At 36.4% G+C, this 72089-nt stretch overlaps 3 protein-coding genes across 3 annotated transcripts in view; 2 read left to right on the top strand and 1 right to left on the bottom strand.

Moving 5' to 3' along the window:
- Positions 1-23398, top strand: part of LOC117336414 — a 30362-nt gene extending 6964 nt beyond the window's left edge. Inside the window, exons 2-5 of the mRNA XM_033896924.1 lie at positions 12614-12717; positions 15195-15305; positions 17736-17892; positions 22840-23398. Coding sequence (XP_033752815.1) covers positions 12617-12717; positions 15195-15305; positions 17736-17892; positions 22840-22887 — 417 coding nt within the window. The 5' untranslated portion in view covers positions 12614-12616 and the 3' untranslated portion in view covers positions 22888-23398. The remainder of the gene's footprint in view (positions 1-12613; positions 12718-15194; positions 15306-17735; positions 17893-22839) is intronic.
- A 20838-nt stretch (positions 23399-44236) lies between these two features.
- LOC117336413 (ubiquitin-conjugating enzyme E2 T-like) lies at positions 44237-64054 on the bottom strand. The gene is made up of 6 exons (XM_033896923.1): positions 63879-64054; positions 57318-57387; positions 56639-56744; positions 54534-54632; positions 51151-51246; positions 44237-45230 (listed from the first exon to the last, which is right to left on the bottom strand). The coding sequence occupies exons 1-6, from the start codon at positions 63985-63987 to the stop codon at positions 45099-45101; spliced, it is 612 nt and encodes a 203-aa protein (XP_033752814.1). The 5' UTR covers positions 63988-64054; the 3' UTR covers positions 44237-45098.
- Positions 64055-64248: 194 nt separating this feature from the next.
- Positions 64249-69311, top strand: LOC117336412 (von Hippel-Lindau disease tumor suppressor-like). The gene is made up of 2 exons (XM_033896922.1): positions 64249-64788; positions 67394-69311. The coding sequence occupies exons 1-2, from the start codon at positions 64458-64460 to the stop codon at positions 67783-67785; spliced, it is 723 nt and encodes a 240-aa protein (XP_033752813.1). The 5' UTR covers positions 64249-64457; the 3' UTR covers positions 67786-69311.
- The last annotated feature ends 2778 nt before the right edge of the window (positions 69312-72089 follow it).

Raw genomic sequence — 72089 nt, 5'->3', positions numbered from 1 at the left:
AATACCTTAAGTACTCGCACTTCGTCGTTAAGTGCCAGCGCACTTAGTCAAGGTTTAATTTCACAACTACTGACGTATTCTATAATGCCTTGTTATCGGATTAACGCCGTAAAAATGCAACCAGAAGCAACGGAAATCAGCAAAGCACGTGCGTTTCACAGTAAACTAATGTTACAAACATCGTCATTTACGCTCCAATACATCTGGTAATTATTATGTTTTCGAAAGCGTGTTATCCAACATAATTACATTATGGCAAAAATTGTCTGAAATATCTAAAAATAATATTTTTACAAAATCTTAATAGTAATGTGATTACAGATCAAAAATATCAGTTATGAATGTGCGAGGTATGTATCATGTACAGAAATCAGCAGGCAATATTTTTATTGAACATCCCTCAAAACATGAGAATCGGTCGGGAGATCAAAATGAGTAAGAATCAGATCAACAGGCGGTATAGGAGGGACAATACAAACCAACACATAACAAAGGGATGGAAGAGATCATGTCTCAGAATCAGCATTGTCTGTTCCATATTGACTACGTTCAAAGAGTAAATTGCATTCAAATGTAGGTCACCGATAGTCACAGATACGCCAAGCGAACACATGCCGTAGGCTGAGTGGGTTATTTCTTAATTCAATCAGAGCTGAGATAATAAGCTTTACGTCTAAAATGATGTATGAGCTTTTTCATTTTAGTCAATGCTATAATGTCTGAAATTAAATTTAACCTGGAAAAACTGGTAAAATTACAATACTTTTATTGAAATAAATTTGTGTCTGCAGGAACTACATATCGATTTCAGTTAAAATATTTCTAATTGAATGACAAGTAGACGTTGATATTATCGATTCCAGGTAAGTATAATATTTTCGATTCCAGGTAAGTAGAATATTTTCGATTCCAGGTAAGTAGAATATTTTCTAAAAGGGAACTCGATATACAAATGGAATATAACCACAAACATATTTGTGTTATTTTTCAACGAACGCGACAAGTCATAATGATAAACGTTTCAAATATTCCTCTTTGAGCTCAGATTTTGTTTTAATCTAATGATATCAAATGAACACACAGTGACAAATGCGAAATTGATTAATGTTAATTTAAATAATTCCATATAGCTTCATTCTACACCTACTCATGCATGTCAAGTTTCTGAAATAGATGAAGAAATATTACAGCACAACTGATTGCTGGAATTAGTTTTGTCAACATTAGCCAAATCGGCAAAGCGGAATGTCACGTTTCTGTATTAAACAATATCCAGATACTGGCGCTGTAATTCAACGCCTGTCACCCATTAAAAACTGGTATCAAATACAACAAGTAATTGTAAACAAAGATATTTATTATTTGTTTAATTTCAAATTCGTTAGACATCTATTTTATGCTTTGAAGTAGAATTGTGAATAATTACGATGTAAATTTATTATGAGGCACCTATTTGTATTATATATACCATTTGCTGGTGTTCAATAACGCCTTTCAGGTTAAAATGTAAAACAATTATAAAATACCTATTTCGGTTATGTTAAAACAGTTCGTTGTTAATGTCTTTTGCTCATTGTTATATATAAAATGTATCTCGTAGCATTTCATTTACAGTAATGGAGATGACACAAATTGTATTTTATCTAGTCTGGCTATCTCGATAATTTTCTGAAATAAATGATAGTGCCAGGAACATTTATAGAATAATATTATATCGTATAGGGTTATCAGACATCTGTCCCATTACCAACCAGTCAATCATTGCATTATTGAATGATTTCATATTGTTTTATTCTTTATTAGGAGATAAGATATTCCTAATCGTAAATAATAACATATTGTATCGTATATCATTTAGAGAGACAAATAGCGAAGAGTTTTGTTTAAATGTTTTCCTGGCCGCTATACGTTAATATTCCATGCCGTATGCTGTAACGTCAGGAAACAAGCTTCTCTATGACCTAAATGCTTGCATAGACTCAATGCCATTCACATGCTCTAATCCCTACAAAGAAAACTGAATAGGGCCACAGGGGAGAGATTATCATGTTTCGCGAAGTTGTTATTTTATTAGAGAGTAGATTCAGTATCATTTTGTGGTTAGGTTTCTATTGAGAAATTGTGAGAACATATTTTACATAATGAAGAATAGATATATTGCTCATTACAGCTCATTTCTTGGAATAGCAGTAGCTTAAAACTATCTTCATCCACAGCGAAATGGAGCCCAAAACACATATTAACGTAAGTAATTGTATAGCACATATACGTCTCCTGGTTCCTTCCTGGCGCGAGTTCCTTATATGTAAGTGTTCGGTGACACTATTACATGCGTAAGTCATTTGTTTTGTTGGTATATTTGAAGTATTTTTCAGAAATATAGATTACATAATAAATACTCACTGAAAAAATTCAAAACTGTACATATGTTATCTCAGCATTGGCAAATCGTCGTAAGAAGTATTTTGGCTACTGTAAATATTTCTCTCAGTTAATGGTTAATTTTAGCAGAAATAGCAAGATTTACCAAAAAAGCCCACAAGCTTTCCCGTTTTGTCAAATTAAATTAGTGTTGTGGCGTATTTGAATGTGACTATTTTGGATTTCTGTCAGTGCTAAATGTATAATGTTTAACAGCTCAAGCAAGATTGTATTGCAATTCTGTTTGCTTCGTCATTCATGAAATACGATTTGGAAAACAACCTCCATTTTAGAATTGCTCTAATGAGTTTCTATAATTCCCATCAGCAGTTATTTTCTAATAAATGTCCTTCAATTGTACTAATACATGTAAAACACAGTACTAGTATTGATAATTAAACGAACTAAGTACTAATCATATGTAACACTTAATCGAACACACCTTTTATAAGATCGCTTTACAGAAAAAAAATATTTATATATTCAGTAAATCTGATTCAATAGTTACATTTTGTGACATTTGTTTGCTTCTGTTCTTAAATCCATTTTTTGTCTATCAATTATCGGTACAGTTATTGGCTATAGACATTCTGAAAATTCATCATTATTGCAATATTATGTCATTTTAGAATTATCGTTCATTTTTTTAAAGGGATCGTTCTTTAGATGTAGATTTATGGTATGCGTCAAAACATGTGTCAGGCATTTTGAATATCTTGTAAAATTTGTCCATCCCTTTTTATTTTCTGAAGAATTTGCATTTGTTACTGACAAATTATTCGATTTTGATAACTCACAAAGATGTAGTTATCTTATGGTATACGATACGTCACAAAATTGTTTAGATTGCATCCGGCAGAGTTAAACTCTTCAAGCTATAAGCACCCTCTCAGAAAGCATAATATAACCACGTGACTTAATGTGACGTTGATAAAAGTAATCGTTGACCTAATCTTTAGCACTAATACTGCAGGTCGGTCCGTACTGAGCCACACCCAGAGACAGACTTTTTTATATCTGGTATATAGAAAGGACTGGAACGGTATCTAGAGATAGTTCAGTCTTCTAGAAAAGACAGGCTTAAGTAGCAATAAAGATCGTAGGCTCATTGGGTAGGCACTAGTGGACGATTAAACCTGAGAACCAGATTTGTACCAAACCGTTCTAATCTCAATAGCGATTGTGTTTAACGTTATGGAGTCGAGTTTGCAAGAGTACATATACAAGGGTTACACTTCATAAAAGGAAAGTGTTACACTTTATACAAGAAAGGGTTACACTTTATACAAGGGAAAGGGTTACACTTAATAAAAGGAAAGGGTAACATTTCATAAAAGAAAAGTTTTACACTTCATACAAGAAAGACTAACACTTCATACAAGAAAGGGTAACACTTCATACAAGGGAAAGGGTTACATTCAATAAAAGGAAAAAAGTTTATAATTCATAAACATATTTTATGCTATGCAATAATTCATGTAACATAGCAGTATTGATGTACTTATGGGAGGGTCATTTCGTCTACCCATTCCCACGTCACTTGATTTGTATTGCCTTTAGAAATAAGCGGATTGCTCTAGTACGTATCGAATTGATCAGAAGTGTGCTGGTCATAATCTTTAAAACATCATCAACATTTTGTAATGGTAATGTACAAGATATTAAATATATGTGTTGTGGTCCATGTATTCATAAACAGACATTTGTACAATGATTAGGCAGATGCGTTTCGGACATTCTTCTAGTATGGTTAGGTTGAGGCCAGGACAAGTCACATGTGATAAGTTATATATAAACGTATGGAACGCCAGAGCTGTCTTATTTGTTTTAGTTTAATCATATGCTGTTATTTATTAATCATATGATGCCGTTCAGTAATTATATTCGGTGGTTCTAATATTATACACTGTGGTTCTTCTTCTTCTTCTCTTCTTTTATTATGGAACCTCCGTCAAAAATGACGATTACGGTAACAGGAAGGATCGTTGTATGCTTTTAAAAGAAGTAAAAAAAGTGCGGGGATTTGGGTACAGTGAGAGTTTTTTTTATTTTTTTAGTGGAAACTACATACAAGATAAAAACATTATGAGGGTGTGTTTACGGTGTGTGTTTGAGATCATCAAGGGCTGCATTGTGTATATGTGCCTTGAAGATCTCTAGTGTAGTGCATTGTACTGCTGCCACCGGGAGGAGGTTCCATTGTGTTATTGTGTGTGGGAAAAAGGAGTATTTGTATGTGTCATTGGTGGCAGATAGGTGTCTGAAGGTGTAGGGGTGTGTTTGCCTTGTCCTAGGGTCTGCTGGGTGCATGATGCCGTGTGCATTTTGCAAAATCTTATCCGCTTCCCCAAACAGTGTTTTTGACCACAATGGGTTCAAATGCAAGATACAAGAACATTTATTTATCGCACATAGTATGCAAAGAACATTAGCACTGTAGTGCTATTATTGTGACAAACAGAGTAAAACATAAATAAAAACCATTTAAAAAGGATGAAAACAAACATCACAGGAAACAAAAACTTAATAACATTCATGTACACAGAGTCAAGTAGCAGAAAACGAAATATCACTGTGATTGAAAATAAGATTTAGTAGATAAGATCTGAATACTTGTATATATCACACAAGTATTACTTATTTGATCAATTGAAGCAACATTGAAGTCAAATATGCATATATGCTAATACAGTGTATTACAAAGTGTAAAATTTTATAGAATGTACACCAATATACATGTAGTGTGATTTAAAAGATATTGATGTCAGCTAAGTAAAGATTTGGGCTATGAATTTGGTAAGATATGATAATAAACAGATTGAATATGTTAAAATTGATCAGATGGTTTAATATATCAACTATTCTAATGCAAGAATTGAAAATGACCTGTGCCTAATAATAACACGACACGAAACAATCCAATTTACAACAAATAAAACAAATCATCACGTGGTGTTAAAAAAACTTGTCGTTAATTTGTGTCGTAATTAATTGTATTTGTAAAGCACAAATCCCAAGTGCACATAGCACCATTAAACTAAATTACATCAACTTTACTAACTGTGTTCCTTTAAGATACCGGCACAAGTAATGTGTCCCAAAATACAAGCAAATCCATGTATTTTTAGATACTTCAGTAACAACTTAGAAAGTTCTTACAGACAAGGTGTGTTAATAATGATTACGGAACAATGGTATAGCACACCAGGGATCTCAGGTATTGGCCACGTGGGGATTAGCGTTTGATTCTGATGCTTAATTACCACAGAAATGGCATCAGTATGTTGAGGCATGTTCACCGGAGACTAAACCCATGTTGAATGGTTCCTGACACTTCCTTGTGATTGGCTTGTCTGACGATGTTTGAATTAACGTGATGATTAGTCATTTTCCCAACATTGCTTGTGTCAATATGTCATAAAGTGCAATAGTATGACGTTCACATATATCTTGCAATGCTTGTATACTTATTTTGATTTTCATTTTGTTAATTTTTCAATTGTTCTTCTACCATACAGATCGTTTGTCAGAATTTCTTCTTTTAAATTTTAAATACATACCGAGTAAACAATTCCGTTAAGTTTTGCATGAGTATTACTGATTTGTCAACCATACGGTTTGCAAAACACATACCGAGAATTATAGAAATAAAATCTAGTCCAATTCAATACTTTTGCTTAAGATCGATTTGCCTAGCCGTGTACCGGAAATGGATGGTGACCTTTCCCGCGCTTAATGATCACCATGTAATATGTTTGTTAATATCCAATACTTGAGTAAATCATTCCTACGAACCAATTCATCTGACGAATCTGGCATCCAGTTCTCATTAAGAGTTAAATGATTTGTATAAACACCAGCACTTGACTTTAAATGCAGATAATATGGATCGTTAATTGATTATGAACACTCATCGCCATTGATTTTGCCTCCGAAGTAAACCACTCGCTCTTGAACGTCTCTGTCAACAATTCTGCCGAAGAATGCTGTCCGAGTAGACACATTTCCAATCAGACAAACAGTTGTAACCGTCATTTATTATTAAAACTAATGGGAATGAAACAATGTACTTCATTGAAGTCATATCTAAGTGGGTGTCAGTTCCAGTGAAATAAACAATATACTAAATGTCAAACATTGTGACCTTCCTAGTTTAAAGTGACAACTTGTGTTACTAAAACTATCGTCAGCAGGCCAATAATAACACAATAAATAGATATTTTAAAATATAAAGGAATTTTACGTGTTGTGTCCGAAAGATAAAACTTCATGTCCTACCCTTTGTAAATACAATGTACATTGAAGATGTTTAAGTAGATAATTGCCATGGCATTTAGGTCTTATAATGTATATTATACCATTAAAGGGTATTCCTTCATTCTGAAAAAGCGTATCGATCGTATTCAAATACCATATGTCTTTGCGCTCGCTACTTGGTGATAATTAATACTCGAAGAACTTTGGTTTATCTTGTGAGTAAAACTGCCTTATTAGATTGTAACTTTTACTATTTGGAAAAAAATACATATTTTCCACAATGTTTAATTTTGACGACCTAAACTTTATTCAAACGAAGGAATGCCCCTTTAAGAAAGTTTGCGTATTTCTCTAACATGTAGGCTTTCAAATTATACGCGCAATTACGCCATGAACCAAAATGACACACAATTAGCCTGTGATACCCAATCAGAGTGTGACAGAAGAGTACAGAACCTTCCATGTTTGACACACGGTTCAATATCATCCGTCTATGACAAACGAATCATTATCTCCCGTGCGCGATACATGGTTCTCCCATCATTCACAGATTTGTCTCCAGTTCAGGATTTATCCGTGAACCCCTGCGGTATGACAGAAAGCAGCACGTGCTGGCAACAATACAATGAAAGTACGCCAACAATACAATTATGTTACGTCAACAATACAATATTGTTACGTCAACAATACAATATTGTCACGTCAACAATACAATGATGTCATTTCAACAATACAATGATGTATCCGCCCCTACCTTGAGGACGTGACAGAGACATTTCTCAGGGTGATATTTTTGGCTATGTTACCCAAGACTGTGACAGAGCCAATGGTTAGACGACCAAGAACATTGTACCTCGGGTTGGAGCTTTTATCTATCAAAATCTCAAGGTATATGACGATTTCAGTCCTTTTCTGATTTGATAAAATGTTCGATATCACTGTGTTGGACACATGGTACGGTAACAATATTTATGATACATTGATCTAAATGGATCCATACTAATTTCTGCATCATTTTGTGTTTTATATACCAGATCTGGGTATGTTTGTAATAGAGTAGTGATATGGACAAAAAGGCGATCTGCTGGTTGAGTACTGCCAGTATCTCATTGACATGTATCTGACCGTTGTGTTATCTTTGATACCGCTAACATCCCACATCAGTTATATACGCATTCGCTGTAGGAGTGGCTCATAATCCGCTATCATATGCTGTTAGAACGCATATCAAAAACCAACTTTCATCCGATTACCATAGTTGTACATGCTTCAACTTCAATATGATCCGGGAACACAAAGGCTGAAGCTAACCTTTCAGATCAGCTTGCGTTACATTTGAGGCTAGAGCGTTTCCTATTATAAAAATGATAGATGGTTCCATGACAATATATGTTCTGTCATATGAGTTCAAAATCGTTCAAGTATTGTTCTCTTTAAAATGGTATTATCCGGGCGTTATCGAATTGACGAAAGGCAATGGCATTCAGCGAAGATAATCATCTACATTAAGAAATAGGTTTGTAATGAGTTGGAGAAGGTTTAATGTCCAGGGAACAATGTTCATCTTTGATTCATAGCCAAAAACAAGATGTAAATATCTTATTGAAGTGTATGGATAATGCTTTCATTTCCCATTCATAACCGGCACATTTAAGAGCATCTACAAGACTCTTGCATGCAACGGACACTTCTATGTTGTTTTGATCTTGCATTTAAATGTTAATTCTTCGATTTCAATAACTATCTCGCGGACAACTTATTGAATACGCTTTACATACACAATAACTGTGCTTGACATAGAATTCCTAATTGCGCTGGCTATTAATATATTTTACCTGATGGAGTTTAAACCCTGTTAAAATTGCAAAACAAATCAAAATAGAAAGTACAAAAGGCAGATAAAAGCTCTACACATACCTAGGTCTTATTAAATAGTATATGAATGAGATACATTCTGTGGTGTTTCAGTGAATGTAATGTAATAATAAATCTACTACAATCCATCCTCAGAACGTGAAAGATTTCAAGCTGGACGCCCATGCAAATGCTACAATTACGCAGTGTTATCGTTAATCGATAGACTGACATATATATATATACTTTACTGCCATTGTTTTTCAATATATTGATCAGATGATAATTTACGCCGGAAATTTCTTCTCTTTTTTATGATTGTTAAAATCATGTGATTTTAAACGTTTTATGATTATTGAAATCATGTCATTTTACACCTTGTTTTAAGTTTTTGTGATGAAATGTATTTTGCGTAAGGAATCGAGTCATCAATATCTTCGCATAAACACAAATATTATACATGTATGGCCCTCTAGGTAGTGTAATATGATGGTTTGTCTATCATGCAGAAAAAAAAACAAGTAAAAGTCCAGTTCAATTTACAAATGAAATAGACTTTTTAATTTATTCACAATTTCAATGCATTTTGTTTACAAATGACAAGAATGATAACTCTTGCTAGAATAAGATAGAGGGTCGCCATGGGGGCACGCACTCCATTGGGATATGATGTTTTATTTCCCTGACTCTCGCGGGAAATGTGATGTTTTATTTCCCGGCCACGTGATGTGTTTCGGATAATCACAGTTATTGTTATAAACATGAAGTATGATTATAGCTAGTTACTTGGGTGGTTTGAGGGGTTGAATGACCGCGATATTATTTAATGATGGAAATGTACCCAAGCAAAGCTAATGGAGACCGCCAATTGCACAAATCCTAAGTTGGCGTTATTTGATAAAAAGCGTTTTGCGCATGTCATGCAGTAAAGAAAAAAAATAAACATAGACATGTAATCCGAACCGCATCGTAAGAGTTAATTTAACCTTAAAATAAGTATATTACTGCATTGCTATGCCTAGTAGTTTACAGTTAGCTGTTTTAACGTTTTACCATTATCTGGTAGCATACAATACATAAAACATAGTGGACATTTCCAAACGGTTGTCTAAGAGAATTGAAGATAAGTTTGTAGACGATCGAGCTCTGAATGACCATAAAGTAACAGAAATCTGGCTAATACCCCCGCAAGTATGAGTATAAAGAAACACGGTACACATACACGGTGTTACGTTAATAAATTCAAATAAAAAAACCTTGAACTGTTGTCATTGAGGTCTACTGAAATAGATATTCTACTGAAATAGAAATATTTCGTATATGTACTATTCAGGAAATGTCCTCGGTACGACATTATGTCTGGTTAGAGTCACTTTTGTCTTATTCTCTTTGTCACTAAGGGAACAAACTTTAAAAATATTGTGTCTCCTTAAAAGGCAATTTCCTCGCGAAATGTGAGATTCTTAGTCATGGATTAGCTAGGTGCTAATTTTGAAAATTTTGAACTCCACGAAAGAAAAAAAGTTGAATACATAAACAATGGTCTTAATCAGGCACCACAGATAGAGAAGTTATATCACAATTACCATACATACAATATAATTATCCTGGAATGGAACCTCCTACAGCCTTAAAGTATTACAGGGTACGTACATCAAACTGTTATTAAATGCAGTCCCTCGGGTATGCCATCGAACAACTTAATCTCTACTAATTCAAACTTAACGTACGTAATCAGAAGTAATGAAAGGTCATTGGCTTACAACGCTAAGCTAAATGCGGGTTTCGTAACAAGGGCCTTAACTAGATGCTCTAGACAGGGATTACGTAAGCTTCTGTATGGTGTCCAATTTCCTGGTTTGTGTGGACGCTACAGTCATCAATGTTTCCAGATCAAGGATGAATTAACAGAGCTCAATATTTTGTATTGTATGGCATGTTGAGTAATTAAAACATTAAATTCACCGACAAGCACGCGCGCACTTACATACTTATTTTTACAAATATACAAATGTACATGTTAATTAATTTAGCCCCCTGAAATGAATATTATGACACATGCAATTTTTGTATACAGGTATTAATACAGTTGCAAGCAATATTTCAAATGGACAGGGATCTAGACATAGCGAAGATATTAATGCGTGACGATGATTAATTTGTTATTGTAACCATAATTTTTTTTACACAACTACAACATCGTTTCGTATATGTCTAAGCTAGCAAATTGTCAAAAACAATTATGATAGATTCAATGGAAAACAGAGCCTGCTTGATCAGTAAGTTTTGATTTTATCAACAAGGACGCATTCTCGAAGATCTGCCAAAGGTGTCCCTCAAAATGTATCTAGTCATAATAACTGTTAGATTCTATGGACCAACACAACAGCAGGTCAAATTATTTAGAGGAGGAAATATTCGAAATTCTGCCAAAACGTATTATACAAGTTGAAATATATTATATATATAAATAAATAATACAGGGAGCTGTACAACTTAAGTAGCTAACACGTCTCTAAGGCGGAACAGATTATGTCTGTACATGTAATAAATGTAGACAAGGTGACCCAGAGGAAATCGACAGACAGGAGCTGAAGGTCAATCGAGCATGTTTGATTATAGTCACCAGTAACAGAGATATGATGAGTTTAGACAGGTGGTCTCTTGAGTACGTTTGACGTTAGTTACAGAGAAATACCATGTATATGTGACAGATGTATACGTAATGATACAGATATAGGTTGTACTAAATCCAGACGGTCTCTTTTAAAGATTTTATTGTAGCTTGAGATTCGATAGGTGGTCTCTGTTTTGTTAGTTTTTGGAAGTAGCGAAGCTATAAACAGTAAATTAGTAGATATATTCAGTTCTCTAAAAAAGGCTGGTCCCAGACAAGCGATATCAAGGACAAATCTGACTGTAATTTAAAAGAAAGGATGGTCACAGACAAGTGATATCTAGGACAAATCTGACTGTAATTTAAAAGAAAGGATGGTCACAGATAAGTGATATCTAGGACAAATCTGACTGTAATTTAAAAGAAAGGATGGTCACAGACAAGTGATATCAAGGACAAATCTGAATCATTAGCTGTGGGAAAACGTCAAGATACATCAAAGAAGTCAAATAAGACTTATATCGATGTCTTCCAGTGATTCAGTGATTCAGTGACTGTAATTTAAAAGAAAGGATGGTCACATACAAATAATATCTGGTTCAAATCTGGTTGTAATTTAAAGGAAAGGATGATCACAGACAAGTGGCCGCTTAGACAGGGTTGACTGTAATTATAAAGAACAGATCACTGTAGACAGACGGTCTCTATTTAAGGTTTGACTTTGGTTTCCTGATACACTCATGATTACGTTATGGTCTAGACCTTTTATATTTTCGTTGACCAAATAATCAAATAATCACAGTATCTATCTTTAAAACATATTTTTAAACCTTATGAGATGATATTAACCTCCGTATCGCGTGGGTGAGCATTACAGTCCTTGGTATTAGAAGTAGTCATGTCCACATTAAACAGCGAGTATGAGTGTATAGAATATACTAGTTAGAGATGGATAGGTTTTAAAGTCATCGACATGTAGTAGTTCTAGACAAAGAATGTCATCTAGATATGGTACAGCGATATACTTACTAGTGCTAATGATCCCAATATAAATTCACAGTGTCAATATCTATATCATGTAGTCTTTCTATATGCATCTAATCTAATATATGTTTTAAAGCTTTGTTTGTATGCTGCTCTAAGTTAATCCACTGGGCTTATCATTCTGTGAATAGTAAGGGTCATTTTGAAACGGGGTCTTCTTGATGTAGCTGGTGGATACATCATTAAACACAACATCAGAGACCTTTCTCGCTTGTAATAAAATAAACTGGATTGCCTTGCCCGAGGATATAACCAAGATCACATAGGTTCGTGATATCATTTTTCTTAGAATGCAAAAAATTTTCGTTGTTTTTTGTTGTTGTTGTTGTTGTTTTTTTCCCCAAAGGATGTAAATGACATTTATATTGATTACATAATTTTCATGTTATCAAATGAATGACCACTTACTTTCTTTTTCAGAGCATGCCAGCAGTAACGCCTGATATCCTCGTATTGACATTGATGGTAATTTGTGTTGCTGGTATGGTCAATGCCAGGCCTAAAATTGGACGAAGATTTTGTGCGTAAGTATTTATCAAGTAATTATCATTATCATTTAAAAAACAAAACAAATCCTAATTCTTGTTTTGTTCGTTCACCCCAAAAGGGCAACTCGTGATGCCTATCTTGGCTTCGTCACATCTAAAGAATCTTAAACTTAATTGCTGTAGCAATAATAAATGTCCGGGCGAAAGACGACAAAACGAGGAATAAAAAATATTCAAATGTCGTCTATTTAGGGTAAAGAACGACATCACGAAACATAAATTGGCACAAATAAGTTACATTGTTATACAGAGTAAGGGTAAGGGGGGAAATGTAACAAAGAACACGACTTTGTAATTTACTTTTAACGATCATTTCCATTTCCAAAACTATATACAGGACATGCATATGATGAGATGATATCATTGATTGACAATAATGATACAAACACAGTTCATATTGCATGATTTTTATAATAGCTCCTCGGAAATAATCTAACATAATAGGCTAACGTGTTGTTCCTTTCTTCCTTCAGATCAGCTCTAGCTCCCTGGGCAACACAGAGACAAATATTTACCATTGAATATAGCCTGAAACAAAATGCTTGTCTCAAACATGTTTCATCCTGTCAACTCAGTCAGTTTTGAAAGAGTGACAGCCATTGGGAAAATACAATCACTTTTTCTGAGGTCGATCCTGTGACTGATATCGTACAGAACTAAACACCTACGTCATGTTTAAGAAATTTTTTTTTTTAAATATTGAAAGGAGATAAAATCAACCCATGTTTGAAATATTTTCACATTAACATTATCATATAAGCATTCATCTAGAGAGAGTTAGTTATAGGAGTAGTGTGTTATTACACAATTTAACGTATGTTTTATTTACATAAGCAAATACATGGTAAATAAATGTACACCTGTCGAAGGTATGCATTTGTATTGTTTTAAATAATGAACATTTAGGGAAAACAACAGAGAATACTGATATTATAACAAAAATTAATAAAACGAGAGTCAAATATGAACAACAAATCTAAACTTGCTAGGAGCAGCGGGGAAAATAGAGTAGAGGAAGTCGGACAGATGAAGTTGATCCAAAGCAGTTTTATTTAATATGATTACACAAGGAACCCCTCCATCTTTGTCCTATGTGTTGTTACATAATGGACACCAATATAATATAACACGGAACCTCTCCATCCTTGTCCGATATATTATAACAATATGGACAACAATATAATATAACACGGAACCTCTCCATCCTTGTCCGATATATTATAACAATATGGACACCAATATGATTACACACGGAACCCCTTTTTTCTTGTCCGATATATTGTAGCATTATGGACACCAATATAATATAACAAGGAACCTCTCCATCCTTGTCCTATATATTATAACAATATGGACACCAATATAATATAACACGGAACCTCTTTATTCCTGTCCGATAAATTGTAACATTTTGGACCCCGATATCAAGAATTATGAATTGTTAGGCAATTGCATCTCCCATTCCAGATATTGATTTTCAGCTCATCTTCATCAGATGGCGGGCTATTCAAATTGCCCTGCGTCCGTCGTCCGTAAACTATTCCTGTTATCACTTTTTCTCAGAAAGTGCTAAAGGGATATTTCCAAAAAATTCATAATTTAGTTAACCTAGGTTCCATTTAATGCATATTGCATTTTAGCACTGATCGGAAAACAACACGACCGACAGGCAGCCATCTTGGGTTTGACGATTGAAGTTTATTATCGCTATTTCTTAGAAAGAACTGACAAGATATTTCTCAAATTTCATCTATTAGTTCCCCTAGGTCCCTACTTATGCGAGACATGGCCGACAAGCAGTCATCTTGGATTATGACATTTGAAGTTTATTATCGGTATTTCTCAGAAAGTACATAAGAGATCATTCTAAAATTTCTAAAAATGTACGTGTCCATTGGTCCCATGTTATGCATATTGCATTTTGGGACCGATCGGAAAACAAAATGGCCAACAGGCGGCCATCTTGGATTTTGACAATTGCAGGTTACTCCTGCTATATCGTGTTATATAAAATTATTAAATGTTTTGAAAGGAGAGTGAAAGAAGGAAAAAGAAGACCACAGATCAGTCTTTCATTTGACTGATATGAATCATTAATGAGGGACGTCATGTTCCGGGATCTCTTGGTTTTTTAGTCTCATTTGGGTTTCATAGACACCATTACTTTAGGCCCTTTACATCAACGCGTCCTAGAAGAACGAAACAGTCACGTGATGCACTTTATTTCAGTTTGGCTCTACTGTTTATAACTCTCAATTTATGCTGAAATGTGCTGATATCTTGTGAACTATCCTTTGAGACAATAGACGTTTACACATCGGTGTTTGGTGTACCTGACTAGCACATTTAGGACTCATTTCATTAATTTCCAGACATTAGGCCCTAGCACATCGGTGTCTGTTGTACCTGACTTACACATTGTAACGATAAGGACTAATATTTTTGATTTCCAGGCATTACCCCTTTGCTCCCAGATGTTTGGGTGTGGCAGCAAAAAGGGACGGGGAGGAAGCAAACAAAATACCTAGCAGAGGGCTACCGGACTATGGAGAACTTTCCTCAATGTATGTATATTACATTTACAAACCCAGGCAATTTCCAGACCGAGTCATAGAAATCATAATGCCAATACTATAACAAGCTAGTTAACGTATAGATATATCATTAAATGATATGCAGAAGTATAATGAGATTTTAGAGAATTAAGGCACTTCATGCTTTTAAAATAGGGATAGCTTTGGTTATGATAGAGACATTTTATTGGTTTTAGATTTAGGGAGTGAACATTTTACCACATTGGGAACAAGGCATGGGAATTGCAACCCGAGGGAACAGAATATTAGGTAGAAAAATACGAAACTCTCCCGGTCTTTGGCAGTTTAAGAATCTTTCGCCGAGGGTTGATATACTGTACTGGAATTAATTGTATACCATATAGTTACATAATGGCGATACCACCAAATGTAAGATTAAGCATACTTCCAAGTACTTTTAAGTGTCTTTTCCCTGAGCAAAAGATAACGTTTTCAAGTGTCCGAACCTACAAATTATAACAGCTAAAGATGTCAAATGTTTGAAGCTTTAAATGCTTTTCCCTTGATAAAGATAGATACTTAACTTCTTCTTTTTTTCGAATTTTTGTGTCGCCATGAGGCGAGTTTTTCTGAGCCAATAACAAATATATATCAACTATATTGCACTATATTGGGTGTTTTAATATCACATTTACTCAGATCAAATATAAATCAGCATGGAATTATTTCAATCATATCATTGTGAATTTAGAATAATCATAAGGTAGCAAATGCTGTCGAAGAATAACAAGTATATTCTAAAATTGATATTTGGCAAAAAAGTGTTTATAGCAAACATGTATGACACGAAGACACGATGGCTTTGGCCGAAATAATTGGATGGTCAAGGAAACCAGATAATCAACTTTCTTTGACCATTAAATTAGATATGGTCAAAGAACTCGATTGTCTGGTTGCGTACACCTACATGTACAACGAAAATATATGAAGATTAAAAACAATATTTCATAGTTCGTAAGACCATCAAATTATACGGAGAAATCTTGAATGGAACATTTCCTTAGGCACTCATAAAGACTTCTATAAACACATTACTGTGGTATAAAGCTATCATCATAACGGTACCCTATTAGTTTACTCAACTGTATAACTGTAATGTTACATGAAACATTTCAACAAATTGAAACAATAATACATTAATCCCTTCAGATCAATTTATAAGGTGACATTGATTCTATGCTGGCATTGAGATTTCTGGTTTTCATGTCGCCCCGTATGAGTAATGTGGGTTTTGTATTGCTGTTACGGGAGCAGTAACGATTCCTAAACATCTTCTAACTTAATAGAACAATCAATTACGGGCCGCTAGCAGTAGACACCCATTACATCTAGCAAGCAGTGACGCTTATATTTTAACAGTTGGTGCCTTTGTTGTATAAATACGTTTGCATTAGCCTTTGGTTAAAATAATAACAAGAATCATTTACTAAGAACTTATGCAATTTAATTCAAACAAATTATTGTAAATAAGATATCTGAATATCAATTTGAATTATAAAGTTATTTATAGATACAGGATATGTGAATTAGTGAAGATAATGAGAGAGAAAACAATTACTTCACGTTATGGACACTCCTCGTTCAAGCACGTCACTCATCAGCGGTAACAAAGACCAAGACAATAACATAATCATTACTGACATACATGTCTATCCGGACTTATGGGGAAACAAAAAGTCACTGCGATATAAAAATGATTCAAGGACAATATATAGATAATATTTTAGATTATGTAATATTTTGTTTATTCATTTTAAAGAGATTATTTGCTTGTTTGCATACACTAGCATCAATAACAGGTGGTCAGGTTACACTTTCCTTTCACCTAGGTTGTCGGGGATTGATTCACAGATAGGATACAATAATTAAAGATCAAAATCGAAGAGCGAGGGCAAATTATGAACAAAATTTTTTTGTTTGCATGGAAACCAATGAAAAAACCCGATGATAATAAAAAAAGGTGCTTCGAAGGGTAGGCGTATTTTGCTTCATTGTTAATACCTACATGTACTTATACATCTGCCAAAATGGCATGTAACTTCACGATATCACTGAAACCACATAAACAATACATATGTAGGTGATTGTGAAATCGTTAACATTGTGTAGTTTCAAAATTAAGGTCAAACAAACTAATGTACTTACGTGATGTACTTAACCATTAAAGCATCTTGGCCCTGCATTAAAAGTGAATTCGAAAGGGACATCAATAAATACAAAGAGAGCGAAATATGGTATGATTCCTTTCAAAACAGGTCCCTAAAAATCAGGTAAAATTCTGTATCAAAGCAGTTCAATGAATGTGATTTCCTGTATCTTTTGCTATTTCAAGAATATTCTTATTAAATTATTTCTTAAAGGTGCAATGTAAATGTATATATATTTTGTATTGCGTTTCAGTGTGTTACGATCCAAAAATGAAATCGATGATAGTCCAGTTGACGTTTGGGACAGCCATGAAGGAGGCAATGACGTCAACAAAGCAGTCATTGTGCCAATAGGTGTCCTGAGTAAACTCCTTGGTACAAAACCAGCAGCAGAACTCAGTAAAGCTCAGGTAAGACTTCAAAAGCAAATACAAAGATATCGACAGGAAGTGAAAACAGTAATGCTTACTAAAACGATGTTAAATCCGGATGGAAGTCTTCTACTTCATCAAAGAAATTAAAAATGTCATGTAAACCTACGTCAAATACAGGTAACGCTCTCAAAATGGAAGCCGGAATGATGGCAACTAAGCATTCATGCACGTCAATTAACCTAGAACGCGTTAACTTCGTAGCACACAAGGAAATATAATACTCCACGATTAGATCATGCCGGCGAAAGTATTTTTCCTGGTTTTCATAAACCTGCATTTCTAGACAATCTGTGTTGTCATAAAAAGGTGTTCAATCATGATCGGAAATGATACATTTTAACAGCAAAAGGGGTATTTACTAGGTATTAAATATGCCGACAGCAAGAACGTTTAAGATAGGTTTTCATTTGCGGACATTACATAATACGTACAGTATTACACGTGGTAACCATTGATATTTCTGTGGATGGCAGCTAGTTATTTTAGACGGGAATATGACCGCCATTACTGTGAATGGAGTTTTTGAAGCTTCCTTCTTCATCACCATTCTGGTTCATCTTGGGGTATTGCCAGGCTAATGTAGATATAACATCTATATGTATACATATAGGAAAAGAAAGGATTACAGCTTCTGTAACCAACACAAGAAATGCTGTAATCGTCTATAAACGCACAGATTATAAACATTTGTCCTTCAGGCATATGTAACAGTTACAAGGACTTAATCGCAAGGCCTTAAATCGGTCGACAGTTTTCAGTGTTTATACAGCTGTCAAGATCTTTATAATAAATAGTTCGCGTATAAATTCTAATGCATTAAGGGATATTTTGGAGAGGCAGTTCTCGGGCAATTCTCTGCTATCTTAAAATGAGGACAAAAATTAACTGCAGATATTTTGGATTTCTATTTGGGATCAACGTTTTGAGAGTGTAGGGCCGAGGAAATGTTTAAACAACTTCCGTTGATGGTCATACATTAAGTCCTACACTAAGAAACAATATGACCGATTCCATATCTTCGATTGATGGTTATAATATGAACTTTATATATATAACATTTCTTGAGTAAAATGGCTGGTTAAAAACAAAACTATAATAATTCAAAAGAAATCAAGAAAAGGTTTAACCTCTACATAATATTACACCGGGTATCAAACCTATAAACATTGCATTACGTACGAAAATTTACCAAAACGCATACAAATAGGAGTCTGTTCTGTAAGAAGCATGACAAATATGCTTTGCCTATAGCTTGGAAATGAACAGTTTTAATCTAGGAAATAAATCATACATAAAGTCATAAAGTAGGGTCTATGTATGACTGCCTTATACACCAGACATATCTAAAGCACAATAGGAGCCCAGCACATGGTCAATAATGAATGGGAATCAGATAACCGAACAGCACAGGCCGATCACATCGTAGGAACCGGTAATGGTATACGTAACCTCCGCTGGGTAGACCGGGGAGCTGGAGCCAGGCAGGATGATAATTAAGGCAATAAGAAGTATCAGAAATCAACATTAAGTACCAATTGATGCTCTGAATGTGATTTTAATCGTAACTTACAGAACATGATATTGATATATAGCGTTATTATTGTTCTCACCTAACCCGCTGATCGAATGCCAGCATTGCATTATCACTATGTTACGGGACCGAACGGTGCGAAAATGCTATCTGGCGCAAGTACATCAAATTCGAATTACTAGTGATTAAGGTTTCATTTCAAATCGATTTCAAATTAAATATAAACTGATTATACAGCTCCCCCTATGAGAATTTATATTAATTTAAGAGTCGAAGTCTTTATTTAGATCATTAACACTGTGTTAATTATAAAGGTACATATGTGGGATATATTGCCCATGTTATAGAAAGGTGGTTTATCATAGGGGAAAACGAATACATTACCTGATTAGAAAAATATCGATTAGACCAATACTATTCTGAAAATAATGACATGAACAAATGCAACAAAAACAAAACAAACAAAAAACGACAAAACTGGCATTCACAGATAGAATTTATTTTCAGGTGCATTGTACGTGACTAACCGACTTCTCTAAGCGATATGTTGATGTCAGCTCGTTCCAAATGCGATGGTCGCTCGTGCGTTTTCGGTGTAGTCTAATCTTGGTCAAGCCTGATATTCGGACGTGTTCACGTACTGTTCTCGTGTGATCGTACCATTCGGCCATTTTACACAACATTTCTATATATCTGTATTGATACATCATAGATTCCAAGTTAGGCATTAATATAAATAATATGTCATTCAACAACCACAGGAGTGGGCCAATGGTCCTTTGTCAGATGAATTAGACATTACTGGGTTATAGGGAAAGTTATGTCTTAGACGCCTATGATTGGGAACGTGCTGTGTTAGACTGCCCTTGGACCCGGATTTTCGGAAGCAAGGCACCATTGTTCGTAACTCAGTTGATGCTGGCGGGTTGCATTGTGAGAACAGGCCTGTAAATCATATCCGGGGGACGAAAGTATATGAGTTTGCAAAGGACTTAGCTGATTGAGGGTTCTAGGACAAGCGGTTTACTCGAACAGCCATATGGAAACATTAAGGGCTTTGTCCCACATAGCCTTTTACAAGTTTACAGGCTTTCGACAACATAGCTTCCACATGGACTATCGGATATTAGTGATGGGAATTTTATACTCACAACATACTTTTTCTTGGGTTCGAGGGGGGCGGTGTGGTGGACCTGATAGGGTATGCAATGGAAATTTGACATTGGGTGGAAACCGAAAATTGCAGTCGGTTTTGAGGACTCCACTGGGGATCGGGGTCGCGGCTCTATGATCACCTCAATTCTGGGGTCTAGGCTGTATGATCGGGGTTATCATCGCTACTGTGGTCGAGGTTGTATGATCGGGGTTACCATCGCTGTTGGAGTCGAGGCTGTATGATCGGGATTATCATCGCTACTGGGGTCGAGGCTGTATGATCGGGGTTATCATCGCTGTTGGGGTCGAGGCTGTATGATCGATGTTATCATCGCTACTGGGGTCGAGGCTGTATGATCGGGGTTATCATCGCTACTGGGGTCAAGGCTGTATTATCGGGGTTATCATCGTTACTGGGGTCGAGGCTGTATTATCGGGGTTATCATCGCTACTGGGGTCGAGGCTGTATGATCGGGGTTATCATCGTTACTGGGGTCGAGGTTGTATGATCGGGGTTATCATCGCTACTGGGGTCGAGGCTGTATTATCGGGGTTATCATCGCTACTGGGGTCAAGGCTGTATGATCGGGGTTATCATCGTTACTGGGGTCGAGGCTGTATTATCGGGGTTATCATCGCTACTGGGGCCGCGGCTCTATGATCGGGGTTATCATCGCTACTGGGGTCGAGGCTGTATGATCGGGGTTATCATCGTTACTGGGTCGAGGCTGTATTATCGGGGTTATCATCGCTACTGGGGTCGAGGTTGTATTATCGGGGTTATCATCGTTAATGGGGTCGAGGCTGTATGATCGGGGTTATCATCGCTGCTGGGGTCGCGGCTCTTTGTTCCAGGTTATCATCGCTACATGAATATGGTAAAAAGAACACCATGTACAACATAATGCTCAAGTTAGTTACCTTGATAACGTTATATTTTTATTTAAAAAATACCGTGAATCTTTTCCTTTGCACAATTGAGGTGAATCCGTTGACGTTTGGTTTTTTTCTATCGATACATCCTGGGTATACATACCGTACAGAAATATCGAATGAAACATACGTTCAAGGTAAAATAAATCCGAGATTTACCTAAGCTGACCGAGATAACCTCTATGCTTTCCCATGTATGACTGGAAAGGTACGAATGGACTTTTCCGTACATGACTGGAAAGATACGAATAAATGCACTGGGGTCAATGTACATGTCTCTCCTACCACCGAACAAAACCACTGCTTAGAAGTGAAGGTGTCCCGACACTTTATCACTAGCCCTCCATATCTAGGTTGCGAGTTCGAAACCCACGTGTTGCCTGGTACTGACCGTAGGCCTGTGGTTTTTCTCAGGGTACTCCGGATTTTCTCCACCTCCAAACCCTGGCACTTCCTTAAATGACCATGGCTGTTAACAGGACGCTAAACAAAAATAAACCAAACTGAAAGACTGCATAATGATGCGGGATAAAGTTCAAAGAATTATACATTAACAATAATATTTATAAAGAATCATACATCAACAATAATATTTATAAATATACATCAACAATAATATTATAAAGAATTATACATCAGCAATGATATTTATAAAGAATTATACATCAACAATAATATTTATAAAGAATTATACATCAACAATGATATTTATAAAGAATAATTCAGCAACAATGATATTTATATAGAATCATACATCAACAATAATATTTATAAAGAATTTTACATCAACAATAATATTTATAAAGAATTATACATCAGCAATGATATTTCTAAAGAATAATTCATCAACAATAATATTTTTAAGAATTATACACCAACAATAATATTGATAAAGAAATATACATCAACAATAATAGTATCTTAATGAATATAGAAACTGTGATGTTGTTTGATTGAGAATAATATTATGTCGCTTAATTAGTCATGCTAAAGAAAACAGTCGCCTGTAAGAAAATAACCAAAGACTTCCGCTTCGCATTTTAACCCATGTCCTCCTTTGAAAATGGGCAATACATACGTCTGCTGACAAATATTCCCCAGCTTTGTCCAAATCGATGAAATAAAAAAAAAACGTTTTAGAGAACGAATTGGTCCACCGATGGGAAGAACGATATTCGAAATTCGTCGCAGTTTATCTAATGGGTATTAATTTTAAGTCTTATTTAATATCTATTTTAATCACTATGCAAACAAGCAAGAAAAAGTCAAATTGTGAAAATTGGAAATGCTTTATCTTTTTTCAGAAGAGACGCCCAGACATGTGGCTCGACTACGACACTGGTCGAGAGTAACCTCAAGATGGCCAAAAACGCGAATTGCCTTGTTCGGCATAAATGTGCTTTTCAAAGTCAGTCTTTTTGAAAAAACTATTTTTCCTACTACACTTTCTTTATCCAGAGAAGAATGAGAGATACAACATATCTTTCCCTTAAAAGAATATTTTCTTACCTACATCATGCATAGCTTTATTTCAGAATACAGATGATAAAAGGTTTTTCCTCATTAAAATATTTTCCTAATTTTAGTATGTTTTACAGATAAGGGGAAATTGCTACATAAATGTACAAAGAATATATGAGTATTTATATGTATGTTAGACATTATTTTGTAAAAGTTTAAATGTATATATATGATTGCCTAGATAGACAAAAACATTACACACAAAATTAGCATTGATTATTGTATTTCTGTGTCATCTGAAATAGAACATAGCGAGACGTGCTTGTATTGAATTGCATTGATATTTTCTATGAATGCGGGAATTTGTTGAAAATTGAATAAAGAAAAGGAATTGTTCTCCTACAATTGCGTTATTGTGCTCTTTTAATTCCACATTTATCACACGAAGTGGTTCTAATTTTCACGTAAAATAATATTTCTTTTAATATAATCTTTCTTCGTAACGATCCCCTTGGAGAGTTCTTTCATTTCTCCATTTGGCATGTTTTTCATTACTACTTCCCAGTAGTGAACGTATCAAATTACCTGTACTGATAAAACGTTTTGAAACAATGTTCCGTATCAAAGTCAAATGCCACAGGTAAAAATGAAGCTACTTCTTATCGTACCTTAAAGACAAAATAACTAAGAGACATCTCAGTATCTCACATTACAATTTCGATCTCAACTGATGTCGATTGTGTGTATGCTACATTATGCAATGAGACTCATGAATCGCGTATACAAGTACAGAAAACGGTATTCTTATATATAGAACCAAGATCATATCATGGTCTGTACTTTATTTCACAACAAATGGTTCCATACTGGATCAGCTGGCACGACACTGCATCCGACACCAGTATTATACTGACAACTTTCCATACACTGAAAAACCATATCTTGACACAGTAGCATGACATTCCAACCTGTTCTATACTGACAATGATCGTTATAACCAGTCCTTACCGTCACACAGAAATACCATACATGGACAGAGTACCTTTAAACCCCATTCGTTCTCATATTACCGAGCAATCACAAGCCAACCTTCAAAAGGACACGTCATATTAGCACAAGACAGGCCACCAGCCCCTAAGATTTTTAATCAAGAATTGCTGTGCTAAATTATTTTACTAGATGGTATTCCCTAGTTTGAAACTTGAATAAGACATTAATTAATAAAGCTCAATTTCATCTATAATAGTAATATTCCAGAGACAGGGGACAGTCCTTATCTAGACATATAGCGACACTTTCCACCCAGTCATAACATACACTGACATGCCATATTCAGAAATATAGCGACATTTTCCGATCAGTCATAAAACACTGACAATAGGATAACAGTTCAAGCCATCAAACTGACAAGTCATGTAAACACAAAGCGTCACTTTCCACCCAAGTCAAAATACACTGACACGTCATATCTAGACATATGGCACATTTTCCGCCCAGGTAAAATACACCGACAACTAATATCTAGACATATAGCGTCATTTTTAACCCAGTTGTAATACATTGACATGCCATGTCTACACGTAGAAATAAAACACTGTCAACAGGATTACAGTTCTAGCCATCCAACCGACACGTCTTATCTGGACATATAGCGTCACTAACAACGGAATAACCAATCCCTATTATCACACTGGAATGCCAAAAATGGTCAGAATATTCCACCATGTGATATGATACTGAACAGTGTCGACCCAGTCCTACCATCATAAAGGAATGGAAAATATGCAACAGAGTAGCATTGCTATTTATTTATTTAACGGACTTAACATCCGCCATTACGGCCGTACGGCCTTTTAGCTGACGAAACAGTATATTGGAACCCACCAAGCCATATTTTGTTGTATACTGGCAACGGGATACCAGACCATCACAGAGGAATGGCGTATATAAACAATCCTCCCAGTGGTATAATACTGATAATTGATGAATCCTCAAACAATGAAACATTAATACTTTAAGCAGATATCTATACGAATTTTACATGTGTAAACTTACTGACAGTTGTCTTTCAATATATACGTACTATGAATAACCTTTATATCAACTCTGATTCAGAAAATATTGCATTACCAGCGTGATTTTCTATTACAACAATTGAAAGGTAAAAAAAATGAAAGGACCTTGTGTACTAAGATACATACCGCATATTGTCCTGCAGTTTGACTGGGCAGTTTATGTTATATTAGCTCCAACTATTAAGTAGTTCCATTAACATACATAGATAAATAGAAACAAACAATTGACACGGGAATATCAGGCACCAAGGACCACGTAAATACATAAATAATGTTTATCCCATAACTACGCCTGTTTCCCTACTGATCTGTCGTGTTTTAAATTTCGTAACAGTGTGTGACTGTTTTAGTTTACACATCACAATGGGAAATAACCTTAAAATCTCCTGTTAGTCGTATCTGACCCCCTACAAATTCTAACTAGTTATAACATCTGACCATGGACTATGTATATGCCACTTTAATGTTGTGTGTCAATGATAAACATCAATAAGGCAACGTTTCTGGATTCTCCGGCGGCCAACATCGTGGCGATACAATGACAGTATTGGGTGAGAGGATTGTCGTCAAGGGAAGATAGATCTTATAACCTTGCTGAGATAAAGTCGGATGATGATGATGGTGGTGGTGGTTGTGGTGGTGATGATGATGAGTGGTGGTGGTGGTGGTGGTGGTGGTGATGATGATGGGTATATGAAATACACACAAAAGTGACATATCACATTGACATTTAGACCAGACCTGGAAACCCCTCTGTCCCTATTATCAATGAGCAGTGTGCTCCGATCGTCATGGATCAACAACACAAATCCCTAGTCGTTCTCATTTAAATGAAAAGGTCTCGTCATCTAACATTAGTTCCAAGAGTGAAACCCCTGCCCCCGTACGTAATGTCGATCGGAGTTACTCATCAAACACTCCCAAAACAAAAAACAAATAGTGAGAAATCGGAAGAATCTTCAATGGACAAATCCTGGGGGAACTTTTAATGTCAACTTGAACAATATCACATACCTATATATCCGGCAAACGACCGATAATTGAATCCGACAGTGATACCTGAAGGGACGTTCGGGACCTCGCAGTATCATCTTTGACATTTCGAAAAGTGATATAAAATAGTGTTCTCATAAAACAAAGGAGCCCCAAATGGCTCGAACCACTCATATGGCTATTCCATTTATCATGTCAAAATGCTGTCATATAAGTTAAATTTCAAACAGTTTCTTATCCTTTGCATTTCCTCTCCCAACAATGACTCAAACAAAATGTGGACTAAAGTATGTCATTTTTAAAGAATGCCGTGGGATCAATATATATGGAGATTTAACATTAGCATCAGCCCCCGCTTGGATATTCAAAATATGTTAAATACAAAAAGGTATGGGTATGACAAGCTTAAATCTAGAAAAGTTTCAGAATTAATTCTGTGAAAAATGGGACCTCCTTGAATAGCACCTGTGTCGCTGTTGGAGGTGCTGCTATATAACTTCCCCCAGAGTATTATATGACACAATTACCATAAAATTAATTTATCATTGTGTTCAGAATATTCCATCTAACACTTCGATACCAAAATTACAATATTTCAAGGGAAATGTTCGTTTTCATTGCTGATTTAAGCAAAAACCTTGCAAAACTTAATCACAAATGAAAAAATTCCCATTTTGGAAAACTGAATTTGCATAGTTCCAGAATTAGTCTAGCTTTTATACTTGGTTAAAAGCTGGCGACTAATGATATCTTTCAACATGACGATTTATGAAAAAGATGAAAACCGGTAAATTTGTCGTTTTACACATTTGCTTTAAAAAAAACAAAAATACAGATTCGTGATCATTTGTCCTTAAACTTTTGTTTCTTAATAACCAAAAGTCGGTAAGTCTTGATGTTTGGCAAGATGATTGTCCATGTCAAATGGTATCATTTTTCTTAAAATTGGTGACCCTGACCTTTGTTCAAGGTCACACAAATGCGATTAGCTGAAATAGTTACAATGTGTGTTAAATATACTTGAAATTACAAGCTTTTAATGTAAGTTAATGGGTTCAAGACTACATATTACAGATAGAGTGACTGGTTTTGAATTCGTCAGTTCCAAACCATTACATTGTGTCGTCACTCTTGAGATGTCAACTGGAGATACAACTATTACAGTGTCCATACGTTGCTTAAATATTCAATACAGCTCGATTCTTGTGAAAACAACTCGAGTGATTGCTTGTTTGAACTAAACTGTAACATGGGCTGCCAGACTGTGATCTTGGTGATGAACATGGCCCAAGAATTCAAAATGCATGCAACATGTGCACACATACCAACTGTTCTTTTGCCTGCTGGACAGACACAATAAAGTCTTTTACAGGGTCGTCTTGGTCATTTCTGTCAAAAGCAATCCAAACATTATATTTTGTCTGTGATCTGTGCCTTGAATGGATTTGGCCTCGGATGAGATTTTCAGCGTGCTGGTAGACCCACACTTCAAAGTCTCCAGCTGGTGTCAGATGCTCTGCAATATATCTTGGTGCTACTTTTAAATGATATGATCCACAAATTACTGTCTCCAGATATTCCATATCAAGTTTTTGGAAACTCGATCGCACAGTCACAAGTTTTACCCAATTGACCCTGTTGCATCGAGAAAGGTCGGGTTCATCAGCGACCCTTGGGGCTAAAAGTATTGAGCCAAACGGGATTGCATGCGCTCAGCAAGTCGTCGGTCCCTCACATCCCTCTCTGGTGTAGACACATAAATTGCTCCGCGTACAGCATTCAAGGAAGCTGTTGCTGCTTTCACTAGTTCTTCTATTACGTTAAGGAAATTTTTTGAACTGATCTGTTCTCTGAACAATTTCCACTGTTTCAGTCTTCCATGGTAACTCTCTCCTACCAATCTTGACTTTGTACACTGGCGGTCCTGGTTTGCAGTCAGTGTATCATGTTGATTTTGACCTGGTAGAAGATAGAAAGGCATGTACACAGAAAACCCTGAACCTCGGAGCAGGTCCAGCACATCCCTAAACCCCCGGTCAACAATCACATTGTCATCATCACTGAGCCACAAGTTCAGGATCTCAAATGATTGAAGTATTGTTTTGAAGATATCATTTTCATTCCCAAAATTCCCAAATTCAAAATCATGCAGAAAACAAAATTGCAATTTTGTCGCATTTTACCATTTTGTGGACTTATTTGGCACCAAAACTCACTTAAACGTTTTGGAGATAAGTCCAAAAGTATGCACCTCACGCCCTTCTAATTTGGTTTATACATTCATTAGAGGTCCAGGAGGGATGCTATAGTTAAATAATGCAGAAAAAAGATTCTTTTGGCATTTTATCATTTTGCGGATTTAATTTTGTTGGAACCAAAGATATTTAGGGTAAGTTTTGGAAAGCTTGTAAGTCCACACCCTTCTTATTTGGTTTATACATCCATTAGAGCGATATTATGTGACGTACAATTTAAAAATGACATGCGTATAATACATAAAAATGAATGCATAGTGTGATTGTTGCCACCGGTGAGCTTTCGCAATCATCGATTGCACTGGTTTGATAAAGCAAAATGGAATGATAATTAACATGCTTATCAATATTTATCAATTTCTTTTCTTAAAATTTACAATCTCAGTCTTAATGTAGCTGCTCAGAGGATAGATAACTTTTGCAAAAAGCATATTTCTAATGTTATAACGGTTCAAAATCATTTGAAATCATAAATAATATAATTGATGTGGTTTGGGTTGTCATAAAAAGGGAAAAATAGTAGTTTTGCATAAATAAACATGCCAAGCAAATCTTGGGGACGTTTGGCGTGCTCAAAAATGCATTTTACCGGTTTTGAAATTACATCATTTTTTGTCTATATACAGCATATATATATATGTGGAAACTTTTTTGAGAAGTATAAAAGGTAGACCGTGAACTTTACAAAATCATGTTGACAATGTTCGATATATATATATAGATATTGTATGAAAAATTCGCATATTTTTCTAATTAAAGGTGTCACTTCGCTTACTTCGTGTATGCCAATAAAATATAATTGGTATCACAATAACTGTAAATGTATACACTATATAATGATATCAGTTATTTGAAAATTGACATTCACCTGTGACAAATATCAAGCGTTTTATTAGAGTTCCCTGGTCAATCAATCTAGTTTTATTCAAGGAGGTCAAGTATGACTATCCGTAGTGATAATGACTAATCCTTTATGGTGTTATGGTTTATTTTCATACATCTGCATATGAGGAAAATATGAAAGAAATTGATGCGGGGGCCAAATGTTGACCCCACCTCATCTAAATCAATTCATTCGTTCAGAAAAAGTAGCGATTTGAAACATTTACCACTATATCCCCTATTTGGCCCGCGTCACCGGCCCCAGAAAAACAACATCCTCCGTTTATACAATATTGGATCTCCTTTGTCCAGTAATGCCCCAGACCAAATTTCTTCAAAAGCCATTTAGTCAGTTAAGACCAGTAGCGGTTTAAAGAATTTTCCTCAATTTTCCATATTGGCCCCGCTTCACGTGCCCCCGAAGAGCCAAATCCTCTATATATACATCAATGGATTTCCTCTGTACAATTATGCCATAGACCAAATTTCCTCAAAATTCGTTTTGTCGTTCAGGACAGGTATCAATTTTAAAGGAAATGTTAATGGACGATGCACGGACTCCGCGCCAAGCACTATAATTGCATTCATATTTTGTAAAATTACATTATTTGCCAATATATTACAATGAACTTTAGACGTTCTTCTAAAATAGATATTAACCGATCCTTCATTATGAATTTTATTTTCGCGCGTAGTGATTTCGACTCCTAGAATTTCGTCGCCGCGCAGGGAAAATCAGGGTTATTTATACTGTTTATATAAAGTTTAAGAACGTATGAGGATACTTAATTTATTAATTTTAGTGTTTCGGTTTTTAATTAGTGTCACATGTTACTAAAAATCCCGAATCAGAGCCCCTGTGCAGTAGACGTGAAGGGTGCGAGTGACGGATACCTCAACCAATAGGCGTACTGAAGTACACATTAATAGCTACGAGATACCGGTATAGGTCAATTAGCGATAGTTTCATCACGATTTAGACTTCAAATGTTCACGAACTTTCGAACAAAAACTATAGATTATATCAATACCTCATATAGAGTGTTAATATTTCTGTATTTTAGGAAAATAGAGCTATGCTAGTTTCCTTTCATATTACGTTTTGATATCAAGTGCATTATCAAGCCTTGACGATCCCTTGTGTTCGTAACAAAATGACTGCAATGTGTTGCCAGTACACGTGCCGGAGAATTGACACCACTTTTGTTACTAATTAGTATGGTGATACGGAGTGTGTTCGATAAAACGATATCCAGATAATAATACGTTATACCCGTCCACTTGATGTATATATGAAACCCCATGTTGGAAATTATGACGTCATTTGTTTTGTGCGGCAATCGAACCTTCGTATCCGAATTTTGACCGAGGTTTCTTTCCTCACCTTCTAGGTATCAAGTGTATCAAATGTATGACGCAGTTTAATGTACTTTTAGTTCTCATGCATCTAACTTTCAAATTGAAAGGTATTTATTTTAGCTTGTCTGTTTTGTCATGATTTAGATTACTGGAATAGAGAAGTATCCTAGGTGCGGTCTTGCTAGTGCCTCGAACAGCTGGTTGAATGTTGTTTTGTTAATGATTTTATTTTTATGATTACATCAAGAAGTTTGCTTATATTTGCACTGATTCCTTTATAAGCTGGTAAACTAAAGTTTGTAATCCACAGTAGATCCTAAGCCTTTTTCCTCACTAACTGTTTTATTGAAATCTGATACTACTGATGGCTTTCTGTGCATTTGGCTTGTTGTAAGAACTCTCCGATCTTCAAACAACTTCATAATATTGACTTTATCTTCTTACATACTTCTCTGTGTGATGTTGTTGAGTGATATATAGTATCATCAACAAAGATTTTCGCCGCGTTTCTGTCAATGTCTGGAAGGTTTTGATATAGGTCAGAAACATAATCTGACCTAGTACGCTCCCATGCACATTTCAGTAACTCTCGTTGTTTTCGTTATGTTAAAAAGGGCATTGATCCCGTTAAGTATATACTCCCTTTTATTCCATAACTGAAGAATTCGTTGATGGGCACAAAACAAAAGCTTTCCTTGAAACCTAAATTGATTATATTACATAAATGTTATTTTTAGGGCTTTTCAATTTGTGGTGAAAAGACCTATTGTTTCTGTTATGTTTCTTCTTCTTATTCTTCTTCTTCTTCTGCATTTCATTTTGTAGAAACTGTAACGCCAAACTGGTTAAAGTTATTCAGATTTCTTTTTCAGCCTTTATTATAGAATGTTTTGAAGGGGTGCAGGAAATAAAAATTAAGTAGGTCGAAAAATCTAAAATGGCTGCCATGACGTCAAAGCGTATTTTACTTAAATGGCCACAACTCAAAAACGGTATGAGGTTAAAAATATTCAAAGGTATATTCATGTAGAATTAACTGGGACCAACGTTTACATTATACGGCGTTGAGGTTAGAGGTCGAACAAAAAAGCTCGCTGGAGGTCAAAGTTATGCTATTTTTAGAAATTTTTCATTTTTTACTATTTTTGAAAACTTCTTCTACAGATCAATAGAGTATGTCATTCCGATGATATTGATACCTTAGGTGTCTTAATAGCACTTCCGGTTAATGTAGTACGCCATCTTGAAAATTTCCCTATATATTCTATATTAAAAATCGTTTTACATTTTAAACTTCTCCTCAAATTCCACCTGTGCGACTCAGCACAAACTTTGACAAAATGACAAGGAGATAGTACTGACCAGGTTTTCTTATCATGTGATCAGTCCAAAATCCAATATGGCCACCATGACGTCATGTATTGAAAAGTTTAATATGGCCATAACTAAAAAACATATTCTTCTACACAGGTCTTGTAATTATGTTATTTGTAGATAATTCCTGGAGCTAACTTTTTTTTACTAAACGTTTTCAGGTCAGAGGTCAAATAAAAAAGCTCGCTGGAGGTCAAAGTTATGCTATTTTTAGATTTTTTTCATTTTTTACTATTTTTGAAAACTTCTTCTACATATCAATAGAGTATGTCATTCCAATGATATTGATACCTTCGGTGTCTTAATAGCACTTCCGGTTAATGTAGTACGCCATTTTGAAAATTTCCCTATATATTCTTTATCAAAAATCGTTTTACATTTTAAACTTCTTCTCAAATTCCACCAGTGCGACTCGGCACAAAAGTTTTTGAATATTATTACATAGATTGATGCAGTATGTCATTCTGATGATTTTGGTACCTTCGGTTTTTATTTAGCACATCCGGTTCAAGTTGTACGCCATTTTGAATTATTTTTTGATTGCGCAATCATTGCAAGAGCCCTAGGAACTTGATACAGCTGTACGAGTTATCTCCCCTCGTACTTTTTTATGTTTGGAAATACCAAGCCTTTAGGTCATTTATGCTAAGTAGTGAAAAACCCGTTAAATTGTTAACCAACAATGTCTAGTTTTCAATTGAAGTTCTTTCGTTAACTTTTTTTTTTTTTTGACGTCGGTTAAACAACAATACAGCGTCACTTGCGTCCTCATAATTTTCGATACGACAGATGTCATTTTAATAGGTCTGTAGTTTTCTGAATTTTGCTTCGTTCTTTTTTCATATTGCTGCATTTTTCTATTATACTCGTACGTTGGATTCATTTATTGATATTTGTGAGTGGAACTGAAAGAATATTTGCTGTTTACTAGGTCGATTTTGCGTGTATACAATCTGGTTCTTGCATTTTTGCTGGTTTGATCGACTTGCGATGTCTCCGTTTCTTTTTCTATAATAATAGATTCCAGAATTTGTAATACTTCTCTTGGTTAGAATTATGGTGCGTTGTCATGCAATGTTTTCCACTGTGAACATACAATGTACTTGTAAAACAAAAAACATATTGGATTCCTCAGCCATGTCCTTCTGGTCATTTGTTAGGAGTCATTTCAGTTTTTGATTGAATGTATCTCCAGAACGAGGAACAATATCTTAAACTTTTTAACACACAACTCTTCCAAATAAGCTTATCGACAGATTACGATTGCCACTGTCTATCTTGGTCACTCTGAAGGTTGACGCTAGATGGCGTGGGTATGTTCCTCGAAAGACTAACGCAACCAAGTAGGATTCTGCCGTAGATTTGGGGCAGATTGTATCACCTGCTATCTCTGTTGAGGTTGTACGGGTGGAATCTGATGTAAGTTGACTTCTTTATCCCTCGCTGCATCCAGTCCTGTTCCGTGTCAAGTATACTGACTTCAGGCAAATCGATGCTTTGACCAGTCTCTAGGGCATGTTCTGAAACAGCGGAGGCGTTAGATGTAGATATGTTCTTCTCAGTGTCCTTGCGATGCTAATCCGGGTGCACATTGATCTCTCTGATTCACCAATGTAAGAAAATCGTACAGGTAGCACACGGAATCTTGTTCTTTTTCCTAGATTTGTCTGTCATAGAAACCAAGAGTTCCAATCCGTAATGTGTTTGAAAAACATACTCCCTTCCTAGCCAGGGCTTAAAGTATGGCCTCTGAAATACCTCTTATGTAAGGAATCACAACACTAGTCCGACTGGGTATATTCGATACTGGTCGAAACTGCTCGATGAAATGTCCAATTTCTGTACTGTTGATTTAAGATATTGTAATTCTTTATCCTTGTCCGTAGTGTCACTAACAACTACGGTAGCTCTGTTGGTGAAAGTTCTTACAACACCTAGTTTATGTTGGAATGGATTGCGGGAGTCAAATGCCAAATATTTGTCCATGTGCGTGGGCTTACTGTACATTGTGGTCTACACATGGGCATGTACATCAAACACAAGAAGGCAGCCTTCCGCCGGCCTCTCAATAGTCTTGATGGATGGAGTCAAGATATCTATATAATCCGTAATACTGGTGACGTTTTCTGACAAAATCTTGACAAATGTATCATCCACGTACCTGAACCATCCTGTAGGGTGAGCTCTAGCTTTAGAAAAGACCTGTTCCTCAAGGTCATCCATGAAAACATTTTCAACTATAGGTGCTACTGGTAGCCCATTGACTGATCTGTCCTGTTGGTATATCTTCCATTTGAAGGAGAAATATGAAGAGACAAGACAGAGCTCCAATAAGGTCAAACTTGTAGATGTCATCTCTGTTTGGTCTTTCCAACTGTATCGAGTCTCCCTTTATATGCCACGTCTTACTGGGAAGCTAGTGAAGAGAGCACTCGTGTCAAGATAATTCTCCTTATGGTTCACATAAGATACTTCCTCAAAAAAATATATTGTGTAGATGAAATCTCGACTTCCCTGATAATGGATCTCGGATGCGAGCCAAATCTTAGCTACACCATAGGTGCAGCCCATAGAATATATGATAGGACGAAGAATTTAGGCATTTCTTCCCACGTGGGATAGATTTGTCTGTATATTTATTGGTTTACCCTTCCTGTTGTTTAACGTCTTTCAATATATTATTCACCTGTCTTGTACGTAACTGTAGGATCCTTCTGTCCGCCGGTAGAATGGTGATATCCTCACGGAGGGATTTGATGGCCGCTCTCTCTGATCTAAAGAATGATTTACTCTCTTGTTTAATGTTCCCCAACAGCCGCTTCTCATACATTTCATAATTTTCCTACCTTGTGTGTTTGAATTTTTTCTCGTCTGTTGATAATTCTCGCAGTTTTGTCTGTTCCTACAATCCCCGAGGCAAATTTATAACAAATACCTACAATTTTTATCTTCCCCATAGCTGTCTGACGCATAAAAGTATTGGCAGTAATGGGTCCTCCCGTCATCCATGGCGTCCTGTTTGACCTTGTGGAAGCTTATGAGTTCTGTAAGGCACCAACAGAACTCATACATACACCGGTCATCAATGTGATTTTTCCAATCAGCAGCAGACAGATTGTTTCTTACTGTTTCATAGCAATCCTTTCTAAAGTTTTGACAGGTTTTACCAAGGGAGTGCTGGTATCATATTTAGGTTAATAGTCACGCCCACATGGTCGCTGGTCACAAGCTTGGTTTTGTTTGGTTTGTTTTTGTTTAACGTCCTATTAACAGCCAGGGTCATTTAAGGACGTGCCAGGTCTAGAGGTGGAGGAAAACCGGAGTACCCGGAGAAAAACACCGGCCTACAGTCAGTACCTGGCAACTGCCCCACGTAGGTTTCGAACTCGCAACCCAGAGGTGGAGGGCTAGTGATAAACTGTCGGCACACCTTAACCACTCGGCCACCGCGGTCACAAGCAAAGCCAGACATTGAGTTATATCTGCAAGATGTCCCTCTTTATAAAGAACAAGATCAAAAGTTCAAGGAGTGTCATTTTCTACATCTAGTGAATTATCTGGCCCTTACACACTTTATGAATTATGTTGCTATATAATGGTTGTCAGTTCAAGTAGTGCTGTTAAAATTTTCAAAACTCGGCAGTTTTTGGACATCTTCTATGCATGTATCACAACTTGGATTTATTTAGATACATGTACAATGCACTTAAGGCCAGTATGAATTATTTATTTTGAGCTCAATACCGATTTGTTTTAAGGGGTTAAGTTGCAATGTTACTTTTGAAACATCAATGCTGCTGTGTTTTGTATACAGTATACACACTTTTCTTCCGTATAGTTTAAGCTTCAATAGTGTATTCCAGCTTTTTATATTTTATCACTCTTATTTTCTCTTTCTCTCTCTTTTGTAACATTTCACTTATCGCGATAACATTGTTTTGTTAGTTGGTCACCATGCTTTCTTATTGACACCTTGATATCAAGTCCATTTGGTTACCGCTCTGTTATTGAAGTTCCATCAAAACTGATAAAATGTCTATCTAGTTATAAATGACAGTGTTCTATACTGATCCCTGGAGCTGCTGGCTGGATCCTCTGTGGCAATAGATATACCAACTGCTCTTCTCATGGGGGTGGCACTACTTCCATCGTGGCAACATGGCAGTCTATATCTGTGATAGGATTGTTCAGTGGTGTTGTATTGTGAAGTCCTACAGTGGGTTCTCCTGTTTCATCTTCACTTGATATTAATGACTTTATATTAATGTTGTATGTTGCAGATGGTCCTGATTGTTCCCTTTGGACTGTAGTGCTTGTGTTCATTCGTCTACTATTTTCTTTCTTCCAATGTCTTGGAATCACGTCTTTAACTACGATCACATCTTTGTATGTTGAACATGTTTTTATTGTTCTCATCCTCGGGTACTTTTTTTTTTTAATTTTCCTATGTTATTTTTGGGAGTCTGTTTTTATAATTCCCAGTCTGATAACCTCCTTTACTTTGGTTGATGTATCTAGCTACACAAGTAATCAGGCCATACCTTAATACATTCTTTCTTCCTCCGTACAGCAGTTTCCGTTTTTGATTTATGTATAACGAACCTATCACAATATAAGCATTGAACTGTTACCAAATGGTAGTATACAGTCGATATGAATACAATTTGGGTGACAGATAAATAGAAATATTATTAATGAATTATTATTTATCTGTCACCCAAATTGTATTCATATCGACTGTATACTACCATTTGGTAACAGTTCAATGCTTATATTTAGAGTCATATTTTTTTTATTTACTGTAGCTTAAGACGCGTTTAAATTTGCCGCTTCTCCTATCACTGACGTCATCAGGTTCAAATACCGGAACAGCCGAAACTTCCAGAAGGATTAATATAGTCCCTCATGTCGTTATTAATAGCAAACACATACAATGGTTTTGCACAAATTTGGCTTTATTTTCTATTTCATATTCGTTTGTAGATATCGTCTAGTTTTTCACAATTGCATAATGTCTGTTTGTTTAAAATCCAAACCGTTTTTCGGCGCAATGATATACGGTTAACATTTAGAAGTGATGTGGCTTTGAACGGGTATTGCACAGGACAGACTCGATTCTTCGGAAATACTTAAGTTTCTTTCGGCTGGATTTACGTTATTTTCAGAAGAATATCAGTTCTTGAATTCTAAATGAAAGTCGTCTTGACAGTATGTGAAAACGATTCCAAAGATATTTCGTTCGAAACAGATTCAACACAGAATGTTGGTGTTGCATTTGCCTATATTTCGTTAGTAAACCAAATTGTATTCATGAGACTGTATACTACAATTAACAGTGATTCGGTCAGAGTAGGAATACAGCCCCAGGTGTTGCAGGTCAAAACAATGGCCGCCAGTTACTTTCGGCCTGGAGAGCTTTCGAATGCTAGCATTTATAATCCACAACAAAATAATAAAGCAACTTCACAAGTTATGAGAGTAATATTTTATAATTAAAACAAAATGTAGTCAACACAAAATAACTATAAGCGCCGTTCTTGATCTAGGAATTATCAAATTGTCAAGTCAATGTCCTCACACTCACAGGGGCTCGTTTCCGAATTTTCAGAAATGCAAGACACGACATTAAACATTAAAAGTCCAGTATTTATATAAAAAAAATCTTGTGAAAAGTCGGAAGCATCGACATGGTTTCCGGTTTTGTATGTATATTGGATTTTAGCTTTGTGGTTATTCACTGATGTTAAAGGCCTACCTTACAAAATCGAGCCCCTGTGAAGTTGAACATCGTCTGCAAAGATGCGACTGGTTAGACTTGAATCTGTTTCGAACGAAATATCTTTGGAATCGTTTTCACATACTGTCAAGACGACTTTCATTTAGAATTCAAGAACTGATATTCTTCTGAAAATAACGTAAATCCAGCCGAAAGAAACTTAAGTATTTCCGAAGAATCGAGTCTGTCATGTGCAATACCCGTTCAAAGCCACATCACTTCTAAATATTAACCGTATATCATTGCGCCGAAAAACGGCTTTATTTTTAAACAATCAAAAATTACGCAATTGTGAATAATTTGACGATATCTACAAATATTTCATGTCGCCCTGACATTCTATTAATCTGTCACCCAAATTGTATTCATATCGACTGTATACTACCATTTGGTAATAGTTCAATGCTTAAATATCCGCCTGAAGACGCCCGAGAGTGCAGAAATGCCTTACGGCAAAGTCTGTTTTTTTGTTGTTATTTTTTTTTCTACATTCACCTTCGCAAGGAGCGATTTCAATTTCTGATATGAGATATATATAAAGGGCCTAATGAACAAAGCATTGCCATATAAATGATGCGTTATTCAATAGGTGTTATCATTTTGACGTAATAGAAAGTGTAAATGACAAGATTTTAAGAACTTACCTTTTAAAAACCAATCTGTTCAATCAGGTACAAAATATGTCCGATAGATGATTACATAATAATGTACATATAATGAAAAGTAGATTTTGATGATACGGCAGATCGTTACGTATCTTTGAAGGCTCTACAAATGAGTTCTAATTATGTGACAAAGTCTGTAAAACGATTGTCCCACCTACGGAATTTTGCAACACCATGGATAATTCTATGTAAGATGAACTCAAAATAGCAGTCTCAAAAAGTGAAACAAGATTTATTCTTTCTTTCGTGGGAAAGAAGTGATTCTACGAATCATTGATTTAATCACCAGCCATCGAGATGTTCAATTCTAAAAACCTCTCGAGAAAAAAATCCTTGACTTGTTATATTGGGTTAAATGTGTGCTCTGGAGAGTGTCAAGATTCAGCGAGATCTGCATCGATTAATTGTTATTCTTTTCACCAGTTTTAGTTTCCTATTTGTCTCAATGGTTTATCTTTCCATCTGTCTTTATTTTCGAATTTGCTGACGTAAACACCGGCGATATAACACATACATCAAAGCTCCTTTAATTTCCTCCGGCAAAGCCCCGTAGAGGCATCTGTGATATCTAAGCTGTGGTATGAGAAGCAGTCAAACATCGCTCAGTAGTCATGGTAATGTGTTAAATACTTTTGTGTATTCCAATTACCGATATGTTCATACAGCCGTTATTTCCGTGACTTCACATGCTTCGAATAAATTTAATTTAATTTTTTTTTCGATAATAAAAGTAGATAATTAGATACAAATGTACATACATAAATCCAATGATAAAATTGCAAAATGTTTATTTACTTGATTATTAGTGGATTTGTTGAATTGCAATACTTGGCATTCAGATTTAAAAAACGTCTTCCAGCTTATATTTTGAAATCTGAGTAGGAACCTTAAATATGCTCTTCAGTCCATTTGAGATGCATGTTTCTGACCCCTAGGATATCAAACATGAGTCTAAACTAAGGTGTATCTTGTTTGTTAGATACGCATTCTGTGACAGTTTTTCATGCACAACTGTGACAAGTCCAGTATCATTTACTCCAAAGCAACAAGTTCAGACAAACAAGTATTTAACTGGGGCAAGGGGCTCATAGACTCTGGCACACCGATGACCATGTTAAAAGCAACGCGTAGCCGTGTCGACCTTTACATATAAATATAGTACAATGTTGCTGAATAGAATTCTCTCTTCCCGGAATATACTGGTTGTGGTATATACATGTACCAAAGTCCATCCACATTCATACGTTCCAAACTAAAGAACGCATTCCATTGCAATGGCATACTCTCTGCAGATCTGTAAGTCATGTAAAATAGAAATCTATAATATGCTGTGTATCGTAAGCATTTTAGACATTGCAAACTTTCAATTTCGTACGGACACATGTACACATACAGTGTATTATTTCTTATTGAACTTATTTCCTTTGGAGATATTCATATCTTCAGCATATAACATACCAGTTAAGAATAAACAATTCAATCTTGCTTGTAACAAACATTTTCATTGGCTTTAAATTTATGTTAACAGCCAATAATGTAAAAAAAAAATATATATATATATATGTTGCCGTTTGAAACGTTGCTTTTGATTGACCGATACAGCGGCGTAATGATTTCTAAGAGAAAATAGTCCATCATGATCAATAAATGGATTTCCACAGCAATTGTGTATAGTGAATTATATTACAATTGTGTAAGGATTAACTTGAATATATATATTATATAAGGAGATCCAACGTCCGTGTAAAAAGTTGGGTGCGGTTGTGTTGCCCAGCCGACGGATTCCACAAGGAATACAAGAGACGGGCCGTAAAGTTGTGTAGTCAGAGGGTAAAGATGACCATAACAACGTCGTGCTGGGATGATCGGTATATATCAGAGACCAGATATAAGGTTATTTGGAAAGGTGTCTTTTAAATATTTTGGACAAGTTGATTCTTTCATAATCAAATTATGGTCAAGGTCATTCATTTGAACAAACTTGGTAGCCCTTCATCCTGGCATGATACAGACCCAATATCAAGTCCCTTGTCCTATTAGTTATTGAGAAGTCTTTTACAGATGTTAGCCTATTCGGCCACTGTGACCTTGAATGAAGGTTAAGGTAATGCATTTGAACAAACTATGTAGCCCTTCATCCCAGCCTGCTACAGGCCCAATATCAACTCCCATGGACTCTTGGTTGAGAAGATGTTATATAAAAAATTCAGCCTATTTGACCCCTGTGACCTTGAATGTAGGTCAACGTCATTCATTTGAACAAAATGTGTAGCCCTTCACCCAAGCATGCTACAGGCCTAATATCAACTCCCCTGGACTCTTGGTTATTGAGAAGATGTTGTATAAAGATTTTAGTCTATTTTTTGACCCATGACCTTGAATGTCAGTCAAGTTAGTTCATTCCAACAAACTTGGTAGCCAATAACCTCAGTATGCTACATGTACAGACCCAATATCAACTTCCTCGGACTCTTGGTTATAGAGAGGAAACCATTTATAAGATTTTAACCTATTTGACCCCCATGACCTTGAATGTAAGTGAAGGTTATAGAGAGGAAACCATTTATAAGATTTTAACCTATTTGACCCCCGTGACCTTGAATGTAAGTGAAGGTGATTCATTTGAATGAAATCGGAAGCCCTTTATCCCAGCATGCTAGACCCAATATCAACTCCCTGGGCCTCTTGGATATTAGGAAGATATCTTTTTTTAATATTAGCCTATTTGACCCAGTGACCTTGAATGTAGACCAAGGACATTCTTTCAACAAACTTGGTAGCCCTGCACCCATGCCTGCTTCAGGCCCAATATCAACTCCCTTGGCCTCTTGGATACTGAGAAGTTGTTTAAATATTTTAGCCTATCTGACCCCTGTGAGCTTGAATGTAGGTGAAGGTCTTTCATTTGAATGAAATTGGTAGCCATTCACCCTTTGAATATTGAGATGTCCATTCATCCTTTGGATATTGAGATATGTCGTTTAAAGATATAAGTCTATTTGACCCCAGTGACCTTGAATGTAGGTTAAGGTCATTCATTTGAACAATGTGGTAGCTCTTCCCCCTAGCATGCCACAGGACCAATATCAGGTCCCTGTGCCTCATGGTGTTATTGAGAAGTTGCCCTTCGAGCAGGTGAGCTAAAAAATGATAGCCAACAAGAATTCTGTGGATGTGTTGCCTACGCAGAAAGTGTGGTGATAACAAGAGTTATTGCACAGAAACAGATTTGATATTTTTAGAAATATTGACCTTGACCTTTTAACTTTGGACCTGAAAAGCAATCCCAATCAAACACTTGTGGTTAGGAAGATCTGCAAGAAGTTTGAGATTGATCTGCCCAAGGGGAACTTGAGTTTGCAAATGATCCTATATCCAAATTTCAAAAATTGATTTAATTACTGGGACAGTACATCGGCCTTCTCATCAAAGTTTTTAATTTTCTTTTGTGTTGATTTCTATCAAAGAGACAAAACAGACATCATTTTCAATCATTTAATTAATATCACATGTTTCTTTACATCATTATTAAGGCTGCCCTTGTGCCTAACAGGTAACTTGATATTTTTGTATCTTTATAAGGAGACATTAAAAAAAAAGTAAAAATGAAAAAAACAAAGACTAGGAGAGTAATTATGACTGTAGAAATCTACACAGAATAAGATTCCTACTTTTGTTTTTAGAGTTTTCATCAGTGCTGATTTTTTTTAACAATACTTGGTAAATCCCAGATGGATCTTGGCCCCCACCAACAAATACTTTTATTCTTTGACTGATCATTTCATTACTTTTCTCTTCTTCCTCATAATTGTTTGAAAACAACTGGATCTAACGCATGAAATCTACAAAAGATCCATCCATAAATTTCTTCAACTAACACCAGACAAACCTACAAAAAGATCTATGAATAACATTCTGAGAAATACTGATAAAAATATTTAACGATTAAAAATTCAAACTGACCACCTGTCGGTCAAAAACTTACAAGCAATACCAATCTTCAACTGCCAAAATGAATAATCGTTTCAATCTTTTTGTCAAATCAGTCTTAAAATGGAACTTGCACAACTACATTATTTGTAGGTTGCAATGGAAGCCTACATATGAAATTTGAAAAAGATCCATCAAAGACCTTGAAAATAGTGATAACTTCAAAACGGCTGCATCTAGGCCATCTTGCTTTTCAAGCAAAAGAAATTAGAACATGCACATATTAACAGAGTTCATACAGATTATGTCAAACCAAATTTAAGACCTTTTCAAGGCTTTTTCAATGTCCTAATTAAATATCCAAGGCCCATTTCACCCGTCATCTAAGTCATCTGGAGATGGAACAAAAGAGCAAAAAAGCAACTTATAATTATCCACTTGATCAAATTACAACTTGACATGGTAATTATTAACGTCTGCAGGGGAGGTGGCGAAGACAAAGTTGAATCCAAATGATCAGTGGCCAGGGTTTCACTTATCCTAATGAAACCTTAATATTCAAGGATTTTTCAAGGCTTTTCAAGGCCCAGAATGAATTCAAGACTTTCTCAAGGCCCGTACTAACCCTGAAGTAGGCATCATAGACAGCCTACATATAAAACTTGAGAAACATCCATCAAGAACATTCTGAGAAATAGCAATAATAAACTTCAACTGCCATAATTCTAAATGGCTGCCTGTCGGCCATCTTGTTTCCTGATTAGTCTCAAAATAAGCAGAACCTATAACTGAGACTTGAGATCTCTCATAGAAGTAGTGATAACAAACACTTTTCATGGCCAGACAAAGGAAGGAGAGACAACTAGAACTGTCGCCAGGATGGCTGACTAATACCCCCGCAATCTGCACGAGTCAATGGTCAATTGGAACTGTTAATTAGAGGCTAACAAAGATAACCCAGTGATATAGTGACCAGTTGCCATAGCAACCATAATTTTGAAAAAAAAAGAAAGTGGCATGCACATCTACACATGGTCCTCTATATTTGTGTGAAGTTTCATTGAAATCGGCCCTTCAGTTTAGGAGGAGTTGTCCGGACAAACTTAAAGTTATGGTTCTTATCGGAAAACCTGTTTATAGTGACCAGTTGCCATAGCAACCATAATTTTGTGAAAAATAAAGTGGCAAGCACATCTACACATGGTCTTCTATATTTGTGTGAAGTGTCATAGAAATCAGCCCTTCGGTTTAGGAGAAGTTGTCCAGGCAAACTTAAAGTTATGGTTCTTATCGGAAAACCTGTTTATAGTGACCAGTTGCCATAGCAACCACAATTTTGAGAAAAATAAAGTGGCATGCACATCTACACATCATAATTAATATTTGTGTGAAGTTTCATTGAAATTGGCCATTTAGTTTAGGAGGAGTTGTCCGGACAAACTTAAAGTTATGGTTCTTATCGGAAAACCTGTTTATAGTGACCAGTTGCCATAGCAACCATAATTTTGAGAAAAATAAAGTGGCATGCACATCTACACATGATAATTAATATTTGTGTGAAGTTTCATCGGAATTGGCCCATCGGTTTAGGAGGAGTTTTCCGGACAAAATGCGTCTACAGACAGACGGACGGACGGACAACCTGATTCCAGTATACCCCACCCTAACTTCGTTGCGGGGGTATAACAAACACTGATGAATGGCTATTTGCGCAACACAACCATATCCAACCACTAAAATGCTTTTGATGTCATTCATATGATGACTGAATGCCATATACAGATTATGTACAATATACATTTGAACACATATACATGAACTGCAAAATTTCTAGTAATACTGTAAACGTACATATTTTAGCGGTAATTTTATTTTAGCGCTTTTCGCGCTAGAAGCCTTGCGCTAAATTATGATTGCGCTAATTACTTTTTCTACGTTCTATTTCTATAGAAAGTTCTGTTGATGCGCTAATTCATCATTGCGTTAACTGGCTAAAATCTGCAAATGCGCTAAAATTTGATTGCGCTAAAATAAATACGTTTACAGTACTCAGGCGAGATTCACATTATCTATGAATCTGAATATCACCTCAAACAGTGCCATACCGTAAAAAAACATCATTTTTCTTTTATTAAAAAGAAAATTTCAAGCAACAAGTCAACAAGAAAATTATAAATATTGTTATCCGTTAGGAAGTTATGAGATGTACCTACAGTTGCATCTAATGAAAATAACATGTTAGAAGATACGTTTTAGTAATTCAGTCATTCATTTTTTTTGTAATTTTATATTATTATTTTATATGCCACTCTCCCAAAGGTGAAAGGCATATAGAATAACATTTGACTAGTTTAACAGTTCTATATTACCAAACCACAAGTGTGAGCTTCTGTTGATCACATAACACTTATTTATAAGAATACAAATAAGCAAAAACTTTCAAATTCATTTCTATATTAAGACAGACAAATTTTAACTCCTGGTAGTATGTGTTTCTCTAAAGAGACAATCGTGTCAACGTCATATATTCATTAAAATATGATGACAACACTAAAGTGTTATTACACATGACAACCCTATCTAAGACAAAGATATATGACAGGGTAGCTATAATAGGCAAGTTACACGATAAAACAATATTTCACTCCATCCTCTCTGACCTTGACCTTCAACTCCTTTCATTAACACTATATTTCAGTGATTTGTTCCTCGAATTGAAACTATCAAACCTAGCAAGGTCTTTTACAAGAGACCAAAACATGACTTTATATCGTGTAATGTTATGTCCCCTTATCATCTTCTGGCCTTTTTATTTGTAATGTCTGCTATGTGTTGCTGCCTCTTCTCACCAGAATTTTCAGGTTTTCCTTTTGTTGTCTGAACTGAATTTTCCTGTCCCACATTCACTTCATCATGTTTTGTTAGCTGTTGGAAAACAAAAATTTGCATAAATAACAGCACTTTAACATTAACAGGTAGTTTATTATTGTCACTTGGCTATATACAAAGCTCCTAAAACATATTATGTTTATTAAAGCTATAAGGACAAGTGAAGCTTACACAATTTAAAGTTAACCGTTCCTTGCTTCATCAGTGGCATTTAAAAATACTCTGCCTCCTTCAAGTATCATATAGTATAAAGCTGGGTTGAGGGATGCCAACTCGGCCGTCCATGGTGGCAGACACTTACTCTATGCTTAGGTAATCCAGCATAGATATGATCCGAGATGACAGGCCTCGTATAAAAACACAATATTGAGATGAGCTGAGATGACAGGACTTGTAAAATGACCCAATATTGAGATTAGATCAGATGACTGTCCTCGAATTAAAACAGACCAACTACATGAGCCAGTATAGAGATGTGCTTAGGTGACGGGCCAACTACATGAGCCAGTATAGAGATGTGCTGAGGTGACGGGCCAACTACATGAGCCAGTATAAAGATGTGCTTAGGTGACGAGCCAACTACATGAGCCAGTATAGAGATGTGCTGAGGTGACGGGCCAACTACATGAGCCAGTATAGAGATGTGCTGAGGTGACGGGCCAACTATATGAGCCAGTATAGAGATGTGCTGAGGTGACGGGCCAACTACATGAGCCAGTATAGAGATGTGCTTAGGTGACGAGCCAACTACATGAGCCAGTATAGAGATGTGCTTAGGTGACGGGCCAACTACATAACCAGTATAGAGATGTGCTGAGGTGACGGGCCAACTACATGAGCCAGTATAGAGATGTGCTGAGGTGACGGGCCAACTATATGAGCCAGTATAGAGATGTGCTGAGGTGACGGGCCAACTACATGAGCCAGTATAGAGATGTGCTGAGGTGACAGGCCAACTACATGAGCCAGTATAGAGATGTGCTTAGGTGACGGGCCAACTACATGAGCCAGTATAGAGCTAGAGATGTGCTGAGGTGACGGGCCAACTACATGAGCCAGTATAGAGATGTGCTGAGGTGACGGGCCAACTATATGAGCCAGTATAGAGATGTGCTGAGGTGACGGGCCAACTACATGAGCCAGTATAGAGATGTGCTGAGGTGACGGGCCAACTACATGAGCCAGTATAGAGATGTGCTTAGGTGACGGGCCAACTACATGAGCCAGTATAGAGATGTGCTGAGGTGACGAGCCAACTACATGAGCCAGTATAGAGATGTGCTGAGGTGACGGGCCAACTACATGAGCCAGTATGGAGATGCACTGAGGTGACGGGCCAACTACATGAGCCAGTATAGAGATGTGCTTAGGTGACAGGCCAACTACATGAGCCAGTATAGAGATGTGCTGAGGTGACGGGCCAACTACATGAGCCAGTATAGAGATGTGCTGAGGTGACGGGCCAACTACATGAGCCAGTATAGAGATGTGCTGAGGTGACGGGCCAGCTACATGAGCCAGTATAGAGATGTGCTGAGGTGACGGGCCAGCTACATGAGCCAGTATAGAGATGTGCTGAGGTGACGGGCCAACTACATGAGCCAGTATAGAGATGTGCTGAGGTGACGGGCCGACTACATGAGCCAGTATAGAGATGTGCTGAGGTGACGGGCCAACTACATGAGCCAGTATAGAGATGTGCTGAGGTGACGGGCCAACTACATGAGCCAGTATAGAGATGTGCTGAGGTGACGGGCCAACTACATGAGCCAGTATAGAGATGTGCTGAGGTGACGGGCCAACTACATGAGCCAGTATAGAGATGTGCTGAGGTGACGGGCCAACTACATGAGCCAGTATGGAGATGTGCTGAGGTGACGGGCCAACTGCATGAGCCAGTATGGAGATGTGCTGAGGTGACGGGCCAACTACATGAGCCAGTATGGAGATGTGCTGAGGTGACGGGCCAACTACATGAGCCAGTATGGAGATGTGCTGAGGTGACGGGCCAACTACATGAGCCAGTATAGAGATGTGCTGAGGTGACGGGCCAACTACATGAGCCAGTATAGAGATGTGCTTAGGTGACGGGCCAACTACATGAGCCAGTATAAAGATGTGCTTAGGTGACGGGCCAACTACATGAGCCAGTATAGAGATGTGCTTAGGTGACGAGCCAACTACATGAGCCAGTATCGAGATGTGCTGAGGTGACGGGCCAACTACATGAGCCAGTATAGAGATGTGCTTAGGTGACGGGACAACTACATGAGCCAGTATAGAGATGTGCTGAGGTGACGGGCCAACTACATGAGCCAGTATAGAGATGTGCTTAGGTGACGGGCCAACTACATGAGCCAGTATAGAGATGTGCTTAGGTGACGGGCCAACTACATGAGCCAGTATAGAGATGTGCTGAGGTAACGGGCCAACTACATGAGCCAGTATAGAGATGTGCTGAGGTGACGGGCCAACTACATGAGCCAGTATAGAGATGTGCTGAGGTGACGGGCCAACTACATGAGCCAGTATAGAGATGTGCTGAGGTGACGGGCCAACTACATGAGCCAGTATAGAGATGTGCTGAGGTGACAGGCCAACTACATGAGCCAGTATAGAGATGTGCTTAGGTGACGGGCCAACTACATGAGCCAGTATAGAGATGTGCTGAGGTGACGGGCCAACTACATGAGCCAGTATAGAGATGTGCTGAGGTGACGGGCCAACACTACATGAGCCAGTATAGAGATGTGCTTAGGTGACGGGCCAACTACATGAGCCAGTATAGAGATGTGCTGAGGTGACGGGCCAACTACATGAGCCAGTATAGAGATGTGCTGAGGTGACGGGCCAACTACATGAGCCAGTATAGAGATGTGCTTAGGTGACGGGCCAACTACATGAGCCAGTATAGAGATGTGCTTAGGTGACGGGCCAACTACATGAGCCAGTATAGAGCTAGAGATGTGCTGAGGTGACGGGCCAACTACATGAGCCAGTATAGAGATGTGCTGAGGTGACGGGCCAACTACATGAGCCAGTATAGAGATGTGCTTAGGTGACGGGCCAACTACATGAGCCAGTATAGAGATGTGCTTAGGTGACGGGCCAACTACATGAGCCAGTATAGAGATGTGCTGAGGTGACGGGCCAACTACATGAGCCAGTATAGAGATGTGCTGAGGTGACGGGCCAGCTACATGAGCCAGTATAGAGATGTGCTGAGGTGACGGGCCAACTACATGAGCCAGTATAGAGATGTGCTGAGGTGACGGGCCAACTACATGAGCCAGTATAGAGATGTGCTGAGGTGACGGGCCGACTACATGAGCCAGTATAGAGATGTGCTGAGGTGACGGGCCGACTACATGAGCCAGTATAGAGATGTGCTGAGGTGACGGGCCAACTACATGAGCCAGTATAGAGATGTGCTGAGGTGACGGGCCAACTACATGAGCCAGTATAGAGATGTGCTGAGGTGACGGGCCAACTACATGAGCCAGTATGGAGATGTGCTGAGGTGACGGGCCAACTACATGAGCCAGTATGGAGATGTGCTGAGGTGACGGGCCAACTGCATGAGCCAGTATGGAGATGTGCTGAGGTGACGGGCCAACTACATGAGCCAGTATGGAGATGTGCTGAGGTGACGGGCCAACTACATGAGCCAGTATGGAGATGTGCTGAGGTGACGGGCCAACTACATGAGCCAGTATAGAGATGTGCTGAGGTGACGGGCCAACTACATGAGCCAGTATAGAGATGTGCTGAGGTGACGGGCCAACTACATGAGCCAGTATAAAGATGTGCTTAGGTGACGGGCCAACTACATGAGCCAGTATAGAGATGTGCTTAGGTGACGAGCCAACTACATGAGCCAGTATCAAGATGTGCTGGGGTGACGGGCCAACTACATGAGCCAGTATAGAGATGTGCTTAGGTGACGGGACAACTACATGAGCCAGTATAGAGATGTGCTGAGGTGACGGGCCAACTACATGAGCCAGTATAGAGATGTGCTTAGGTGACGGGCCAACTACATGAGCCAGTATAGAGATGTGCTTAGGTGACGGGCCAACTACATGAGCCAGTATAGAGATGTGCTGAGGTGACGGGCCAACTACATGAGCCAGTATAGAGATGTGCTGAGGTGACGGGCCAACTACATGAGCCAGTATAGAGATGTGCTGAGGTGACGGGCCAACTACATGAGCCAGTATAGAGATGTGCTGAGGTGACGGGCCAACTACATGAGCCAGTATAGAGATGTGCTGAGGTGACAGGCCAACTACATGAGCCAGTATAGAGATGTGCTTAGGTGACGGGCCAACTACATGAGCCAGTATAGAGATGTGCTGAGGTGACGGGCCAACTACATGAGCCAGTATAGAGATGTGCTGAGGTGACGGGCCAACACTACATGAGCCAGTATAGAGATGTGCTTAGGTGACGGGCCAACTACATGAGCCAGTATAGAGATGTGCTGAGGTGACGGGCCAACTACATGAGCCAGTATAGAGATGTGCTGAGGTGACGGGCCAACTACATGAGCCAGTATAGAGATGTGCTTAGGTGACGGGCCAACTACATGAGCCAGTATAGAGATGTGCTTAGGTGACGGGCCAACTACATGAGCCAGTATAGAGCTAGAGATGTGCTGAGGTGACGGGCCAACTACATGAGCCAGTATAGAGATGTGCTGAGGTGACGGGCCAACTACATGAGCCAGTATAGAGATGTGCTTAGGTGACGGGCCAACTACATGAGCCAGTATAGAGATGTGCTTAGGTGACGGGCCAACTACATGAGCCAGTATAGAGATGTGCTGAGGTGACGGGCCAACTACATGAGCCAGTATAGAGATGTGCTGAGGTGACGGGCCAACTACATGAGCCAGTATAGAGATGTGCTGAGGTGACGGGCCAACTACATGAGCCAGTATAGAGATGTGCTTAGGTGACGGGCCAACTACATGAGCCAGTATAGAGATGTGCTTAGGTGACGGGCCAACTACATGAGCCAGTATGGAGATGCACTGAGGTGACCGGCCAAGTCTGTATTGAGATGAACCGAGGTAAGAAAGAAAAATCTTTCCAGTTCTTCTCAAGAAATAGCGATCACAAACTTTCACCATCAAAACCAGATTTGTATCCCAATGGATAACTAATAAGCCTGTGGGTGCTATAGTTGAGTTGGCTATAGGTGAGTGTAATCATATCTATCAAGTCAGTTGTTACATTGTTAATAAAAAGGTTTTAAAAACCAATTAAAATTTCTGTTAAAATCGGGAAAGTACTTTAATAGGGGATGTGGATGGTATCAGTCAGAAACTGGCGACCATTTTGGATTATGCATCTTGGTAAATTTTTTTTCTTACAGACAGACAGGCTGATTCCAATATATCAGTACCACCCCTAACTGCGATAAGAGGGGTATAATACAAAATGGCTATCTTTCACCCACTCTTATTACAAATCGGACACAAAATTGAATGGACACAACTGTTGACCGTGGGGATTCCTACACAATAAATTTCAAAAATAACCTTCCAGAATTAGTGACAAAAAACTTTAACTGTAAAAATCCAAGATGGCCACCTGTCGGCCATTTTGTTTTCTATATAAGACACAATGGTGTCACAAGCAATTTATCTGTGGAGGGCAGTGTAAAAACTTCTAGACTTGAAGGAATATATCATCTATAGTTTCCTCTATCAGGTTGTTTTTTTTGTACTTCAATCAAATGTTTTCCCCAATTTTCTGTCATTCTCACAAAAATAGCAAATATAGAAGCACTTAGAAATAACCAAGCATTGACAGTATACTGTACATCTTTATCACATCATTTATGGTAAGCATAAATAATAGCATAAATAATAGCATAAAAGCTACATCCTAGTAATACAGAAACATATTTCTCTAAATCAGTATACTCTCTAGAACAGGGAGTGTTGTACCTGTAGAGGGGCGGTGACCTCTGCCATTGCGTGCTGCTTGGTCCATTCTTTCGCATGTTGCAGGTACAAAACTTTGTTGTATTTAAATTCATTGGACTGAAATCAAAAACAATTTTTTTGATGATACTCAATTTATCAATTCAGGTTTTACACAGAATAAAAAGTTTCTTTTCTATTTTCTTTTCTACTTTCACAATTGCTTTATTCATACTTAATCAACGACAGAGAGCATTAGTTATATGTGAAAATAGAAATAATTGTGATTGTGTCATTAGTGATTGTGATCAATCTGTCCCATATCAGGGAGGCGGCTGTGACAATGGACTTCAAATTTCTTATTTGAATTTTTTGCCCCTCTTAATTCACAGCTGCATTTTCATTCACTGAGTTGAGAAGATGGTTTTCTAAATTGAAAAGGATTGTACAAAAATTAATTCTTTTTCCATTATTTCATTATTCAAATTTAATAAAAAAAAATTGCATCACCACTAAGAATTTCTTTAATTGGAGAAATGTTTTTTTCTTTAATCCTTTCATATTTCATCTGTATCAAATTTAATAAAACGCATTTTGTTTAAAACCTAAATTGGTTAAAAAAAATGCAAAAAATAGTATTTTGGAAAACTTATATGTCAAGTAAGTATTAAGCCACATGACAGTTACTGTAATAGTTGGGAGGTTTTCCGGTGAATGGAATGAAATACATGTATTACCTCGTGGATAAAAAAAAAATACAGCAAGTCTAATGTACCAAAGTCTTAGCAATACTTTTACTTGTTATATGATAAAACTACCATAAAACTGAGTGACAACTTTAATGCAGCTACAAAATATGTTTATATGAATACCATTGAGACAGCTTCCGATAAAAAATCACCCAAGTACCCTGTATCTCAGACAAAAATATGGCGTTTTAGGCTGGTTAATGGCACACTTCAGACAAATATAGGTACTGGATACGAACAAATGAATGTTTGATGGATGTGTTGTAACACTTAAAATGATATATAAGTAAAAAGAAGCAATAGCGACAGTACAGACAATATTAACTTGTCAAACATTCAAGGATTTGTCTGCCCTTCTATGACATCGTGAACTATAAAAAATACATAAAACAGAAAAATGTAAAAAAAAAAAAAAAAAAAACCTACAACACTGCATCGTTAAAAATACATGTATGTGCGACAGCAAATATGTCCGAACTAAAAAACAAGAGATTCTCAAGGGATGTTGGAGCCCACCATTGAATAATCTTTATGGGTTCTATTAAAAACTTATCTTTCTTCTACTTTTCCCTTCTATCCTCTTTTCCTTTCAATAGCCTGATAACAAGGAAACCATTAATATAAAATCTATGAATGATATAAGAAGAACTTCTGAGAAATTAAGACAAGGAACCAAGGGAGTTCGAACCTACATGCGAAGTTTGAGAAATATATCCCTCTAGTATTTTTCAAGAAATAAGTATAAAAAGGGATTATTTATGAATGGATATGACGAGCAGACAATTAACCATTGACCACAGACATAGGGTAATTTGAATAGCACACTATCCGATGAAGTTCGGTTTAAAAAAGTCTTGTAGGGTATTGATACCAAATTGTGGACCATTTGTCTTAATTTTTATCAGCTCTTCAGGAATATGGTTTCATTTCAAAGATAAAATAATACAGCAAAAGTTTTTTGGAGTTTTGGAAAAAGTTTTCTTGAAACTTTTTAATATAATGATATTCAATTTTCTGATATACACATGTATGAAGTAGACTTATAACAGAACAATAATATAAGCATACAAGCCATTGGAACATGAGATCCCCAGGTACAAACTCATTCTGGGAACATGTATGTTCTTGGCTGCCCACTTGGTTTTGGTTTCACATTTTGTTTAGTATCAACAGCTATAGTCATTTGATGACTGTACAGCCGATGTGATCCTGTGCCCAACATTGCAGTATATGTGTATAGGTTTCAATCATTTTTTCCCTACTCTTTTCATCATAAAGATCTCATATAAATGTAGCAACAAGTTGTATTAATAAAATAAGACTGTTGAGAGTAGTTTTTGTTGTTCTAGTTGATTTTATGATCAGGACAAACTGAATATGCACAGCCTTAGTCCATGTTTTTTTTTTTTTTATCATTCTCACAATGGAACAATGCGAAGCATGGCTCTAGAAGGAACTTATATGTAAAATGTGAAAAATGCATATACCAGGTTCCTGTCTAATCTAGACCCCATGTGCATACTTGTTTTGATATTTGGCCCTGCATTTTACCCCTAAACAAGTACTGATTGTAATAGAGACCATTACAAATATCCCCCAAACTCTCCCACAATTGAACCATTATGTTAAGCATCCCTCACAGCCCATATATAAATTGTAAAATTAATCCATAGCAATTGAGCTTTTACTATGTTGTTCGGCATATCTTATTACCCCTAGGTGCCAATATTCACCTTCATCAGATAATATCTTAAATTTTGACCAATCAAGAGTCCTCCATTTCGTTACCGTGGCCACCAAACTTTCCAAAAATGTTATGTACCACGTTATTCGGCATCCATAAAAACCCCTTTTTACCAATTTTTACCAAAATTCGAGATTGAAATCTAAAACCTGAAATGGGCTCTGGCGGCCATCTTGGATTTCCGATCATGAAAAAAAATATACGTGCAAAAGTTGCATGTTTGATTACACTGCCTCGTATATTTTATATATAAAACTTATGGTCTTATAAGTTTATTTTTAGGACACGGTTATAAATTATCATTTAAAATGGTGTTAGATATATTTCTATACCATTTTTTGTTAGAAGCAGTGTACACACTGTTGGTAATGTAACATCTATAATCTATCTGCATATCTCCTATCATACAATGCTGGTATTGTTATCTTTTACATTGTATATGTAGATCAACAAACAAACAAGAGTATAGACAGCTCTAAGACAGATGACTGATCATAAATTCTAACTGTGGTTGAACGAGACTTTATCTCATCGGGTTGCTATTGGGCCATTTTGTCTCCTTTTGGGAAAAAATTGGTAACTGTTAATTTAAAAGCAATTTTCAGGGATAAAATTTTTGGCTTAAATGAAATAATTTCCATTGGGACCCCAATAAACCCGCAGAAAAAGCACTGGTATTCTCCTTGATTGAAAGTTGAAGATTTGGAAGAGTGATAAGTCAGATGTTATATACGATCAATATTTGGTAAAGACTAATACAACAATGAGTCACTGTTCCAAAGCAAGGTGCCAAAGGAAGGTGTCAGAAACAGAAGTCAAGATGTTTGCTGGTATCACAGTCCAATACTCTGATGATTAGATAGACAACTGATCCTTTGATGAAATGCAGTCATCTAGAACACATTATTACTTACAATTTCTGTCATGAGTGGATCCTCCGGGTTTGGTTCTGCCATTAGAAGTTGTATGGAAGTGAGAACTGTACTAATATTCAAACATGGCTTCCATGCTCCCTGAAATGATTAATTCCTTAACAGTGCAAATTGAATCACTACTATCTATTTTCTTTTTTGATGATATGTAATATAAACCAAGCAAAAATACAACTGGATGAATTACAGGATGTGAAATTTTATGTCAAGATGTTCGATGAAAAATTCCTGTACAAACTATGTATAGTAATTGTAGACAATGATACAGACATTCTACTAAAAAAAATTCCCAGGAATTAAAACAACCTGTTAAGTTTTCCATTAAAAACTAAGGACTAAAAATATGCAAATCTGGGGTAGCTATAATGAATACATATCAATAGATTGGGATACAAAAAGGTTTAGGTTGCAGCAACTCACTCATGCATAACTGGCAGGCCTAAGGTTTTGCCAAAAAAAATAAATAAATAGTAATAATAATGAAATGAAATAATTTTAGCTATATTCCCGGTATCTAAATAAAAAATTGATTAAACTTTTGACTAGCAATTTCATGTGACTTGATACAAGTTTTTGTATCGGCATAAGTATTTATTGCTTTCAATATTTTGCGATATATAGGCCTATATAATTAGTGTGCATGAAAAGTAAACACAAAACAGCTGTTTTTATGGCAAAATGATTTACTCAAAGTTTGGCAACTTATTATTTGAACCAAATGATTAATAGTTGACTGATAGCCCCAAATTATAACAATAGGGTTTTTAACACAGATACTGATGATCATTAACAATTTGTCCATCAGACAGAAGCCAGGAATTTTTACCTGCCATGTGATATATTGATGTTGGACTCAAAAAGCAAATTTTGGTATAATTCAGAAGGGTTGGAGTCGGACCATAAAATATATTCAACACAACCACAGTATTTGATTTAAGTGTTCAAAATATATTTGTTTTAAGTTTCTAGATAAAGAAGAACAAAACATTTGACTGCAGATTTGATATATTTGATTCAAGTGGGTTCAGCTCAGGTGACTTTACTCTACTTTATAACATCACTATGAATCTGTGACATCACACAATTGTCTCTGCAGAGAAAAAATGTACCGTCCGAGTGGAAACTCGTCCGTCATATTTAGAAATAAATTTGAAAGTTTTTACCTATATTCTCATGAATATAAACAGAATCTTGCATTCATGGCCATGTAATATGGAAATTATTAAACTTGTTGTATAATTTTATATGCCACTCGTCTAAAGGATCATGCAAGGTCCTCCATCAGTACACCATGACCATTAATCTAGATCTCCCTTATCATCAGACACTGGAATTGATACAGATCTCATGATCAATGTACAATACAAAAGAGAGAATGTACACATGTACATATATACAGTATGTATGCAACATTTACAGATTATCTATGTACACAGCACAAATTTCATAAAGTGACGCACCAGATGCAATTACAGGGCTTTTTCTGAGGGCTTTTCTGGGGCCGTTAATGGGCCCCATCCAAATTGGAATTACATGTAGTTCATTTTCTATCCAAATTCCCAAAATTTGCAGTTAACTCCTGAAAAAATCTTTCCCAAAACACCAATTTTCTTCCCAAAATGAGACAAAAAGGACCCTTCCCAAACCAGTGAGAAAAAGCCCTGAATTATCATATCTGTGTTGTAGTTAATTTGTCATTATGAAGACAAATAATCAGGGACGTACATAGATGTATGTATATGTCCCTGATTTAATGGTGAAAGAAAATGAAACAGGAGACAAAATTCAAACTTTAAAGTCAAAGGGAGGTTACTCCCTCAAAGAACTGAGAATGCTAACAAAAAGTTGACAGGAATGGAAGACCTGCACAAATATTAACGAGAGCAATTGTTTTCCAGACTTGATCAAGGTATTGTCAATATATACTTTCCATAGCAATTTGGTGAAACATGTTGACAAAAGTTTACGGCATGTCTATGTCCCCTTTAAAGTCTTTGTCAGTGTCGCGGCATAATACAAAAAGATAGTCTGCTCATAATATATGACATGCACATGCAAAGCATAAAAGACAGTCCTTATATAAATACCTTAGGAGGCATTTTGAGGGTATCGAGACAGATACGTCCACCATTGTCAATGTTGGGATGGTAGATGGGTGTTATAAACCGCACTTTTGGTGGCTCAAAAGGATACCTAAGAATAAAAATACTGTACATGCAGTACTAACACATGTATATATAGCAACATTTTGTAGATATATATATGTATTAATTGAAGACTATAAATTAATTCTATTAGTGTAACCTACATTGTGATTTGTAAAACATACCGTTATGAAATTTATATGATATTACATGTACACTAACAGTATACAGTATTCAAATATGTCTGTGATCTACTGCAAATAGCACTGTAAGTACAAAGTCTGTTTTATAGGAAATGTGGGGCTTAGTAACCTACTTTTCACAAAACCTTTAACATCTATGCTGTCAAAGTCAGTCTTTTTAGAAAAAGATGGACTTTTTATACATTTAGAAGTTTTTCATTTCATACTTTCCATACTTTGTTTACCTTCAAAATATACCTTCTTATTATAATATACCCATAGCTTAGAATCATTTCAGAGTATATTTATGAAACAGAACTAGAAACTGAATAACAAAAAATATAAATCAACCAATTAATGGAGGATGGAATTTCTCAATTGATCATTTCTTAAATTGAATCGATACATACATACATCAGTTTTAGAATTTAGTACTTTACCTTTCTGGAACCTGAATTTCAATCTTAAATATTCCATTTTCATATGGAGTGCCATCACCACCAAGAATTTCTGAAATAGACAGAGTACATATGAACAATGTGAATAATTTGTCTTTCTTTCACTAAATAAAAAAAAAAGTCATATCATTTTTAAAATGAATATTATTTATTATTGATACACACAATTGCACCAGTACATTAGGATTTAAGACTTCATTTCAGCTAAGCTTTAAATACTCCCTATGTTTTCATAACATATATATGGGAGGTTATTTATGGGAGAAGTCGTCTATAAGTTGGAAAAACTTCCTGACTAATCCCTTTGTCATTATTATATGTCAATAAAATATGTTTAAACTAACATATATATTATGACAAAATTACAATTAAGCTGGATAAAGGAACATACACATGTACACCCTATGATGATGATATAATGTGAGAATCAATTCCTTGGTTATTTATAATTGCAATTAAAACCAGGAAACAGTATCAATTGATTACAGAGAATCTCTTATGCTGTGCTCCACTCTCTATATGCAAATTTATGAACCACGGAAAATATGTCATGCACGCATGCACAAACTGGTTTGTTTTGAAGAAAGACGGACTGGCAATCAGCGCGAAGGCAAAGAGAAAAATTGGGTAAAATCACAATATCATGACTTATGGAGTCAAAGTGAGGCTGTTAGATAAAAATATAGACAGGTTAAATGTGAAAAGCCATCATGAATAATATCCACAGTGAAATTTCTCAGCATTCGATAAACAAATACATAATGTACTTGCTTTTCTGTCCGGGGATGTAGATCAGTGAGTGCAGGGTAACGGTTCACATTCTATTTTTATATGTTTATTACATACTTTATATATGATCATGACTTGTTGATGTAACTGAGCAGACAGAATTAAAATGAAGATAAACCCATAAGGAGGGATGATGAAGTTTACCTAGATAAAGTTTTATATTTATATACATATATATAATATGTATACAAAAACAACTAGAGGTTTTAAGTGATTGAAGAAAGTGCATGTAAAAGCCCCAGATTGGGCTGCTATTTTTCATTACTCTTTCCTATTACATATTTGATGCTGTTGACCACTCAAGTGAAAGCATAGTTTATGAAGGAGATTTATATTAGATGCTTTTTTCCCAATTGGAGTTTAAGAACTTGTGTTGTGGTTGTCTTCAAGAGCAAAGAATAAGAGCAAGCAAAATGTAAAAGTAGATTGTAAAAGGTCATGACCTGATCAGCTTTTTATTTAGCCTAGTGGTTAGATGGCAGGCTGTTTGAGAAATATCCCTCCAGTACTTTTCAACAAATAGCAATAGCAAACTTCAATTCTCAAATCCAAGATTGCAGCATATCAGCCAATGTTTCCCTGAACAAAAATCAAAATTAATATTGAAATGGCACTAATAGGAACCAAAGGGACTTACATGTATGTATGAAGATTTAGGAGTATTCCTCCAGTATTTTTTAAGAAATAGGTTATTAGCAATAACAAACTTCAATTCTAACAAGAGCTGTTGGAGAACAGCATAGCTTGTCTCGCAAATGTTTGTCAATAAATAATTAAAATATATTAATTGGAATGGTTTCGCAAATTGCATTAATAATATTTATATTGTTAATACTCGATAAGATTATGCTTTGTGAATTCATGCAATTTTCGAAACCATACCAATTTATATATATATAAATTATTTATTGACAAACATTCGGGAGACAAGCTATGCTGTTGTAGATTAAATGAATATATTAATTACAAATGTAATTGCTTTTGGACATATTTCTTCAATTTTTTGACAAAATATTTTCCTAATGAGAGTCGTCTCCCTTAAAAAATGTGGACCGGTATAAATTGTCTATTGTGAGGGATAGTGTAACTCCATAGGGACTCTTTTACCAAATATCAGCACCCTAGTACAATCATAAAGTGATGTGTTAAATAGCTTTCAACATTTGCACAAAATTTTTTTAAAAATGTGTTTTTTCCCCAAAAAATATTTCAGATTAACTCCGGCAAGGGATAGTTTATTAAAACCTCTTAACACTTGCACCAAAAACTCAACGCAGAAATATTCTAAGTCCAACAAGAGATCCCAGAGGGATCTTGGCGCCCACCATTGAATGATCTTCATAGGTTCCATGTCAGATTGATCTTTTCTCTACTTTTCCCTTCATTTTACTAATCTGTGCAAATTGAGACATCCCTCCAGTACTTTTCAAACAAGGGAATCCTAGCTATATAAGAAATTTGAGATTTAACGATAATGGCTGTTTGTTTGCCAGGTTGTTTTCAGGACAGACTGGTCCAAAAATGCAATACAAGGGACCAAGGGGAACCTACTCATGAAATTTGAGAAAGATCCATTCAGTACTTTGAGAAATAGAGATAACAAACTTCAATTGTCAAAATCCAAGATGGCGGTCTGTCGGCCATATTGTTTTCCAATTGATCTCAAAATGCAATAAGCATAACGAGGCACCAAGGGGAACCTCCATATGAAATTTGAGAAAGATCCCTTCAGTACTTTCTCAGAAATAGTGATAACAAACTTCAATTGTCAAAATCCAAGATGGCTGCCTGTCGGCCATGTTGTTTTCAGATTGGTCTCAAAATGCAATATGCATAACTAGGCACCAAGGGAAACTTACATATGAACTTTGAGAAAGATCCCTTAAATACTTTCTCAGAAATAGTGATAACAAACTTCAATCGTCAAAATCCAAGATGGCTGCCTGTCGGCCATGTTGTTTTCAGATTGGTCTCAAAACGCAATATGCATAACTAGGCACCAAGGGAAACTTACATATGAAATTTGAGAAAGATCCCTTAAATACTTTCTCAGAAATAGCAATAACAAACTTCAATTGTCAAAATCCAAGATGGCTGCCTGTCGGCCATGTTGTTTTCCGATCAGTCTCAAAACGCAATATGCATAACTAGGCACCAAGGGAAACCTACATATGAAATTTCAGAAAGATCCATTCAGTACATTCTCAGAAATAGCGATAACAAACTTCAATTGTCAAAATCCAAGATGGCTGCCTGTCGGCCATGTTGTTTTCGGATTGGTCTCAAAACGCAATATGCATAACTAGGCACCAAGGAAAACCTACATCTGCAATTTCAGAAAGATCCATTCAGTACTTTCTCAGAAATAGTGATAACAAACTTCAATTGTCAAAATCCAAGATGGCTGCCTGTCGGCCATGTTGTTTTCAGATTGGTCTCAAACCGCAATATGCATAACTAGGCACCAAGGGGAACCTACATGTGAAATTTGAGAAAGATCCCTTCAGTACTTTCTCAGAAATAGCGATAACAAACTTCAATTGTCAAAATCCAAGATGGCTGCCTGTCGGCCATGTTGTTTTCGGATTAGTCTCAAAACGCAATATGCATAACTAGGCACCAAGGGGAACCTTCATATGAAATTTCAGAAAGATCCATTCAGTACATTCTCAGAAATAGCGATAACAAACTTCAATTGTCAAAATCCAAGATGGCTGCCTGTCGGCCATGTTGTTTTCGGATTGGTCTCAAAACGCAATATGCATAACTAGGCACCAAGGAAAACCTACATCTGCAATTTCAGAAAGATCCATTCAGTACTTTCTCAGAAATAGTGATAACAAACTTCAATTGTCAAAATCCAAGATGGCTGCCTGTCGGCCATGTTGTTTTCCGATTGGTCTCAAATCGCAATATGCATAACTAGGCACCAAGGGGAACCTACATGTGAAATTTGAGAAAGATCCTTTCAGTACTTTCTCAGAAATAGCGATAACAAACTTCAATTGTCAAAATCCAAGATGGCTGCCTGTCGGCCATGTTGTTTAAGGATTAGTCTCAAAACGCAATATGCATAACTAGGCACCAAGGGAAACCTTCATATGAAATTTCAGAAAGATCCCTTCAGTACTTTCTCAGAAATAGCGATAACAAACTTCAATTGTCAAAATCCAAGATGGCTGCCTGTCGGCCATGTTGTTTTCCGATTGGTCTCAAAAGGCAATATGCATAACTAGGCACCAAGGGGAACCTTCATATGAAATTTGAGAAAGATCCCTTCAGCACTTTCTCAGAAATAGCGATAACAAACTTCAATTGTCAAAATCCAAGATGGCTGCCTGTCGGCCATGTTGTTTTCCGATTGGTCTCAAAATGCAATATGCATAACTAGGCACCAAGGGGAACCTACATATGAAATTTCAGAAAGATCCATTCAGTACTTTCTGAGAAATAGCGATAACAAGAATTGTTTACGGACGGAGGGACGGACGGACGGACGGACGGACGGAGGGACGGACGGACGACGGACCACGGACGCAGGGCGATTTGAATAGCCCACCATCTGATGATGGTGGGCTAAAAATTTGAAAATTCTGGTTTTTACCCAAAATAATCTTTTAGTTTAACTCCGGCAGGGGATAGTTTAACCCCAGAGGGAGTCTATCACCAATTATCAGCACCCTAGTACAATTATAAAGTGATGTATATTAATACCTTTCAACACTTGCACCAAAAACTTAACGCAGAAATATTCTAAGTCCAAAAATTTGAAAATTCTGGTTTTTTCCCAAATAAATCTTTTAGTTTAACTCTGGCAGGGGATAGTCTAACCCCAGAGGGACTCTATTGCCAATTATCAGCACCCTAGTACAATTATAAAGTGATGTATTAATACCTTTCAACACTTGCACCAAAAACTTAATGCAAAAATTTTTTAAGTCCAAAAATTTTCAAAAATCTTTTTTTTTTTCCAAAAAATCTTTTAGTTTAACTCCGGCAGGGGATAGTTTGACCCCCACAGGGACCATATTACCATAAATTACTATGCCTTTCAACACTTGCACCAAAAATTTAACATTTGGAAAACCAACGCCGACGCTTTTGATGTTGTAACAACATTGTTATTAAAAGATTTTAATGCAAACGTTGTGTAATAGTTATTTTAAAATGGATTTCAAGTGTACACAAATCCCAAAGACGTACCGAGCAATTATTTATTTCATTGTGTTTGCCTTTAACGTGTGTTTATATATTTACAAACAGATCGAGCATGATTTATATCTACATGTAAAACGTATACATTTCTCATAACATCGAGCATAAGTTGAGTTTGCATTCTACGTGTATTTGTTCACTAAGCACGTTATGATCTATATATATATTGCCAATAAAGTAATACGGTATATGATAATTATTTTATAACTTCTTTTTACAGATTAAATGCTGGTAACTGAATGTACCGAGGAAGTGACAGAGACATCAGGAGGAGGGGTGATGGAAAGGGGTGCACAATGACATTAAATATTGTAAAAAAAAAAACAGTCGTTTTGTTTAACATAATATATAGGTATCAACACTAAAAAAATAAAATATGTACAACGTTGTGACGCCAATACAATGTAAACAAGTGCAATCAATGATTGCGAAACCGGCGGCAGCAATCACACTATGCATTCATTTTTTATGTATGTATAAGCATGGCATTTTGAAATTGTATGTCACATAATATCACTCCTAGACCTCTAATGGATATATAAACCAAATAAGAAGGGTGTGGACTTACAAGCTTTCCAAAACTAACCCCCAAAATCTTTAAAGTAAGTTTTTGTGTCAAAAAAAGTAAGTCCACAAAATGGTAAAATGCGAATAAATCACAATTTTTTTCTGCATGATTTTGCCATAACATTACTCCTACAGCTCTAATAAATGTATACACCAAATTAGAAGGGCATGAGGTGTATACTTTTGGACTTACAAGCTTTCCAAAAACTTACCCCAAAAACGCGGACTCTGACGCCGGGGTGACAGCATTAGCTCTCAGTTACTCGTAACCGGTGAGCTAATAAAACGTTGCCACAACGTAACACAGTAACGTTGTGGGAATGTTGTATGAAAATGTTCCCCAAACTTTCATTTGCAACCTTACTACAACCTAAATGCAACGTTGCATCCTGACGTAACTGCAACGTTCTCCAGACGTTGTGTTCATGATCAGTATCATTTGAGATATATGGGTATTTATTATAACGAAAACAGTTGTAAATATTAACATTTTTATTTCATATGGGTTCATTGCGGCCACCACTTTCACTTCTAATTTTTAATACTGTTTAACTATAACTGATATCATTTTGAACCTGATAAATCAACCCTTTTTCTGCTGGTGTCCGAACAAAAATCCATTCAGTAATAAGCGAGGTATGACCTAATAAATACAAAATATTGTGAAAAATCTCTTCACGCCTGAGTGCATTCCATGTTTTGTACTCGCCCGCCATTGGGGCACATCCTTAGAAATCCATGCAGCTACCTCCCGTCGCGAAGCTTACTAACATCAGAGGCTGAGCAGTAGATTCACAGGCGTCTGAAGTTCTGACAGTAAACTGAGATATAATATCATAGAAAAAATAGTAGATACTCTTATTTTTTATATGGTATTATATCTCAGTTTACTGTCAGAACTTCAGACGCCTGTGCTATAGCCTAGGCTACAGGAATGAAAAGAACTGTTAGCATTAGTTTAGCATTACTTACGAGCCTCTAGTTCATCTATTTTATCATCCTTTGGCCAACATGATATTCCATGAGGCGGGGATTGAGACAGCATCTGTATCTCCTTCTTCATCCTACTTAAACGCTGCATGGTGATTCCTAGCTGTTGTTTCTGAGCTCGATATATTAGACTTCCCGCTTCATGTCGCTTACGTACATACAAAATAAAAATAAAGCATACTCAGTAATATTTTTGCAGCTTAGATATCCTAAGTAATAATTGATTTATTATAGGATCGTTATATTAGAACAGGGACATATATTATACGTCCCTGATTAGAATAAGATGATAAAATTACATGTAAAACATTTTGTTTTTAATATGTCGCTTATATCATTAACCACAGTTTCTACTTTCGGTTTTGAGTGATCTTGAATCTTGATGTAGGCCTATTTTGTTTAGCCCAAAAAGCCTAGTTCTAACAACTGTCATTTTACTTTTAGATTTGAAACAATGTAAGCTACTGTTACATGCATGGCTGATTGCAGTCCTTTGGGTATTTGGTCCGCGTCCGGGTGCGTACATACGGGGACCGACAAATCATTAACTGAACAACAACAATGGCGGAGTTTTCAGAAGAATCGGAGGAGAAAACCCAAATAATCAGATCAATCCATAATGATGTGACGGTAAATGTGAAATTTTCAAACAGAAGTGGAAGGACAGTATCATTACTTTGGTACAATTTCAAAGGAGTGTTTGTGAAATACGCCATTTTGCATGACAAGGATAGTATGGACATGTTTACATATGAGACCCATCCCTGGGGCGCACGTGATGCTACAACGGGGGACGTGTTAAATATCGGTGGAGATGCTGTGTTTTATCCACAAGCTCCAGCAGATGGGGTCGAGTCTAACATATTTCCAGTCACATATATTGATTTACCATGTACGTATAACTTACTCATTTGTGCATAGCCCAAGTTTCCTCTGGCCCAGAGGAAGCTTGGGCTAACATTTGTATAGCGGCAATAAATAGCTGAAAAGTGGAGACTGTGAAATTTCATATTGGTTCCTGTGATTTTATGTACATATGATCAATATTCTTATAAACAGGTTTACTGGTTGAATCGAAGAAATCTTAAAAATAAACCTAGCTCTAGAAGTTGCTACTTTTTTTAATTCAAATTGGCAGTTTTTTTCAAATATTGATATGAGTTTATAAAAATAAGCTGAAATGGATTCTTTGAGTTATTGTTTGAAAAATAATAATATCAATATTATAGTCTGATATCGGTACTTCGCACGCACGGGAGGCCGTCCTTAAATGACCTTAGCTGTTAATAGGACGTAAAACTAAATAAACCAAACCAAACAAAACGGTACGGGAATCGGGTCCAAGTGGGGCAATACACAAAAACATGGGGACTCATGATATATTGAATGGCCGCTGATGTTTGGTGCCAAATGTAACAAGAGAGGAAAAATACAGCAACCAGAGCGGGACTCTAACCCGGGAGCTCTGAACTACAGTCAGATGCTCAAAACCATTAGAGCTACTTGGCCACCAATATTAATGTTCAGTCCAGTCCACTTCTGCTACATATGTTTGACAAATTGGAAAATCTCACAATTAATTAATTGCTGTTTTGGTTATAATTGGCATTGCAATTCATAAATGACAATAAGACACATTAAGATATGCATTCCATTGCGAGATCAGCAACATGTACATGTGTATAGATACAATGTATATAGCTTATAGAGAGATTGATAATAAACTGTCTTGTACATGCATGGATTGACATCCCTGGGTAGATCAAGAACTTAAGTTTTAAATAGGAATTATAATTCAGAAAGTCTATTCTGTTTGTCACGATTGATTCGTTTAGTAATTGTAGTAAGTATATTTGATTCTGGTGTAGATATAATTCATAATAATTTATCTTGTATTGGTAATAAACTTAACTTCATATACTACCTGGAATTGCAAAAATATCCTGTTCATAGTTGAACTTATCAAACCAATGACCGCACACTCCCTATAAGTATATAAAGACAGTCTTATCACAAGGTAAAGAAACATTCATACCAGCCTGAGCTAGCCAAGTACAAGGTCATTCCCGGCCCCCCCATTAGCTGTCAATTAACCAATACCATCTGACAGAGAGAGATGAAGGGAAGTAACTCTATATCAGAATGATATTATAAGGTGAAGAGAGGCAACTTCATTACTCAAAATGAAGTATATTCAGTTGTCTCTCTTGGATTGTAGAAATGAGTTTTCAGATTACATTATGTAGTATTAGAAACCATACTTGTGTAAGTGTTGATCAATGGTGAGAAAAGTCATTGATAATAATTGATAATTGACATTATCAAAATACATACATACATGATATTTTCAAAAACTTTTATTTTTAAAGCCACATACTCCCAAACAACCTAAAATTCTAGTTGCACACGTCTGTATTAATGGCAATCCAAGATGCTCATTCACGCTCTACCAACATTAAGATGACCACTGGCCGGCATGACGCTTGACCGGGGGAGTCCTTGAGACATCAGTGTATAAAAATAACTCCTGCATTTATATTTATAGTACATAACGAGCATAAGTGAACTTTGCCTAATAATGCTTTCATTTAAACATATTAACAGAATATTCGCATAATACGCAGATAACTGAACAGAATAAACAAACATAGTTTACATTTAAATACTTAATTTTAAAATGTAGCAATATGCATACAACAAAACATCGATAAAATCTTAGATCGGTAAAGTTGACAATGTTCAAAAGCTAACCAGCAATCCAATAGGTGTCCAGAAAAATTGGAATTCGAGTCTATTCCTTTTTCTTCTCTCGTTGAGTTCCAACAAATCATTTTGTTTCCTAAGGAAATACTTGGGTTTTGCCAATTCCACACACTTTTGTGTCTTTTTGTGGCAGAATCTGTCTGCGTTTTCGCAGTTCCACGCTTGTGGCGTTCCGCCATTTTGTATGGACTGTAAAACCTGCCGTTGCATTGTGGAACTAATTTTCAGAGAAACTTGGTCTGGCAGCCACAGTTATTATTTTTGGGAATTCCCCATATATTTTCATAAATACACATTTTCTTTCAGTTTCAGATTCACAATAATCTGTTAGGTATGTATCAAGTCCGAAAACTGTAAAAAGCTTAAAATGTAAACATTGATATATGTTTCTTCGTGAGTATGTGGCTTTAAGAACTTTGTGTTATCTTCGGGCTTTGAGTGTTATATTACAGTAAAAATTATAACTTTTACTTGTTGAGAAAAATAAAAGATTCCCGTTTACTTTTGTATTGATGGCATAAACTCATTTCAACAATGGAATGCCCCTTTAATGAGAATTAAAGTACTACACTAGTACTCTTCATAGATGGAAGTGTGTTAAGGTGCTTCCCCAAAGTTGTGAATTTCATGTTAAATCTGCCCTTTGTTATTTTATGAAAGAGGCAAAAGACGCCCCCCACAGTATACAATATTGTTCATGATTTAAAATTAAATCCCTTTTATCTTTTTTACAGTGTACTCATTGAAAGAAATATGTCTGCAACAGGTCCAGAAACTATTTCCAAAGAAAAAAATTAAAGCAATTGACGATGTGTTGCCACGGACACTGCTGACTGAGTTAAAGGAGGGTGGGAAACATGAGGTGCACCTCCTTTATAAAAATATAAAGGTCAGTAAAGGATCTCATGCAGAGCACAAACTGGGCAAGGATGGTCTTGTTGAAGTGGTGAAATTTGATGGACAAACAATTCCAATGGGTAACCATCAACTTGAAACTGATAGTGAGGAAGAGAAGGAGGAAACTGTAGCTAGACCTGAAGGTCATGGTGACAATCTCTCCAGTAACCAAAACGATTTTCCTCCGTTCCATTCGAACAAATCTTCAAATTCTTGTTGCTGCTCTTAGATATGTACACCACAATTGGCATGAATAAGTCACTATTATTGGTAATTTTTCTAACTTTTGTCTGCTGAACTGGTATCAAATCTAGCTTCATCCGTCCCTGGTGAATGATTTATAAGTACAGTTTCGGGGTCACAACTAGAAAACCGTTTTGCATTTACAAAATGTATATAGAAACTTTATATACATAACATATACACACATATGTATTAGATCTAACATAGATGGTAATTATAAGGTCACCTTTAACTATCTCAGCCTAGTAGGGAATTTCCCATTAACCCACCCATACCAAAAAAAGGTACAAAAAAGTTATAACTTTTGATGCTAGATTGGAACCATGTTGAAACAGCGGTTCCAATCTAGTACTAAAAAGTTATAAATAACTTTTGTAACTTTTCTGTACCTAAAAAAAAGTTATAACTTTTTCTAGGTACTAAGAAGTTACTAAAAAGGTACAGAAAAGGTATGAAAAAGGTACAAAAAAGTGATAACTTTTTCTAGATACTAAAAAGTTAAAAAAAAAAAAAAAAGGTACTAAAAGGTACAGAAAAGGTATGAAAAGGGTACAAAAAAGTTATAACTTTGTCTAGGTACTGACCTTGACTATGAACTTCGTCATACGTTTGAAAAATAATCTTGGCCACAATATCTAGCACTATTTTAATCAAATCACTTCAGTTGTAGGTTCTGGTTTTACAAACCCAGAGTCATAGATATTTCTTACATGAATATTCCTTACTATATTGATTATTCTAGTTCTATAGTGGTAATCGGTCATGTGGACTCGACACAAATTACCTACCAGATATAAATTTCAATTATGCATCAACAGTAGCCTAGCTAGCTACCATTTCCTCCTCATGCTAAAGCATCCAGAATTTTTTGTGAAAAAAGCAAAAAAAAATAAAAAAAAAGATGAAACAGGTGAGAGGGATATAAAAGTCTATAAAGCATCCATAAAATGTTCGCCTAGTTACACCTCTGATCAATACACAAACAAATGTAATATATTATATTGACCTTGTGTTGGAAATTTGTGTCAAGTCCCTGTGATGGTGATTGGTTATTGTACAGTTCTGTATCATGGAATATATACGTATATATGAATGTATTTATTGTTTATACATATTCCTAAAGATATAATACAGGGACTTCCCTGATTATTCTAATGAATACTTAATTAATGACAAGTTCTTGTAACTTTAATGATAAATTATTTGTGGGCTCAGATGAAATCAGGCAAGCCAACCTCTTAATTTTGAAGGAAATTGAAGAATGTCAAAAATCAAAATAGTTAGAGTCCAATTAATACTGTTTCACCTCTGATCGATGACACTTACCATTTCAATATGGACAATACTTTATATCATTGTTATACAAAACAGTATGTTTGTACTGATCATTTTAGGTGATTTCATTGTATATTGTTTGAATAGAAATATATATTATATTATCAAATGCATTGTTGATATCATAATTTAATCTAATGTCTGTGATATTTCAATACAAGTTATTGGTGAGTTTGATCTGATTTTCTGTTATTATTTTGCTGTCTTGGTATATTGTATTTAAAGCTGCTGGTTCCAAGTTTGACTTAAGCACAGCTGGAGTCAAACTTGGAACCAGCAGCTTTAAATTGACTCTGATCATGCTATGCAAAGTTTGCCTCTGACCGTACTGAGTCCAAGGTTGACTCTGAATGTGCTTTGTCCAAGGTTGACTCTGAATGACTGCTTTGTCCAAGGTTGACTCTGACTCATGACCAGACTGTGCTTTGTCGAAGTTCGAATCCGACCATTATACTGAGTCCAAGTTTTACTCCAACCATGCTTTGTCCAAGGTTGACTCTGAACATACTTAGTCCATTTGACTCTGACCATGCTTAATCCAAGGTTGATTCCGTTATATTTCAGTCAATGAATGAAAAAATAAGCCAAGGATCCCATCCTTAGATCATGTATTGTCGATGTGTCAAGCCCCTGTGCTAAATATGTATATTGGTGTGGAACTAATATCTGATATAGCTGGATGGAGGGTTGGGGTCTTTTCTTTTTGACATTTTTTGTCTCTAATTTTGTACTAAGGTGATAGTTGCAGGTCTCTCATGTTCTCAAGTGATTGCCAGTCCATTTCACCAACACTAGAAGTGTAATTTGTTAGTTCAACACCTTTTCATTTCTGCCTGATTGTTGTCAGCTTTTTATTTAAGCATTAAATTTTTGTTTTGTTTCATGAATGTTTGAAAAAACAAGAGGCCCAATGCACCTGTATCGCTCACCTGATTCTAAAGCAATTTTGAAGTTGATCTAGGTCATTTCTGCAGATACTAAGCTGATTACCATTTTATTCAAATATCAGAGTAGGCTATGTTTATTCATGTCAATAAATAGTCCTTCATTCCAGCATACTATTGACCTAATATCAGGTCTCAGAGTCTTGAGGCTATCGAGAAATCATTGTTTAATGATTTAAGCCTATTTGACGCCTGTGACCTTGAATGTAGATCAAGGTCATTCATTTAATAAATTTGTTTCCCTTAATCCAAGCATGCTACAGAGACAATATTAAGTCCCTGGGCCTCCTGACTACTGAGAAGAAGTTGTTTCAAGAGTTTAGCCTATTTGACCCCTGTGACCTTGAATGTCTGTCAAGGTCATTCATTTGAAAATTCCTAGTCGGTCTTTACCCCAGCATGCTACAGACCCCGAATATCAACTCCATGGGCCTCTTGGTTATTGAGAAGAAGTTGTTTAAAGCTTTAAGCCTATTTGACCCCTGAGACTTGAATGAAGGTCAAGGTCATTCATTTGAATAACTTGGTAGCCCTTTAACCAGCATGCTACAGGCCTAATATTAAGTCCCTGGGCCTCCTGACTACTGAGAAGAAGTTGTTTTACGATTTTAGCCTATTTTACCCTGTTACCTTGAATACAGGTCAAGTTCATTCATTTGAATAAATATTTGAGTCCTTCATCCGAGCATGCTACACACTCAATATCAATTCCTTAGGGTGGTCGTGTGGCACAGTGGTAACGCATGCACACTTGCCTTTTATCTAGGCGGCCGGGGTCGATTCCCCGATCAGACATGAAAAGGTATGGGGTCACCTGCCCGACCACTTGAGTTTTCCTCGGATACTCGGGTTTTCTCCAATAGTACGACACCTTGCACGCTTCCATCCAGACCAACAAGCGTGAATAATGTAAGTTCATAGAACTAAGTGTTTCGCAATTGTTCTAAAATAAATAAAGTTTACATTACATCAATTCCTTGGACTTCTTGGTTATAGAGAAGATGTTGTTTAAAGAGTTTAGCCTATTTGACCCCTGAGACCTTGAATGTCTGTCAAGGTCATTCATTTGAAAATACCTAGTAGCTCTTTACCCCAGCATGCTACAGACCCTGAATATCAACTCCATGGGCCTCTTGGTTATTGAGAAGAAGTTGTTTAAAGCTTTAAGCCTATTTGACCCCTGTGACTTGAATGAAGGTCAAGGTCATTCATTTGAATAACTTGGTAGCCCTTCAACCAGCACGCTACAGGCCTAATATCAAGTCCCTGGGCCTCTTGGTTATTGAGAAGTCGTTTAACGATTTTAGCCTATTTGATCCCTGTGACCTTGAATGTAGGTCAAGGTCATTCATTTGAACAAACGTGGTAGACCTTCATCAGGCGCAGATCCAGGAATTTGAAAAGGCGGGGATCCAGTAATTTAGTGGTAATGCGAGCGCCATAGGCACGAGCCAAATTTTTTTTTGGCGAGGGGTCTGGGGGCCAAAATTTCAGAAAATGAAATGATTTTTGTTGCAAATTTTGCAATCTTTCGGGGATAATCGGTGGGGGGGGGGGGGGGGCGTTTTTTTTAAGGCTATACAATTTTTTTTTTCCTCATCCGAAAAAGGGGGGGGGGGAGGGGTCCTGACCTGTTCATCCAAGAATACTACAGGCCCCATGTCAACTCCCTGGCACTCTTGGTTATTGAGAACAAGTCGTTTAAAGATTTCAGTCTAAATGACCCCTGTGGGCTTGAATGTCAACGTCATTCATTTGAGAAAACTCGGTAGCCCTTCCCCTTATGCATGCTACAAGATCAATATCAGGTCTCTATGCATTATGGTTATTGAGAAGAAGTTGTTTAACGGGAAAAGTTGAAGTTTGAAGTCCGTACTCACTCAACATCACTGTGGGGATACATTCACCGATTCATTGCATCAAAATAATAATAATAAATCAACAAAGCGTTTTTCTTTTTTACCCATAATTCAGCATTAAATCACACTGCGCATCTGGTTTTTTAGCGACG

This window comes from Pecten maximus, chromosome 10 (genome assembly GCF_902652985.1).
Source record: "Pecten maximus chromosome 10, xPecMax1.1, whole genome shotgun sequence".
Classification (NCBI taxonomy): Eukaryota; Metazoa; Mollusca; class Bivalvia; order Pectinida; family Pectinidae; genus Pecten; species Pecten maximus.
Note: the sequence above shows the minus strand (reverse complement) of the source record. Positions and strands in the feature narration are given on the sequence as shown.

Coding starts and splice junctions, on each gene's coding strand:
- LOC117336412 (XM_033896922.1), top strand. CDS start 64,458: ATGGCGGAGTTTTCAGAAGAATCGGAGGAGAAAACCCAAATAATCAGA. Junction 64,789..67,393: donor CACATATATTGATTTACCAT/GTACGTATAACT, acceptor TCTTTTTTACAG/TGTACTCATTGAAAGAAATA.
- LOC117336413 (XM_033896923.1), bottom strand. CDS start 63,987: ATGCAGCGTTTAAGTAGGATGAAGAAGGAGATACAGATGCTGTCTCAA. Junction 56,745..57,317: donor GAAATTCAGGTTCCAGAAAG/GTAAAGTACTAA, acceptor TTTTATTCTTAG/GTATCCTTTTGAGCCACCAA. Junction 51,247..54,533: donor ATCCACTCATGACAGAAATT/GTAAGTAATAAT, acceptor TTTTGATTTCAG/TCCAATGAATTTAAATACAA.